This window comes from Haliotis rubra, unplaced genomic scaffold (assembly GCF_003918875.1).
Source record: "Haliotis rubra isolate DU_JTF1 unplaced genomic scaffold, ASM391887v1 Scf1555, whole genome shotgun sequence".
NCBI lineage: Eukaryota > Metazoa > Mollusca > Gastropoda > Lepetellida > Haliotidae > Haliotis > Haliotis rubra.
The window spans coordinates 76,564-148,652 of NW_025765509.1; the positions used below are offsets into that span (position 1 = coordinate 76,564).

Here is a 72,089-nt window from a genome sequence, read left to right on the forward strand (position 1 = left end):
CTACTGAATATGCATGTATACACCCAGTCTATCATCAGCGTCATGTATGCATGATTCTGCTGCCACCTTCCTCCGATCCACTAAAGGGAACAGGACATATTTAAGACGTTCCTACGCATCCTCTACGCATCCTTAACACATAAATCATTAACGAATGATTAATTAATATATACCCAATCATACGCTCCCAACGCCATCATATACATACATACATACATACAAATACTTGTATAGCGCAAATATCCGTAAAGCGCTCAAAGGCGCTTTGGCTCTAAGATGGTATTGATATATATGATGTTTACCCCATCACATGCTCCCAACGCCCTCATATGATCTGAACCCCACCACATGCTCCGAACATTCATATGATCTTAATTAAATTTGGAACAGCAGACCATCGTCTGATAATATACACTCATGTTATAATATCCGAGTATGTATGAAATTCTGCCCATATTGGTTACTGTAAACGTGGGACGGCAGAGTAGAATAATGGTTAAAGCGCTCGTCAAATTTGTAAACAAACCTTCATTGCATGCTAAACCCCCTTTCAGCTAAGCTGACTAAAACCCATTTCAGATGTTACACGTGTAATTAAGTGCTATGAATCTTCAATTCGCTCATCACGCTGAAGACGAAGGTTCGATTCCCCACATGGGTACAATGCGTGAAGCCTATTTCCGGTGTCCTCAGCCGTGATATTGCTGGAATATTGCTAAAAGCATCGTAAAACTAAACACTCTCGCTCAGTACTGCAAACCTAATAATGGACCTTTATAAACCGCCTGTATCCACACACTTATGGATGCTCAAGGCGCCAAGGCATTGTTACCGCGGATAACCCAATCTGACTGAGGCCTAGAAAGTTAATAGTCATGTGACTTATCCCACCGGGTACCCATTTACTTAATCAGCAAGAGCCGTACACACAACCACGTGGCGTATGGTATTGACTGCAGCTTATATTACTTTCGCAAACAGGGACCCAGTTACATGAACGTGCGTCCTCCTGTGACCGCAGCGATATCCTAGATATATCAGACATCCTTTTTCACAATATTGTCTATTATCGACAAAATAAGCATTTCAACAACATTCTGTAAAGAAGAATCTCTAAAATGTGTTTCTGATCACGATGAAAGTAATTTATTTACCCTGTATTTGTCCAGAGGATGAGGACATCCTCACGTGCGCTAGCATATACGACTGTAGTAGTGTGAGTGGGTTTAGCTTTACGCCGCTTTTTGTAATATTCCAGCATTCCTTGACTCTAAGAATCATGATGTGAAGGACTGAACGTTTCCTCAGAGATCTACATCTGTTTGTTTTTGTTTAACTCCGCACTCAGCAATATTCCAGCTGACAGGGATCTTCACGGGTAGCTAATATAAGCTGTAGCATTATAATTCGGGGTATACGGGGTTTTATGCGTCCCTCGTTAGGTTTTATCCACCTCGCCTCCGGCTACAAACTGTAGTATCACAAATTGAAATCATACATGTGAGGCGAACAGACTGTGTACAATATTGTATGCAATTCAATATAGCCTCAGATGACGATATCTACTTGTTATCAATTATCAGATTCTGTACTTGCTATCATCAGCTGTCACTACATGATATGACCCATGAAGATCCGGGTTACAGTGTGTCTTCAGTAACCCATGCTTGCTGTAAGAGGTGACTAACGGGATCGGGTGGTCAGGCTCGCTGACTTGGTTGACACGTCATCGTATCCCATATACGTAGATCAATGCTCATGCTGTTGACCACTGGATTGTCTGGTCCAGACTCAATTATTTATAGACTGCCCCCATATAGCAGGGATATTGCTGAGTGCGGCGTAAAGCTAAACTCAATCAATCACTACATGCTGTGCCTATATTCCTCTCATCACTTTTAGCTTAATAACAGCGTAAGAATCTATAAACCCGACTAAAAGTTCCTCTAAATATGATGACCGCAGGCAGAACTAAGTTCATATACAGCTTGTGTATGATGATTCGTATGATAATGTTCATTTAAGAAATTATTGCAAGTATACTTGGTGGAAAGTGTTTTCCCAAACACAGCATGTGGAGCATGTTTTGAAGCAAACCAAAACATTTTGACAAATGCAGTTTGTGCACGTGTTACATGTCGGTATTTCATCTGCATGGGTTACAAAGTTTAATCCTTATAATGCCACTTTATCAATAATGGGGCGGTGGAGTAGCGTAGTGGTTAGAACGTTCGCTCTTCTTACCACCAAACCGGGTTCGATTCCCAACATAAGTGGAACGTGTGACCTCTATTTCTGGTATCCTCCGCCATACACCTGGAATATTGTCAAACATCGGCGTAGAACCATACTAACTCACTCACTCATCAAAGGAGCTTCTTTGACGACTACACTTTCCGGAATGTGTCTTGTGGACAAGACGTTTATTCCATTCTCTACAGGATGAATCAGGACAGCGGGGAAATCATTCTCAACGATACTGCCCCTGCTTATTGATAGGGCAACGTATTCGCTGTTTCATCAACTTGAAATAATAGTCACTCGAAGTAGAACATGTTTTTGAAAAGTTCATGCATGGTTTGTAAAACGTCTTGAATGTCTTTCAGGTACCACACATGTCTCCTATCATGGGTCCAGGGACAATGTGCATGTACATCACACGCATGACTTCATTCATAATACTGAGCACTCAATTCAGTCTTGTAATAGGCCACAAATACATATAACAAGGCAGGATGCATGTGAGAGAGGACCATTTATGTATCATTGGGTAATAATTTGCGAGCTTAGGTGTAAGACTATACCTTCAGCTCTATTTGACATCATTGTGATATATCACAAACTTACAGACTCGCCAGGCCACTACCATGCAGGAAGCTGCACGTGGCACTATCATGATGCATTACTGGCATTGCATGTTCTGTATATACGCCAGAAGGAGAACAATACATATCTCCCACTGATTTCCAGTTGGCCAGATCTTAGCCTAATTTACATTTTACAATTAACATTTAATACATGCCCCTACGAAGAACGTGAACACGTGGAATGAAACAAGTACAACAGATATAAGGGACTGGACATATACACAAAGAACTTAGCTAAGCATCCCTTCACACATCTCACGATTGAAGGAGCCCCGACCTTAACCCTTTGGTGCATATCTGGGATATGATTGGTCGTCGTGTGCAACAAAGGGATAATCCTGTACATAACCTGGCCCAATTGGAAGCTGCTTTACATGAGGAATGGCGTATACCGGCCCTTCAGAGGATCAGGAGGCTGACAGGGGGTATGAGGAGGAGAGTGCCGGCTGTTGACATGGAGGTTACACTCAGTACTGACCTTGAATCGTGTAAGACATGCGAATTGACATTTTGAATGTTCACATTCACCAAAACATTCAACAATAAACATTCCAGGGCCATACTTGTACAGACATGGGTTCGTATGAAAACTGGTGTTTTTTATAAAAAGGAGCAATTATCATCATAAAACCAACATGGATTCCAGTCATTTTGTAGTTTTTTATCATACGGGTCAGGAACGCTTTTCCATCGTGGTCACCACGAGAAGTTTTATGTACATATTGAAAACCTACCATTGCAAAAATACAGAGAGTTCTTAATTAAGTTCTTTGTGTAAAGCATATTTGATAGAGGTTCATATTCACAGTGATACACATATTGCAGACACAAACAAAACATCAGTTGAACTGACCCAGTATTCTACCACTTACTGGTAAACACCACTATGATAATTTGGAGCATTGTATCCTGTTCACATTTTCAATGCCCAGGTGGAACACGGATCAGGGTTACCTGAATGATAGTATATCTCGGCCATTGTCAACAATACCCAAAATATATGTGTACCACAAGGGATCTTATTTTTATTATTTGCATAATTTCAGAAGTAGTGACTGTGCATATTCATAACTATACTTGTCAAACGAAGATGAAGATCAGATTCCTTCATAAAGACTGACATTAAACTGTATTGACGGATTACCAACAGTAATATGAAAGAATCTTGTGTTCTTTAAATCATTTTGATTAACTATAGATCTTTCATATCATTCGTATTTCCACCATAAGCAAATTACAGATTACAAGAACTTGCCGTGATGTCTACAAAACCCCAGTTTCAGGAAATGAAAAAAGTATCTGGGCGCCTTTTGGTTATAGTTTCTTAAAGTTAGAATTGTTTTCTCTGTAACATATGTTCGTTTCAGAGCCGTTAAGATAAACATGGATAATTTTACAGTGGTATAAACAAGCTCTATTTGTCATCATTGTGATATATCGCAAACTTACAGATTAGCCAGGCCACTACCATGCAGAAAGCTGCACGTGCCACAATACAATATACAATAACTATATACAAGTACTTAAAATTGAAACTTATAAACTATGAAACTAATAATGATTAAAACATGACTTGGCCACATACTTCCCCTCCCCATGAAATGACGTCCTCGTCATTTAGTAGTTCCATCCCAGAATGGAAATAAAAGCTTGAGAAAGACTACCACTTAGCCTTTCTAGAACACCACTAGCTGCAAGTTCTTGAATGGCTCTGGATCTCCTGTCCATATTAGCATCTGAACCTGGCACACTGTGGCTCATGACATACTCCCCTGACGTCATCCAAGGAGGCTTCTTAGTTTGTCTTCCTGAACGTCTTGGTGCAGGTTCAGGTGGAGATCTTGGTATAGATGCAGCATCAGCCATTTCATCATCTATCCCAGAAGCTGTCTGGGCTCCAGGTTCCTCCTGTTCTGTTTTGTTCTCATCAAGATTCTCAGTTTGATCTACTTCTTGGTTCTCTTCTGTATCCTGCTGTTCTTCCAACATCACTGACGTGTGGCCGTTGCCACCAGAAGAAGATCCCTCTACTTCAAGAAATTCTTGGTCGTCACCAGTCCTCTCTTGGGTAGATAACTCATCTTTAGCAGACACTGTGTTCATCGCAAGGGAGCCATGAACTTCTGCTGCTTCTTGAGACGTCTGAACAGGCAATGTCATTGCTCCAATTTCTATGGTATCAGTTTCATTGTCAGTTATCACCTCTGCTGTTGCCTCTTGCGCTGGAGATGGTACCACCAAGTGCCTTCGTCTAGGAGTGGGAGTGGGTCTCTTATTAGGCTTGTTGTCCTCTGCTTGTAAGATAGCTCCAATAGGTAGTAGATGATTACGGTGTAAAGTCCTCTTACGTCCTTCACCAGATTCCTTGTGGACAACAAACACAGGAATGTCCATGTTGGGCTGCTCCATAACTATGTGCACATCCTCTTCCCATCGGTCTGCCAGTTTGTGTCGTCCATCAAACGCCAAAGCCTTTACCAGTACTCTGTCTCCTACCTCTATGGTTCCTCCTCTAACCTTCAGGTCATATCCGGCCTTCTGTCTGTCTTGAGCACTGCGTGTGGTCTTGGATGCCTGCTCATAAGCATTCCTGAGTCGTTCCCTGAGGGCCTTGGTGTACTGATACACTGACTTCTTTTCTCTGTTGAGCTCTAGTCCAAAGACAAGGTCGATGGGTAATCTGGGTTCCGCGTCAAACATGAGGAAGAATGGGGTCTGTCCGGTGGTCTCATGGCGGATGCAATTATATGCATGAACTGAAGGTCCAATATAATTCTTCCAATCCCGCTTCTTGTCAGGTGATAGGGTACCCAGCATGTCACAGAGGGTCCTGTTAAATCTCTCACACATGCCGTTGCCCATGGGATGATATGGAGTGGTCCTCGACTTTTTGACGTTGAGTAATTCACACAATTCCCTGATGAGTTTGCCCTCAAAGTTGGCCCCTTGATCGGTGTGAAGACGCTGTGGCATTCCATAGTGTTGGACAAAGTTGGTGTAGAAGGCCTCTGCAGTTGTCTTCGCTGTCTGGTTTCGTGTGGTAATGGCCATGGCATAACGGGTAAAGTGGTCTGTAATTACCAGAACATTTTCGTATCCTCGTGAGGACTCCAGGGAAAGAAAGTCCATACATACTAACTCCAGAGGCTGGCTGGTACTGATACTCACTAAAGGTGCTCTGGCGTTGGTAGGAGACTTCCTTCTGAGACATCTTCCACAAGCACATACCCAGGCATCAGTATCCCTTGACATTCCTGGCCAAAAGAATCTGTCTCTTAGTAATGATAGAGTACGGTCCCTTCCAGGGTGTCCAACTTCGTCATGACATTCTGTCATGGCTCTCTCTACACAAGAGATTGGGAGTACCAATTGCAGTCTCTTCTCTTCTCCTGTGGTTATCCGCTGGTATAGAACTCCATTCTCCAAGATCAGGCTGTCAAAAGACTTGAACAGGCAAGCATCAGGCTTTGTAGGTGGAATCATTTCTTTCCTTGGCTTAAGACCAGATCTCACAGTTGCAATCCATGGCCGGAGAAGTGGATCCTGATACTGCATCTTCCTCCAGTCTCTGTTAGTCATGTTGTGGATATCTCGTCCTTGGTCCCGATCAATGTCTATGACCTCAGCTGATAGGCACAGAGATTCTACAAAGGGCTGGGAATGGATAACATTACACACCGCTTTGACAGATTCTATAGGAACCTGTGATTCATCTTTTTCCTCTCTTGACAATCCTGGTAGCCTGGATAATCCGTCTGCGTCAGCGTTACTCTGACCTGGGCGACAAATAATGTCAAAGTTGTAAGCTGCAAGTGCTGCTAGCCAGCGATGACCTGTAGCGTCCAGTTTGGCAGTGGTGAGCACGTAAGTAAGTGGATTGTTATTCGTAAATGCTGTGAAGGTGTTTCCATACAAGTAATCCCGGAACTTCTCTGTCACTGCCCATTTGAGAGCCAAGAACTCCAAGCGGTGTGCCGAATAATTCCTCTCCGATTTAGATAATCCATGACTTCCATAACAGATTACTTGTTTCTTCCCATCTTCTGTCTTCTGGTATAAGACATGCACCAAGTCCATGCATACTGGCATCTGTATGAAGCTCAAATTTTCTTGTGTAATTAGGGTATCCTAATATTGGTAGTGAAGAGAGGGCTTCCTTTAACTTCTGAAAAGCTGATTCTTGTTCGGTACCCCAAGACCAAGGCTTACAAACATAGTTCTTCTTCTTAGTTCTCTTGGATTCCTTTGGAGCTGGCATCAGGCTTGAGAATGGTTGAGCAATCCTTGCGAAATCCTTCACAAACTTACGATAGTAACCAGCAAAGCCCAGGAACTGATGAACTTGCTCCGGTGTTGTAGGACGTGGCCAATCCTTTATTCGCTGTACTTTGTCTGTATCTGCTTCAACTCCTTTTGATGACACAACATGTCCCAGAAACTTTATCTTCTCCTTGAAGAAAGAGCACTTGTCAGGTGTCAACTTCAGTCCACACTCTCTGATCCTCTTGAAAACCCTCGCAAGTCGATCCAAATGTTCTTCATAAGTATCCGAGAGCACAATGATGTCATCAATGTAGATTAAGCAGATCTTAAGATGAAGTCCGTCAAAGCAGTCGTTCATCAGTCGCTGGTATGTGGCGGGACTTTTGCACAAACCAAAGGGCATCCTGGTATACTCATAAAATCCGAGTGGTCCTACTGTGAAAGCTGTCCTTTCTTTGTGTTCTTCAGCCAACTCCACCTGATGATACCCGCTCTTCATATCCAACGTTGTGAAGTATTTGGATCCAACCAGAGCATCAAACATCTCTTCCACTCCGGCAAAGAATAGCTGTCCTTGATTGTCTTATTATTGAGCTGTCGGAAGTCAACACATAGTCTAAGTTTGCCATTTTTCTTTCTTACCAATACCACATTAGATGACCATGGTGAAGGTGACTTGCGAATGATCCCACAAAGAAGGAGTTGTTGAAGATGATCTCTTACTTCCTGGTACATCGGAGGTGGGATCCGTCTATGTCGCTGCTTGAAGGGACACTCATCAGTCAGCTTAATCCTATGAACCACCCTGTCAGTATAACCAACATCTGTATCCCCTGTTGAAAAGATGTCCAAGTGCTGTCTGATTACATCTTTGCCTCTGGCCAGTTCATCAGGAGTCACGGCAGCTTCCTCGAAGCCCATCTTCTCAATCAATGGTTCATCAACAGAGTCAGCTGTCTGAGGTACATCTTCAATGGTCACTGGCTGCAGTTCACATAATATAGCATTAGGAGATATAGCAACAGTCCTAGTGGTCACATTACAGATATAAACCTCAACTCCCCGTCTTCTGTTTGCTGATGTAGGAGACTAAGCTTGGAGCAATGTCAAGGTCATCTGGTATTTCTGAAGATCTCGTGGCTTTTAGTACAGCACAAGTGGAGTGATAATCAAGCGGTTTATCGAAGTACAAGGCATCTAAAAGCGAGGTACCATGGGGTGAAAAGGTTAGCACTCTGTAAAAATCTGTTTCCATGATGCTCTTTACACTTGACCATAAATGAATTCAAAATATTGGTGCCAATAATAACAGCTACTGTCTCGTTGTATTCACTGTCCGGAACAACTAAGAATAAACCTCGCTGGTCGGCTGGTGACATACCTGTTACCTGCAGTGGTGCTTCAACATATCTGAGATAAGGTAGCGGCTTACCATCAGCGCACTCTACATGTAGGATACCTTGTAGTGGCTGTATAGGGATGTGGGACAGATTATCTCGATGGAAGGACTCACTCATGGTTGATACTGTAGCTCTGGTATCCAAAAGCCCTTTAGTGTCCACCCCATGAATGGCAACTTCCACTTCTGATGCAGTACCCACAAGACCAATTACATCATTATCTTTGGGACTCTGTACCCTAAAATCCATAGCTTGCCCCGCACTATGGATTCTCCTCAGTTTAACGGACCCCAACTGTGATCCATCCTAACTGTGCACTTGTAGCTGACATGTCCAGGTTGTCCACATCGGTAGCAGATGGGAGTAGGTTGTCCATAGGCATCAGTTGTCCATCTTTGTCTTAGTCTGATTGTCCTAGGTTTAAAGGCTTGCTGTCCCTGGGCATTGGTGTTCCGAGCATGAAACAAAGTAGGGGGTGAATACTGAGCTGGAGGACCCTGGGTATGTTGCGGCATCCTGTGGAATTCCTGAAATGACGGGTACCAGCTGCCTGAAGGTTCAACTGTGGGTTGTGCCTGGGTTTGAGGGGGTGTATCACACTTCTTCTTGAGGTCGGCCACTTCACCTGTAAGCTTTCTGATCATCCCCTTGATCTCTGCCAGTTCCTTATTCTCCTTAGTGACAGCTGCCATACCAGGAGTAGGCTTCTTAGTATCAGTAGAGTGGGAGAGTAGAACAGGCGGCTCTTCACGTGTCTTGAGTTCCTGTTCTATTCTTCTAAGGCTGATGAGAAGATCACTGTAGGTGTGGCTCTGGTCATACTTATGGCCAGAAACGTCCTTCAACTTAGGTAGAAGTCTCGTCCATAGCATGGATCTAAGCATCCTGTCCCGTTTGTGAGATGCAACTTCTCCTGCATCGATGGCCTGTCCCAAGAGATCTTCTAGACGTACAGCCCAGGTAGCAACTGACTTCGTCTCTGTCTGTTTAGCTGAGTAGAACTTTGCAAGCAGTGTCTCCGTGGCATCTACTTCCCCAAAGACGCTGTCCATTTTAGCTAAAATAGAGCTTCCATCAACATGTGGGCCTAACCTAAGTAAAACTCTAGCGGCAGTTCCCTTGAGTGACCTCCTGATGGCTTGCTTGATGTTGTCCTCCGAGTGTAGCTTGTCCTGGAAGATACACTGCACCTCATATCGCCAAATATCATATGTCGCATCTTTGCTGCCATCTCCAGAAAAGAATGGTAGGCGTGGTACCTCTGCCACCTTGATTATGGTATCTGTATTTGCCTTGGCCTCATATGGTACTTCTGGATCCTCCGATTCGGTCTTTACCAGTGGGGTACCAAAGCATTCCCGCATCCAATTCATAAAGTCTTCTGGGGAACCTGACTTAGGGCGTAACTTTAGTGTATTGAGAGTAGACACAAGCTGGTCTATCTCCTCTTTAGACATACCATCGGACGCCATAATAAATGAGCTGATGACCTGATGACCACCCTGTTATAAAGTATACACTGCAGGTATAAATCCTGACTTGTATACAAGAACACTTCAAGTGTGATACCTACACTACATGTATATATATGTGCTTGAGATATGTATACTACAGGCAAGTAAACAGCTATGTTATACACCAGGTATGGGTACTGGTTAGTAAGTATGAATTACATAGTGTTTGGTACAATGGATAAAGTACTGGTATAGGCTATATAATACTGGGCAGTATAGAGGGATATATGCTATATGCTTAGGATAGTAATATTTACATGATAAACTTACACAGGTGTAACGCAGGAAATGAAAGCTGAAACTTGAGAATGCCACACAAAAGACTGACTAAATAAACCATCTAACTAGAAAGACAACTAACTTGACCCAAGTAAAACACCTTCAGATAACAACACACCAAATCTGAATACTGAGTACTAATAACTAAATACAAGCAACTGTATTGAGAATACTAAGGTATTAAACTAAGAACCTTAAAATTTTATTGATACTGGCTCTTAAATGAAAATTTAATTTAACTGAGATTTATCTAATACTAAGTATTATATGTATAGTTTGTTGATTAAATGCTTATTAATTAAGCCCAGTATTCACACATGCAAAATCAATAACACCCTATTATTCAGTCAAAGTCTAACAGGGAAAATAAACCAAATTCAAGACTGCAAAATGAATCAAAGTTAACTCAGGGTTACGTGATAATATATCGCAACAATATCAAGTCATGAGAGCACCGCGACAATATCAGGCCCCAAACTCGCGACAATATCTGAACACAATCGCGACAATATTAGAACAACATGACCGCGACAACATCAGCGCATGGTACCATCGCGACTATATATACACATGACAGCATCAAGACATGAATACTGATAAAACATATATGGCCATGCTATACGCATGAAAAAGTGTCAAATGATGAGCTCACCGCACAGTATGAACAACCAGAATGATATGAAATGAACAGGTATCAGTGTCTATAGTATAAAGTCTTTGGGCACAAATTCACTCGAGTAGTTGCGTGATCGTCTCCCTTGATGGTCTCACAAATTGGAGTCACTAAATGATACAGTCATAGTTATGCGGATTCATGTAGCACAAACACAAAATTACAGTCACATGTACAAAATATCAGAATCCACTCTCACGTATTGACGCCTGACAGGTGTGTCTCAAGGTGTCTGTCCTGAGGGTACATGTCTCACTCTCCTATGGCTGTCATTCTCACTGGGGGCTCCAAAATGTAGTAGCGGAATATGGGGTGAATGTTGGTGGGTGTATGGAACGCACACAACACAACGCTACTTGTGTTCTCAGATGACAGCCATTTTATTATTGACCTGAATGTTGGAACAACTCTGATAATATACATAAATATAACTAAGTATTTGAGCATAAAGGTGTACATATACATGTATTACACTTTCTATATATTCTTAAATTCAGCTAGCCCTGAGAATGCACTAGCATAAATAAATCTTTAAATATAAATAGCAACCTGAAAACTATTCATACATACATATATCATTTAGGACATTCAATAAATATATTACAAATATAGATGAAGAAAATATATAGAGTTTATTACAACATACACTTACCACTGTGTGGCAGTGAGTGTGCATCAGCTCTCATGCAGTCAAGGATCAATCATATACATCATCATGGATCATTCTAAGAAAAGTAAAATACAAACTTGATAATACTACTATTGGTATATAAAATAAGTAATGATAAAAAACATATTTAATCAACCTCACATCCACCCTCACTATTTCATACCACATTCATACGATTATAGATTTAGACAATATGTTTGAGTTATAATTTAGTTTAATTATGTTTAGACTGGTATTTACCTACCACATACACCATATTTAATTTAAATAGCTAATTGATATTTAATGATATAATGTAGATAAATTACATTTAAATTACACATCCAACCAACTGTAGTGATGGTTGGAAAACAATAAATACTTTTAACTACACCCCGATGCATTAATATAATACTTCTTAAAGAAATACACTATGTACAATGCCATATATACACATACAATATATGCACTGACCTGAATAATAAAATCTTCATTACAATCCAGAAATGTTCCAGAAAACACAAATATACCACAGTGATGTGATCCTCCACAAAGATCTATGTGACTGCCAACAAGTTATGTGTGACAGCCACCTTTTAAAACTAAACAGACAATAGGTGGCAAGCTGACCAGAGTAACTGAGGCAGAAGGACAAAAGAAGATAGTGCAGAGTGTAAGCGTATGGGTCAGAACCTGGCCTGACCCAGTAGGGTGGCTATTGTTAATTGAGTAATTGCATAAGTGCAGGGATACATTTAACTGAGAGGGTTTGTTATATTTTATCTGTAACCTTAAAATCTGACATGTATACAATATACAATAACTATATACAAGTACTTAAAATTGAAACTTATAAACTATGAAACTAATAATGATTAAAACATGACTTGGCCACATTACTGGCATTGCATGTTCTGTATATACGCCAGAAGGAGAACAATACATATCTCCCACTGATTTCCAGTTGGCCAGATCTTAGCCTAATTTACATTTTACAATTAACATTTTATACATGCCCCTACGAAGAACGTGAGCACGTGGAATGAAACAAGTACAACAGATATAAGGGACTGGACATATACCCAAAGAACTTAGCTAAGCATCCCTTCACACATCTCACGATTGAATGAGCCCCGACCTTAACCCTTTGGTGCATATCTGGGATATGATTGGTCGTCGTGTGCAACAAAGGGATCCTCCTGTACATAACCTGGCCCAATTGGAAGCTGCTTTACATGAGGAATGGCGTATACTGACCCTTCAGAGGATCAGGAGACTGACAGGGGGGTATGAGGAGGAAAGTGCTGGCTGTTATACAGTGACATGGAGGTTACACTCAGTACTGACCTTGAATCGTGTAAGACATGCGAAATGACATTTTGAATGTTCACATTCACCAAAACATTCAACAATAAACATTCCAGGGCCATACTTGTACAGACATGGTTTTGTAAGAAAACCGGTGTTTATTAAAAAAAGGAGCAATTATCATCATAAAACCAACATGGATTCCAGTCATTTTGTCGTTGTTTATCATACGGGTCAGGTACACTTTTCCATCGTGGTCACCACCAGAAGTTTTATGTACATATTGAAAACCTACCATTGCAAAAATACAGAGGGTGCTTAATTAAGTTCTTTGCGTAAAGCATATTTGATAAAGGCTCATATTCACAGTGATACACATATTGCAGACACAAACAAAACATTAGTTGAACTGACCCAGTATTCTACCACTTACTGGTAAACACCACTATGATAATTCTGAGCATTGTATCCTGTTCACATTTTCAATGCCCAGGTGGAACGTGGATCAGGGTTACCTGAATGATAGTATATATCTCGGCCATTGTCAACAATACCCAAAATATATGTGTACCACAAGGGATCTTATTTTTATTATTTGCATAATTTCAGAAGTAGTGACCATGCATATTCATAACTATACTTGTCAAACGAAGATGAAGATCAGATTCCTTCATAAAGACTGACATTAAACTGTATTGACGGATTACCAACAGTAATATGAAAGAATCTTGTGTTCTTTAAATCATTTTGATTAACTATAGATCTTTCATATCATTTCGTATTACCACCATAAGCAAATTACAGATTACAAGAACTTGCCGTGAACGTAATGATCTGTCTTAGAAATCCTGAAACAAATATACCTAATACAGCCCATGGCAGTCTAGAAGATGTGACATGTCTAGAAAACCCCAGTTTCACCAAATGAAATAAAGTCTCTGGGCGCCTTTTGGTTATAGTTTCTAAAAGTTAGAATTGTTTTCTCTGTAACATATGTTCGTTTCAGAGCCGTTAAGATAAAAATGGATAATTTTACAGTGGTATATACAATCTGATATGGTGCGTGGAGGTAAGAGTTATTATTTTATAGCAAATCCCCATCATCAAATATTGGGTATGGTGTTGTTTATCCCAGCCGGATGTAACTGTGACTGGTGTTCCGTGGCAGGTCCTTGATCAGCTCCTTCTTGAAATCCTCGGCCGCCATTTTGTTTTTGTCCTCTGAGTATGACGTAACGAGGTACTTCGACTCGGCGATTGTGACGACCATCTTGGCCAGTCTGCCAGTCTGTGTCTGGAGCGCTATTTCGGGGTATGGCTTCTCCCATAGATCAACTAAAGGAAAGAGTAAGGACATAGTGACATATGATGTTTGTCTTCTCCCATAGATCAACTAAGGGAAATATAATGACATAATGATATGATTGTGATGTTTGTCCTTTCCAATAGATGAACTAAAGGGGAAAGGAATCACATAATGACATGTGATGTTTGTCTTCACCCATAGATCAACTAAAGGAAAAGTAATGAGATAATGACACATGATGTTTGTCTTCACCCATAGATCAACTAAAGGAAAAGTAATGAGATAATGACATGTGATGTTTGTCTTCACCCATAGATCAACTAAAGGAAAAGTAATGAGATAATGACACATGATGTTTGTCTTCTCCCATAGATCAAGTAAATGAAACATAATGACACATGATGTTTGTCTTGTCCCATAGATCAACTAAAGGAAACATAATGACATATGATGTTTGTCTTCTCCCATAGATCAACTAAAGTAAACATAATGACATATGATGTCTGTCTTCTCCCATAGATCAAGTAAATGAAACATAATGACACATGATGTTTGTCTTCTCCCATAGATCAAGTAAATGAAACATAATGACATATGATGTTTGTCTTCTCCCATAGATCAAGTAAATGAAACATAATGACATATGATGTTTGTCTTCTCCCATAGATCAAGTAAATGAAACATAATGACACATGATGTTTGTCTTCTCCCATAGATCAACTAAAGTAAACATAATGACACATGATGCTTCTTTTCTCTCATAGATCAAGTAAAGGAAACATAATGACATATGATGTTTGTCTTATCCCATAGATCAAGTAAAGGAGTGAGTGAGTGAGTGAGTTTAGTTTTACGCCGCACTCAGCAATATTCCAGCTATATGCCTGCGGTCTGTAAATAATCAAGTCTGGACCAGAAAACCCAGTGATCAACAGCATGAGCATCGATCTGCGTAATTGGGAACCGATGACGTGTGTCAACCAAGTCAGCGAGCCTGACCTCCTGATCCCGTTAGTCGCCTCTTACGACAAGCATAGTCGCCTTTTACGACAAGCATGGGTTACTGAAGACCAATTCTAACCCGGGACCTTCACGGGTAGATCAAGTAAAGGAAACATAATGACACATGATGCTTCTTTTCTCTCATAGATCAAGTAAAGGAAACATAATGACATATGATGTTTGTCTTTTCCCATAGATCAACTAAAGGAAACATAATGACATATGATGTTTGTCTTTTCCCATAGATCAACTAAAAGAAACATAATGACATGATGTTTGTCTTCTCCCATAGATCAAGTAAAGGAAACATAATGACATATGATGTTTGTATTCTCCCATAGATCAAGTAAAGGAAACATAATGACATATGATGTTTGTCTTCTCCCATAGATCAAGTAAAGGAAACATAATGACATATGATGTTTGTCTTCTCCCATAGATCAAGTAAAGGAAACATAATGACATATGTTTGTCTTCTCCCATAGATCAACTAAATGAAACATAATGACATATGATGTTTGTCTTCTCCCATAGATCAACTAAAGGAAACATTATGACATATGATGTTTGTCTTCTCCCATAGATCAACTAAATGAAACATAATGACATATGATGTTTGTCTTCTCCCATAGATCAAGTAAAGGAAACACAATGACATATGATGTTTGTCTTCTCCCATAGATCAAGTAAAGGAAACATTATGACATATGATGTTTGTCTTCTCCCATAGATCAAGTAAATGAAACATAATGACATATGATGTTTGTCTTCTCCCATAGATCAACTAAAGTAAACATAATGACATATGATGTTTGTCTTCTCCCATAGATCAACTAAATGAAACATAATGACAAATGATGGTTAACTTTTCAAAGAAAACGTTACGATATTTCGATTGCTAAATATCTTGAAACCACTGAAGCATTTCATGACTGAATGTTATAAGGCTGGCTACGAAGCTATACCTGTGGAGGAAATTCAAATATTTATCAACTGACTAATCATGTCCACATGCACATTATTTTCCTAAAATGTTCGATAGGTGTAGGTGATAGTCATGCAACATTGATATTGATACTGATATTCACGTATGAACTGACAGCAAGACAATTGTCGAAATGGCCATTGCCTGGTTGTAAAATTAGAAATATACTTGACCCACCAGTGTTATAGATAACAATTTCGATCGGTTTTTAACCATACGAGGCATATCAGCTATTGCTCTTTCATCTTACACACAATGAAGATGTACCGAAACATTTCATGTCTTAATTGAAAAGGGCTCTGAAATATGACGCCCCTAATACTTCGCTATTTACCTCGATTTTCCATGAGAGATTACATATTTATCGACATTCACACAAAATGATATCGTGTTCAGTATTACATAAATGCTACATACAAATTTCAAAATGTTCGAACAAAAGCCTTATTTTTCCTTAAACACATATTTCGTTCATATATGACACGTTGAAATCTGCGCATACAAAATGTGCTATCTACCTGCAACAGGCGACTTGTCAATGTTCGCCGGAACCTGCATCTCTTTCTGAGCCAGTTGTGCGATTCTGTTGCTGAATGGTTGGAACACATGCTCGTCAGGTATGATGACGGTCACCACGAAAACAGAGTCAACTGCATTCTTCACGCCATTAAACACCATTTGGGCAGCGTTATTTGGCCGTTTAGCAATTTCACCTGAAAGGATAGACACACTTTTCTTCACATTGGAGTGTGTGAGTTAGTGAATGAGTTTAGTTTTACGCCGCTTTTAGCAATATTCCAGCAATATCAAGGCGGGGAACACCAGAAATGGGATCCACACATTGTTGACAATCGAACCCGGGTCTTCGGCGTGACGAGCGAACACTTTAACAACTAAGCAAGCCCAGTGTCCCTCTTCACTTTGGAACCGTTTGGAGTGAGTGAGTATGTTTTACGTCACTTTTATGGGCTTCACACATTGTTCCCATGTTGGGAATTGAACCCGGGTCTTCGGCGTGACGAGTGAACGCTTTAACCATTAGGCTTCCCCACCGCCCCTGAACCGTTAGGAACATACGTTTGGCAAAGAATTAGTACCCGTATAACTATAAGTTCTTTTTCGAATGCATGTTTATGCTTTAGAATTATCGGTTGGCACAGATAAAGAAATGCTATCTCAACAATGGCTTAATGAAAATATCTAACCTGCCTTCTGCAATCAGTATCCTGTCAAATACATTCGTGAGCAAAACTGTCAGTTGTTTTAAAGGAACATCGATTTTTCGAATATAATTTCTAGAATCCTGCACGTACAAAATACGCAGTATCGTTAAGATTTATGAATATACAAAGTATACAGTTCTCACTCGAAGGAGCTATTGGGATGGTAATGGTATTGGAGTGTATTTGGGCAGCATTTCTTATAGCTTCCGCGATGGCGTCGGTGACGGTGCTGGTTTGGTTGTTTGGGCAGTAGGAATGTAACAGCGTCGCAAACGGCAAGCTGGTGCTGTCATGGGAACATCGTGTCTCGCTAAGTTCAGATACTGAAAAAAAACAGCCATTGGTATAGTGTTTTGTATGAGCTGCAAAATATGCGTGTGAATCGTAGCATCAGTCGGACCCACCACTCATGTACGAAAGCCTAATGCTGGCCCTATTGTAGCATACAATACTTGTTCAGCTATAATTTTCGTTACTTAAATTATGGTTCCGTTTGCTCGATTAATTTTTCGTTGCTTCGGGTATTTTCTCATTGCTTCCATCATTTTCTTGTTACTTCAATTTTCCTTAATAAAACTTGAAATTTCGAGCATCTACTCGTTGCTACGACTCTTTTCTCGTTATTTCACTTATTTTTTAGTTGCTTCGAGTACTTTCTCGTTCCTTCATTTTTCTTTAAAAAACTTGAAGCTACGAAAAAATACTCGAAGCAACGAGTAAATACTCGAAATTTCAAGTTTTTGACAGAAACTTGATGTAACGACAAAATACTCAAAGCTGCGAAAAAAATTAAACATAGTTGAAGCAACGAGAAAATAATCGAAGCAACGAGAACTTTTGCTTAAAAAAATATTACATGCTACAAGTTGGCAGCATTAGGCTTTCGTACTCATGAAGTTTTCAGAAAGGTAATTATAACTATTTTTTGGATGCCTGATGCCTCACAGTGATGCCGCTTTGCGACGCGGACTGTCATCGAGCCAAGCAATAGAACCATGGACAAGAAACCCAGTGACACGAGAATTGTTGGGAGCGTTTGCACATCACCCCCGATCTTAAAGATGTACTAGTATTAATTCCAACGATTGCAATGCGGGCATCAATATGTTCAATACCTGTAAAATATTAAATGTCTCTTGTTATATTGCTCAGCGCTTATGGTTTCAAGGAGTGAGTGAGTGACTTTAGTTTTACGCTGCACCTAGCAATATTCCATTAATAATATGGTTTCAAGGAAATCAGTAAATGGGTTTTGTGTAGTGGTATGGATTAACCAGCGTTAAATGTGTATGACAACGAGATTATAATACAGACAAAGATAGCAGGAAGATACTTTCACGAACCGTAGGCTGAACACTGCCAGTCAGTCTTCTCAGCGTTTGTGCAGGTAAGTGCTGGATTGGTAGATACATCTGGAAACAGAAATACAAAGTGGAGTGCATGAGTGAGTATTATTTTATGCCACTTCTACAAATATTCCAGCAATATCCTGTGGGGAACACGATAAAGGGAATCGAGCCCGGGCCTCGAACAGTCATGCCAGTTCGAGATGACACAAGTTTATGGATGATCAACTTCTTTATTTTAACAATAGCGACATTTCGGTATAGATTCTTATACCGTTTTCAAGCATATGGGGGAATGATGGGGTACACCAGTTTATATACAAGATAAGATCATGCGATAACAATAACAAGGGTGGGGAAACAAAGCATCAAAGAAAGTTACACGATGAGCTACAATGACATGATGATGAGCTGAAGATAACAAAATGAGATGAGTGGGATTACCATGACAATTTGTGAATGTAAGTTAATTAGGCAGAAGCCAAGGTGGTGGGGGGGAGTAATAAGTGAGAAGCCAGTGGTGAGGAATGTGAGTATGAAGGCTGATGAGAAGCCAGAGTGGGTTGAGTGGTTAATTATTTGTGGATTAGATGGTTGTAAGCTGAGGGGATGTAATAGCCTTGATATCTGTTAATAGAGGGATTACAACGGCATATTTGTAATGCTTCCGCCAATTTCCGCTGAGTGTAATCGTGTTTGTTGTTTGTAAGTGTTTTGACAGTGTCCCAGTTGATGTTGTGTTGAGGAAATTTGGTGACGTGTTCCGAAATGGCTGATTTGGTGTTTGCATTGTTTCTTTGATGCTTTGTTTCCCCACCCTTGTTATTGATATCGCATGATCTTATCTTGTATATAAACTGGTGTACCCCACCATTCCCTCATATGCTTGAAAATGGTATAAGAATCTATACCGAAATGTCGCTATTGTTAAAATAAAGAAGTTGATCATCCATAAAGTTGTGTCATCTCTATGCCAGCAACTTCTAAAATGCCACTCAAACAAATCCTGTCTGTTCGACACAACCGTGAAGAACATTCAGCTGTAACAGCATCGTGAGTGACTGAGTTACATAGTTACGCAGCGTTAGCAAAACCCCAGCAATACCATGAAGGGTGACCATCGAGAAGAGACACACATTGTACCCATTTAGAGAATCGAACACGGGCCTTCTGCGTGACGAGCAAACGCTTGGCTACCTCTTTGCTCCTTGTATCATAAAATGATTAAGGCATAATACTTCAGTGAAATCGACATTGGAAATTCACTTGTTATTATATGTGAATATGTTAAAATCACATGCTTACTTTCTATTTCCCTGTCATTCCACAGAACGAGGACAGCCTCTGTGACTTCACTTGCTTCACTGACACTTCCCTGTACAACCTGTAGGAGAGTGTTTCCTACGCGGACACGAATCTCGCACTTGCGTTGATGATTCAACTTCTTCTCTAAAACATCATATGTATATAAATGCATCAGATGTAGCATCGCATGTATATGGATTACACTGAGAAAGCGTAATCCCAAATGTAACATATGTATAGAAACCGCTTAAAACAGAAACGTGTTTTCTCTCTCTCTCTCTCTCTCACATCACATACTCATTACATTACATTACAAATCCATCATATTACATTACACAATCATTATATTAGAGTACATACATGTATGCCTTTTCTGTTCATAATGATAATGTGAGTATTGTATCTAAAAATCATCATAACATTGCTTCTTGATACATTGACCTGATTACACAGTCACTTTTCTGCCTGAATGTAATGTTTCTTTAAAAGTATCAAACCATCTGTTTGTGCACAGTACTGTTACTGTACCCAAAACAATTAAACCATTAGATTTCCTACCTTCGTGAAACTGTTCCACTGTTGCAAGATGTTTTGTCTTCAGCTTGTAGGTATGACGGTGTGCCAGGAACAACTAGGACAAAACATTGTTGCCAAAATAAATACTTCCAATGTCCTTTGAAAAACTAGTATTTTCATCAGTGGTGGTTTATCGGAACATATCAAATCACCACAATGATGAGATATACACATCGTCAAAAATATCGCGACACCAAACGTGAAGTACAATTGAGTGTACAATTGCAATGCAGAGATTTTCAACTGTAGCCAGACACTACAGTTTTGAATCTTTGAAAAAACTGGCCCCACCGTTGCTGGTGAGTGGCAACACATCCCTCAGTTTAAGAACAGATCATTTACCTGTTACATGGGTACAACATTACTCAGACACATACGTGTTGATATATTCCAGATATAATTCCTGACAGTAGAAATCAGACAATGCTGATTTCTCATTTTCCAATTGTTCATTATTTTACATTACATATATATATGGCAGTAAGTAACACTTTATTGTTTTTTGTTTCACTTTCTAGCTTCGTCTTTACTGCTTATCAAATATCTTGGAAGAGTGATACTTTTGCCGAGGTATAAACATTTTGTGAAGAACAGCCTTTGTGCATCACCATGGTGGTTTGAGATGTCTATTTTTTATGTGGCAGTTATTATCTGTTGGATATTTGGTGTGCAAAACGTGAAGTACCTGTTTGACTGAGAGTTTCGTTTCTGGGTAGATCACTATGAAGATCTCTCTGATGGCTCCAGATCTCTTGTCATTGAAGAGCTTTATTGCCTTATGCATCAACTGGACAACGTGCTGGACCGGATACTCATGTGCCCCAGTACCAAGAGCAGGGAAGGCAATTGTCTTATAACCTTTCTCGGATGCCTTGATAAGACAGTTGAACACCAAGGACACCATCCACTGAATTCACAAAATGAAACACTGACAATGGTATAGAATTAAAGTTTTGGTATAATAGATATATCCACACAGGTGAAATACAGAATTATTTGATTCATATACACAATACACCCTCCAGCAGTTGTATATGCCCTTATGTTAGGAGTATCACATTCTATGAGCAACTGCCTATCATATATTCTGTCATTACAAACTAATGTCAAAAGCATGGTCTGAAGTAAAATTAATGTTTAATCATAAACATGATCTGTTGACAATTCAGCAGCGCGCTGAAAGGTGAGGACAGTCACAAATACTTACAAAGTCAAGTCAAGCTTTCATCTGATATTATTCCATCGCCACATTTTCACTGAAGCCTTTATAAAAGTCCAGTTAAGAGCCTTAACCCACACGCCATGTCAATTGCGGCTCAGAACGAAACACCCGATTTACGGCATATTCAAATAAAAGTGACCCGTGAATATCGGGTTAGAATTGGCAGTCCATGCTTGCCGTAAGAGGCGCCTATGCACCAATTGCGTAAATCGATGCACATGCTATTGATCACGGGATTGTCTGGTCCAGACTTTATTATTTACAAATGAGAGTCATATAGCTGGAATATTGCTATGGTAGCAATACATTTCAACAGGTGTGACATGTGCCTTAAACCCAGTGAATATGTGATGTGAGCAGTAGACGATGTGTTCCACCCTGTGACCAACATCCTCCATCAGGCTGCTTTGACATAGTACCATCGAAGGATATAGATCCTATCTCACTCCTATTACCTTGAGGGTTTACAATGGAATGACCAATACTTGTGTATGACAAATAAGACAAAGCATTATAAGCACTGGGCTAAGATTTAACTGTGTCTGTAAAACCATGGAACGAATGGTACATAATAGATTAACATGGTATCTTGAAACCAGTAACCTTATAACAAATATTCAATGTGGTTTCAGGAAAGATCGTAGTACGATTAGAATCCTTTGGTACGATCGATTTGGTACGATTAGAATCCTTTGTTGAGGAGTGCGGCGTTAAACAACAACCAAACCAAGCCAGTCAAATGAAAGTACCTACTTTGAAACACTCGTCCTCCTCCTGTTGATAGTTCGGACTTGGTGACTGAGGAAAATTTGGCAGAGCTCCGTGGTAGATTGCCTTACAGGTCTTGATGTTCCCCGGTCCCGTCTCTGCAACTTCACCATTGCCGATGCCTTTGGGATGGTCTTTCGTCAGCTGTTTCTGGATGCTTTCACCAGCAGCCTGGAGGAGGCACCAAGAAACGCCTCGTCCGTTACCCAGGATTAACTTATCGTTGGTTGTATTGACAATAACATCAGCCTAGAAATAAAATATACGTTTAATATACAAGTACATGACATGATCAGGAAATATGTAATTAATTTATGTAATTTATTTCCTTTACACGCCAATATATTATACTCAATATTTACCGAGTTATCCAGTGGATTATACAAACTGATAAACAGTAACCATAAACTCCTGTGTAGGCACTATATGTAGCTGCAAGATTGTTTCAAGGAACTATCGGTCATTTAAGAATATATTCAAATTATCGAAGAATTTTAATCATTTAAAATCCTTTACCTTTTGTTTTTCGAGTGCATTCATGACTACTTTGACCTTTGTTTTCCTTGGGGCTGCAAAACAATGTCAAAAACATTCCGAAAATGCATTTCCATGATTGAAACTGACTGTATATTTTAATATAACATTATGATAAGTACAGTTTGTGTGAAAATAAATAATTATATGATATATACTCAAACAAAAAAGTTAAGGACCATCCGAATATTCCTTATTTAAGCATTAAATGGTTCATAATATGAAATATTAAATACTTTAATATTGAAAATTGGGGTGGTCCCTTACTTTGTTTGTTGAGTATATCGAAAACATTGAGTTTTCTTAAATAGTAATCATATTTTGACAGAATTACAACATTTCTGAGTCTACATACCTGATGGCAAACTCATCCAAAGGGACTCCTCTAGGGTTAGGGATTGCATTTGTTCCATGAAGCCAATTTGTTGTTGAGGAGTTATGATACATAGGTGCTTCTCGCCAACTCGTTGTGATACATCTGCCACAGCCAGGATGCTTATTCCAGGGCCGACAGTTATGGTGAAGCTGGTGACACGTCTAACTTCATCGTTGACCACCTTCACTGCCTCCGAGAGATAATTCCGTGGCCCTTTAACCTCCAATGTATTGCCAGCTCTTGTCAATCCAACACCAGGGAACCTGTTTATCAACGCTTTAATCTCTGTCCATTTGTACTGGGTGAGATAGTTGGCACAATGTTCAGACATCAGAATAGTTTCGCTTTCATTGTCTTCTGCTAGTGGAGTGGATTGTAACATTTCCCAAGAACGTTGCAGACTGTGACCCAACGATATGGCAGCATCAGCCAAAGCAACCACCTTCACAACAGAATCCTTTCTGACAATGAGAACTTCTGTATCCCCTGGCCCGTCTGTTGGTAAGGCTTCAACTCCACCCTCCTTCATCAGTGGGATCTCTTTGGTGGAGAAGTCCATCTCCACGATGCTGTCCTTGATCATTTGTAGAGCCTGATCTTCCCCCCTTTGATGCACTTGTCTCTATGGTAACAGTAGATGCGTCGAAGTCAAACCTGCATCTGAAGCCTTCATCATTCAATTTTTTGGACACAATTTGTTCCACTGCTGGCTTGCTCTTCATGTACTGCAACTGGATGCGTGACAGTGGTATGGGATGAGTATGTGGATCGTTGATGCTGGGAGGGTCACTCGTTTCTGTTCAGATATAAATAACTTCATGAATAAAAATGACAACTGAGTGAGTGAGTGAGTGAGTGAGTATGGTTTAGCACCAGTTGTAGCAATATTCCAGCATTATCAAGGCGAGGGACACCAGAAACGGCTTCACACATGGTACCCATGTGTTGAATCGAACCCGGGTCTTCGGTGTGACAAGCAAACGCTTCAACTACTAGGCTACCCCACCGCCCTTAATAACGACAAAACCCGTCCACATCCAAAAGACGTTTGTGATGCATCCTGGATATTAATAATAATTACATTACATTATTTAAAACAATTTTTAAATTTCACGAGAACAAGTCAGTGGGGTATTCGGCAGTATCCCCAATGGACCTTACCTCCTTCAGTGATAACGACAAAGCTGCTGCTGTCATCTTCGAGAAATTCTTGCATCTGTTTCACGGGATTTCTGCCCAAGCTGAGGAAGCGTCCAGAAGACATCGTGCCGCCTGCAACAGAAGCACCAGGCAAAAACTTCTACAAAAAGTCAAGGCATAATCATGCACGTACAAAGGAGTTCTTTACTGTTAAACGCTGAACACAGCAATGTGATAGCGGTCCGTAAATAATCGAATCTGGACCAGACAATCCAGTGATTGACATCGTAAGATTTTTTAGCACTGTTAAAACCATCTGAGATATGACCCCGTACAACCCCTTCCCTTTAGTCGCCTGTTACATCAGACATATGTCGTTGAGTGAGTGAGTGAGTTTAGTTTTATGCCGCACTCTGCAATATTCCAGCTATATGCATGGGCTACTGTAGATCAAGTTTAACCCGGATCTTCACGGGACACATTTGTTGTTGAAAATCAAACGACAAAATATGTAGGAATGATTCTTATTTTTCCTTATCCTGACTCATGCTCTTTTTGCTTGTCTTCTTCTTCTTGCGAACTTAGTGGAACACTTGTATCTCCCTAATTGAAGCTCCCTTCAATTTAAAATCACTAATTAGTATTCACCACGAGTTACCTCCTTTCCACAAGAGCGGGAACGAGGGCGCCACCTCTACCCATGTGCCTCACTCTCTCCTTCTTCGCCCAGTGAGCTGGACGTGAGAGCGCCTGTGTCTCCCGACACACTATATCCTTTGATTTATATTTAGTTAGTTACCTCGTATAGACATCTATAGAGGTTTAGCTAGTATCCTTCAGCGATTATATATTGATATTTAGTCGTTTTCTACAGTTTATTCACGGGATTGCCGTGTTTGTTTCAGTGGATTACGTTGATGAAAATTCTGTACTATTGCAGATTACGTTTTTATGCTGCTGCTGATCCGCCTTTAATATGATGTACGGCCATGTTGATTATATTCACACTGCAGTTGCGGTACTAATTTATCCAATTCTACCTTTTATTAATATTTACTTTGCGTTTGGCACGCACAGCAGATAGGTCGGCGTATGCAGAGTCTAGTATGACTGATACACGGAACCCTCGCCAGTCTACTGCTGTTGGCCGACTCCCCTCCGTGTGGTGTTCGCTAGAGTGGTGGAGAGGTGTGGGGCGTGAGTCCGCCATCTCCAAGAAGCATCCTGCTTCCCCAGACATCCCATCGTCGCGGCAGAAGACTAGAGGGTTTTCTACTACATCTCAACAACCAGACCGTTCCCATCGAAGTTTTGGGCCTGTATGATGATCAGCCGGTCATCATACGGTTGTACATCAAAGATTGACCGATGTCGGCACAGATCAGCATGCAGCCTGATGTACCAGCGCGAGATATGCGATGATCGTCCTGAGGGTCCCATCATTACCAACACTCAACGCAGGACGTCGCGACACCCAGGGCAGCGTCGACCTCTGAGGGAAAATCAGCGAAGTCTACTAGGACTTTCTCAACCGAGATTGTTCCAACCGATGACCTGGACCTCTACGATGATCAGCTGATCATCATCCCCGGCGTCGCCACAAGAAGCGACCGGTGACAGCTACAGCGACATCAGCAGAGATCACCATGCAGCCTGATGCCTCTACACTGATGTCGGACGATTTTCGGTGGACCCCTCCATTAACACCGCAGATAAAGCACCGGCGACCTCGTCGCAGACCATCCCAGAAGACATGATGCGACAAATTATGAACATCATGGAGGACCAATATATCTGCGGTAGCAGGGTCCGAAGCCAGCGAAGGCTCCAACGTGAACAACACCCAGAGGCACCCCGTCAGCGTAGCAGCCAGGACGATGTCACCTCAGCTGGAAGGAAGTCGCGGACCACCTTGACGAAGGACCTAGATGTACAGCCTTCGCGAAGGCCTTCAGCGGCGGAAAGGACCTAGATGTACAGCCTTCGCGAAGGCGGAAAGAACCTAGATGTACAGCCTTCGCGAAGGACTGCGCGAAGGCAGGATAGATCATCACCTTATGCGGTTTCATCCCTAGATGTGGACTCGGACCATCAGACATCACGGAAGCCTTCGCGAAGGTCATATCGTCGTTCCCCGGACGGACGCAGAGAGGAAGCTTCAGCGAAGGCATGCGCCAAGAGACACCTGAATCCAGATCATCATCATCTAGAAGGACATCGAGGGACTATACAAGAGCTTCAGCGAAACTATCAACGTTCCCCTCACAAGTCTCCGAAGATCAACCCATAGACAAGTTGATCATCGATATCAAGTATAAGAACTACAATCGTATATTGGTTCTGTTGAATCCATGACGAGGACGTATGTTCGCTGGCCTAAATAGATCTAGAACGATCAATTAGACACTTATCACCAGACTTAAGTAATACCGACTTCTGAATATGATAAGATGATCCATGCGGCCCTATTTTAGGCAAGCGCTTCACGATCCCACATCCTGTTAAACACAGAGGCTGTTCCACGAAGCAAGCTCATATATATATTTTTATATATATATATATATATATATACTAATCGGGCTTTGACTTCGACACCTTCGCGATGGTCGTGAAGGCTAAGTAACTCCAAGTCTACTTCACCCAGAAGATCTAGAAGGGATACCGAGAACTTCGCGAAGTCTCGGCGTTCACCGAGGAAGTCTCCTCCAAGGTTTCCATATACTAGCCACTTGTCATATATAGCTACTCGTCAGTCCGTTCAAGACGGCGCATAAGTTGATTATCAACTGTATGCCAGATGCCGATCTATAAGCCTACGCCAAGATAATTGCTTAGGCTATTTACAACACAGAACGTCGCTGTATTATTAGTCAACGACATTTCATAGATCTTCACAGAAATCAACTATTCGTGTATAAATTGCTAATATACAATCCCGGACGACGATACGATTATCTACATGCGTGACCATTACGCATATCTGCAGACAATTCAATATCGAAATTGAACAGCAGCCTTGTTACAGCGCAGTATAACTCTTAATCGTCAAAGTTTCTGAGAAGAAATATGTACAACAAGTTCAACGTTAATTCTACAATTATGACGATACATTCATGTATACAGTCTACAAGCTCACAACTTGCAAGTTGTTTATACCCTTATATATAAGGAAGTCGAATTATATTCAAAACTGAAATTATTTTCCGCGACAACCAGGAAAATAACCTACCCAGCATAAAATTACAGAGCGAGATATTTCGGCGGAGGTTTCGTAGCGGTTACCATTAACCCTCGAAACACGTGGTCACTCGGATAACTTCGAGGAAGCTACGGTGAAGACCGACGTTTATGCTAATATCAACGACGACAAGAATTTATTCAAGGTGGGTTTTTCCCGCTACACCGGTGACATCACAGAAGCGGTATTTATACAGAATCAAAATGCCTTGTTCTGATTGGACGCGAGGGACAACGACCTACACAGAGGTCGATCTCTGTTCACAGTTCAAGACTTACGTCACAAGTGACAACTACATATCAGTGAACGAGCAAGCCTCATTACAGTCCAGTTAACCTGAACATTCATGATTAGACTGCCTTTTTCAAGTTAGAGACCTCCCCTGTCAAGTTAAGGCGAGGGATCGGCAGTCAGAAAGCGATTTTACATAAAGTTCAGCGAGGACAGACACACCTGGTTGTGCACCTACATCGTCAAGGACTTCTCAGAAAGCGAATTACCTAGGCGAAGATACAAGTGGATCTAAATCCACAGCGTTTCAGACTACAGCTGAATTTCATCAAGCGACTAACACAACTAGATGGTTAGTAAACCTACTAAACTTCTGTTTGGAGAATAAAACGGAAATTTCACGCCCAACCTGGGGATATGAATATAGTGCTCCAACACCTCACAAGTGAGGTTTATGAACACGCCTGGATGACATACTTGGACCCCATGATACGATGATTCTATCAAGATGGCCAGCAAGAGCACTGTAAATTTATCTCCACCAAACCAAACAGGAGGGAAAAATGCAACAGATTATTTCCTCTATCATCAACTACGCCAGAGTGAAGTCTCATGTACTATATCTCCATTTGGATCAGAACTGTCATACTACGTGCATATGCGGATGGACCTATTCCGACCCTCCATGAGCTTAATACTCATGATATTATAGCGCTAACTTCTAGAATTGTTCTACACAAATGTGATTGAAATAATGGAGGGTTTATTTCTGAAAATCCGATATGGTGGTTGCAAACCATTATCTGAGAGATATCACCACCGAGGACGTCTCAGGTATACACCAATTCGATCCCATGGTCCTCGCACAACAGCTGACAGTTCCTCGGAGAAGATAAGTCAATCTAACAGATTTTTACTTATCTTATAACAATACTAAATAGCTTCATGCTATATATAATTTACTTAAGTTCCTTTTATCATCACAGTACTATGATTATTACATCATACAATATATAAGTTAACAACTCTACAGAGTTTGTTATTATATATATTTACCTTAAGTTATTCATATCTTAAGAGTAATACTATGGTTACATGATAAATGCATTAGCTAACAAACTCTACAGAGTTTTTGGCTATTTTATACATAGCTTAAGTTAATTAAGCTAACAAACTCTACGGAGTTTTACTATTATATAGGTAACTTAAGCTAATTATACCTTAAGCATAGTACTATACTCATATTATTAAAATATATTGGCTAACAAACTCTAAGGAGTTTTGCTATTATATAGGTAGCTTAAGCTTATTCATATCTTAAGCTTAGTACTATGTTTATATCATATAAGTAGATTAGCTAACAAACTCTAAAGAGTTTTTTGCTATTTGGCTTAAGTATCATCATATTTCTAAGCAATATGGTTATATTATAACATGTATTAGCTAACAAACTCTACAGAGTTTTAGCTATTATATATGTAACTTAAGCTTATTCATATCTTAAGCAGTACTATGTTTATATCATATAGGTATATTAGCTATCAAAACTCTAAAAGAGGGTTTTGCTATTATATATTTAATTAAGTTTCATCATATTTTTAAGCTTTATGGTTACATTATAACATGTATTAGCTAACAAACTCTACGGAGTTCTTGCTATTATATATGTAGCTTAAGTTTTACTTCATAAGCTCAATACTAGGTTTATATCATAGCTAACAAACTCTAAAGGGTTGTTTTCGCTATTATACAATTAGCTTAAGTTTTCATCATATCTTAAGCAGTATGTTTACATTATAAAGGTATTAGCTAACAAAACTCGACGGAGTTTTGTTATTATATATATATATATAGCTTAAGTTTCATCATAACTTAAGCTCAGTACTATGTTTTTAACATAAAAAGTATATTAGTTAATAAACTCTAAGGAGTTTATTTTGCTATATACATTTAGCTTAAGTCTAATCTTATCTTAAGCTTAGTACTATGGATTTACACTATAAACATATTAGCTAATAAACTCTACAGAGTTTTTGGCTATTATATATGTAGCTTAAGTTAATAATATCTTAAGCACAATACTATACTGTATTGTAAAATATGTTAGCTAACAAACTCTACGGAGTTCTGCTATTATATATGTAGCTTAAGTTCATTATATCTTAAGCACACTACTATACTCATATTGTAAAATATATTAGCTAACAAACTCTCACGGAGTTTTGCTATTATATATGTAGCTTAAGTTAATTATATCTTAAGCACACTACTATACTCATATTGTAAAAATATATTAGCTAACAAAACCCTACAGAGTTTTGCTATATATATGTAGCTTAAGTTAATTATATCTTAAGCTCAGTACTATACTAATATTATAATATATATTAGCTAACAAACTCTACAGAGTTTGGCTATTATATATGTAGCTTAAGTTAATTATAGCTTAAGCACAGTACTATACTCATATTATAAAAATATATTAGCTAACAAACTCTACAGAGTTTGGCTATTATATATGTAGCTTAAGTTAATTATAGCTTAAGCACAGTACTATACTCATATTATAAATATATTAGCTAACAAACTCTACAGAGTTTTTGCTATTATATATATAGCTAAAGCTTATTCATATCTTAAGCTCAGCATTATATCTATATCATATAAGTATATTAACTAACAAACTCTAAAGAGTTTGCTATTATATAATTAGCTTAAGTTTAATCATATCTTAAGCTTAGTACTATGTTATATCTTAAAGTATTTTAGCTAACAAACTCTAAGGAGTTTATACTAGCATATTAACAAGCTTAAGTCTATTAGTCTTAAGCATTGTATTAATGTTATATATACTTTATCATAATAAGTACATGGTAATAACCTTTTATATGGCAGCTGATAAGTTAGCAGCAGGAATTCATCAGTTCAGTGCCTTTATGAAGTTCCCATAGGGTTATTACAATCATCACAGTTCAAATCACTAATTATTAAAAATCCAAAGTATTAGTATTCCCACCTCCGTTCCGTGAGGATGCTACAAGCAAAAGAGCATGAGTCAGGATAAGGAAAAAATATGTAATTTTTTGAGTAAAATTGATATTTTATACTTATCCTGACTCATGAGGTCAGCCCTCCCATCCATCCTCCCAAATAACACTTTGGATTTCCCTGTAAATTCAAATGTTGGGCTCAGTATATGAGGAGAGAGTGAGGCACATGGGTAGAGGTGGCGCCCTCGTTCCCGAGCTTGTGGAAAGGAGGTAACTCGTGGTGAATACTAATTAGTGATTTTAAATTGAAGGGAGCTTCAATTAGGGAGATACAAGTGTTCCACTATGTTCGCAAGAAGAAGAAGACAAGCAAAAAGAGCATGAGTCAGGATAAGTATAAAATATCAATTTTACTCAAAAAATTACATATTTGAGATTTAGGGCTTTTCGGCAGCATATTACAAAGGACACATGCTCTATGATCCGATAGTTAGATATTATGCCTATAAATCTTTACACAAATATGAATCAATGCCGTTTAGTATTCAGTTTGCAGCCTAACAAGCAGAAATATTCTAACCATATGGTTGGTTGTTTCTTTCTTTGTGGGGTGTTTAAAGCCGCACTCATCAATATCCCAACTATACTCATGCCAATAATGGTTGTCACCCCCTTCAATTTTTTTAATTGGAGAGGTGGTGGGGGTGTGAAGTGTGCGTGTGTGTGTGGGGGGTTTGGGGTGGAGAGGGGGGTGACAACCATTATTGGCATGAGTATATATGGTGGCGGTCACTAAATAAACGAGTCTGGACCAGACAATCCAGTGAAATGACACCAGCTGGTAAATACACAAAGATCCGCACTGTCAACCACGTCAACGAGTGTGACGAAATGATCGATGATATTGCCTCTCACTACCAGCTGGCGACCTTCTCAGCCACACAGATTTGTTCAATCAGTGATCACTGACTTATGGGTTGAGCTATACTTTCAACATACGAGTTGCAAGAGTTGTTTAATGTATGTAGTTTACTTGTCTAAAAGCTGAGTCACATGTATCATGAAATACTTTCTCCCATTAACCTTCGTAAAGTTCAGGAGAGCGGAAGGTCGCGGGTTCGATCCCCGACCGCGTCATACCAAACGACGTTAAAATATGGTACTATTTGGTCCCTGCCTGGCGCTCGGCATTAATGGGTGCAACAAGGACTGGTCGGCTCGGAGTCAGTATTATGTGTCTGAGTGGGGTATTCATACTTCACTGCGGCATGGTATCTCAGTGGGCTAGCACTATAAAACCAGCTTAAGTCTGGGCTAGTACAAGCAGCCGCACATACACATACACACACATGCACGTCGTCATATGAGCGAAATATTCTCAAGCACGACGTAAAACCCAATTTCACCTCATCTCACCTCATAAAGTTCATAATTGAACTAGTCACAAAAACATTACAAATATTTATTTATTTTTTTAACATTACGCAAGCACTAAAATCGAGAGGAAAACGAGCATTCTTCTTGAAAACAAATATGTTTTCATTCACTCATAGTAATTTTTCCTTAATTATTCTCATGGAAACAAAACTTGAAAATGTACATGTGTCTTTCGAGTGTCAATTATCAAGTAATTTGTAACATGATAATAAATGAGTATGGTATGAATATGCTACTGAGTGAGTATGGTTTTTATGCCACTTTTAGCAAGATTCCAGCAATATCGCGGCGGGGGGACCCCAGAAATGGGCTTCACACATTGGACCCAATCGAATCCGGCGTGATTAGCGAACATTTTAACCACTAGGCTACTCCATTGCCTGGACAATAAATAAGTATGGTGTGAATATTTTACTTGATAATATGTGAGTATGGTTTTAAAACCGCTATTCCAGCACGACGAGTAACACCAGAAATGAAGTTTAAACGTTGTACCATACAGGGATTCAAAAGCGGCCCTGTGGCATAAGAAATAAGCTTTCTAAACAGTTTGTCTCCTAGCATCGGTTCAGTTTTACCGTATAAAAGTTTACACGGAAACAGTAGTTAAACTGCTCCTTACAGGGCAAATACCCATATCGAAATAATGAACGCTGCGACTTTTCGAGACTTCCCCACCTTACTTAAGCACCATAATCCTGTAAAACGAGTTAATGGTACAAATCCATTATCAGGTACCTCGAACTGAATACCTGTGTAACGTTATCAGTGCCATAAAAGCAACAGATATCATGAGCATGTGTTTATGAATCGCTATCAAATGTTCGCGAATAGGTGAGCATATCCTGCCCCACCAGTGGTACCCGTCATAAACACGTGCAAAGGCCAGTGAATTGTTCACTTGAATTATGATCGGGAAGTCTGGTGGAAGTCAAAATAAGGAACATTTAGATGCATCAAATTTTGAAATTTCCTCCACATGTCTACCATAAGACTTTCAAAAAGCTTTACTGAGGCCTTCAGTGTTGTGGCCTCATTCGAAAGACTTCAACAACGCTCTTTGAATATTTGCACAATGAGCATGCTCAAGTGGACCTCAGATTTGTGACATGTAAACACCAAAGGCTGGAACTGTTGAGCTGTTCCTGGACTTGAAAGAAAAGTTGAGTATTGGAAAGTTGAAATCATCCCTTTTGTCATTCAGCCTTGTGGAGATGTTTCGCCACACTTAATTAATCTTTATGCATAGATCTGGGGCGGTGGGGTAGCTTAGTGACATATTTTATCTACCACAAACATCAAATGCAACAGGTCAACTGATCAGCCTATTATCCCGAGAGGTGAGGGGGTAGCCTAGTAGTTAAAACGTTCGCTCGTCACGCCAAAGGCCTGGGTTCGATTCCCCGCATGGGTACAATGTGTGAAGCCCCCGCTGGTGTCCCCGGTATGATAATGCTGGAATATTGCTAAAATCGGCGCGTAAAACTAAACTCACTCACTCTGTATGCATATATCTAAGTATGAAATATGAGGCCGTCTGACTTGTCTCCTTAATTTCAGGTTCAGGTTCAAATAATGAAGCCTATTTTTAACATCTTGGCCAGATTGCTTTGTTTCAATTTTGAATGTCCCGAACAGAAATTCTGATTCATATGCATAAAGAAACTGATCCACCAGGAGGGGAGTATAGTTCGTGCCCATGGCGATGCCAACATCTAGTCCAACTGTTTTACCCAAATTGTTCGTAGATGTTATTGATGAGGAAGTCCGGTATTTCACACATTGTTTTCTCAGTAAACTTCAGATAACATTTTGAAGATATATTTGTAAGTATGTCTATGCTCACTGTATTCCCAAATGCACCATGGATTAAGTAATGAAGTCTTCCCTTGCGTTTGTAATGTGGGATAGCGGTGTACAAGGTTGACAGATCAAATGTTTTGACAGAAGGTATTCTTACTTGGCCCGTGAAGATTCGGGTTAGAATCGGTCTTCAGCAACCCATGCTTGTCGTAAGAGACGACTAACAGGAATGGGTGGCAAGGTTCGCTGACTTGGTTTACACATGTGATCATATCCCAATTGCGTAGAACGATGCTCATGCTGTTCATCATTTGAGTGTCTGGTCCAGACTCGATTATTAACAGACAGCCGTCATATAGGTGGAATATTGCTGAGTGCGGCGTAAAACAAGAAACCAACCAACCAACGTATTCTTATTGACACATTGAACGTCAGTGAACGATTGACGCACAAACAGCGTTATAACGAGTATGTGGCCCACGACAAAAGCCTCACTATTACATAACAACCCTTACATAAATATAATTAGTATCCGTTGCCAAAACTACATAAAATTATTGATAAACTCTGTATAAAATAGTGATCAGGTAGGTGGATAGTACTGGTGTAAAGATAATATGCATATCGACATTTAGACTATTTGTCTCTCACAGTGGGACCCCGTACATCCGGACTACACATATCTCGTAGATTCACCTAATGAAGGATATTTACGTGAAACGAATTGTATACAGCACAAAATGTTCCGTTTATCCTGTCAACAAGTTTCCAGATCCGGTGATACAGTGAATTTCAACTGCAAACAGTACCAGTTACACCTTACTGTGTCCAACATAGCAGTCAACGATCAAACTTGATGTTCCAATGTTTGTTTTGCATTCAATTACCTGGCATGAAACATTAAAGGGGTGAATATATTGTCATGGCAGTTTTTACCTCTTCGTTCACCTACATTCGTTCGTGGGATACGGTATTTTTAAAGCGCATTATACGAATATTCCTATGCTATTACAATCGATTTGTTTCCAATTCCTCAGGAATCGGCCAAGGGAGGTAACTGAGGAGGGATTGATATATTCTAATGTCTGTATTGTTATTTTGTGAACGTGCCAAAACGAACAAAAGTAAATATTATCGCTTCAAGAGAGAAGTAAGCAAGGTAGAAATACCCTAACTACTCACAGTGTAGACTGGTGTCACTGATTATAGCTGAATACTATTATGTTTCACAACAGCAATGGCGGAGCCGACATACGCCTATGTAGTTACCACAGACTACAAGTGGGGAAATGTACTGGGCTTATTATAGCAGGCGCCTAAACCGAAAGTACATTCTTTTAATTGATAAATGGGAAAACCAAATCTATTTTTAGGAACAACTTCCAATCTGGTTTAATAAGAATATAGAAATATAACCTTTCCAGGCTTCATATCCTGCTCAAAGCGCACAATCTGATTTTTATTACCCCAGATAACCCAAGCTGCCTGTCACATGACATTTCTCACCGGGTACTCATTTTCTGCTTGGTGAACAGGCAATTTTGAACAAACTCACTTGCCTAAGATGAGACCACATGTATCACATGTGCTTCGTTGTGGAACAGGACTGAAGTCCTAGAAACACTCAAGCTGCCAAACACGGTCACCCATCCAAGAACTCTCCGCGCCCAACGTTGCTTAATTTCAACTGATTTGTGACCTGAGCTCTATGCACATGACCACACTGCCCGAACAGCAATACACTTGCACGTTTCAGAGTAAATTTCGAATATGCACCAATAATCCGATAAGGATCACATTTCACAGAACTATTATATGATTGGAATTAACCAATGTGACTCTAACACTTAAGCAAGAAACATCGTTTATTCATCAAGTAAATGCGCAATAACTGTAATGAACCATACAAGTATTGTTGTGATGGGAAGTAATTTGATTCTATTGATGCGTCAAGTGTGTGAGTGAGTTAAGATTTTAAGTCAGTATTTCAGCCATATCGTGACTATATCAAGTTATATGTTAATAATAATTACAGGTAAAGTATAAAAACCTGTCAAAGATGATGCGTCAAGCATGATGAATGATTTGTCAAGAAACCTTAAACAATATGAAAAACGCGCCCCAAATATATCGTGTTAGGTTACCAGAGCTTTAGCATCTTCTCATTCAGCTTGTAGTGAAAATACTGATATTCAATATATTTTATTTTAATAACGGCAAAATAAGACTTTTTGATGAACAGCATTTTAGAATATTCAGAAACCCATGCTTGTCGTCAGAGGTGACTAATGGGATCGGGATTTCTGTCTTGCTGACTTGGTTGACACATATCATCGTATCCCAGTTGTGTAGATCCATGCTCATACTGCTGATCACTGCATTGTCTGGTCCAGACTCGATTGTTTACAGACAGCCGCCATATAGCTGGAATATTGCTGAGTGCGACTTAAAACTAAAACTCACTCATTCACTCATCCGTATAGTCCATTTTTCAAATACATCTGACTTTGTGACACATAGCTGTAGGTGTGACACATAGCAAAGAAAGCCCCTGTCTGTCCTTTCAAAGGAAATATATCATCAATAAAAAACCTATTCGTCAAAAACTCACTACCCTTGAAGATTCAGGTTAGAACTGACACATGCTGAGGAGATGAAGGGATCGCGTGGTCAGGCTTGTCATCGTATCCCAGACCTGTAGATCAATGATCATAATGTCAATCACTGGATTGTCCGAACTCGATCATTTATCGAACGTTCTCATCAAACTACACAACATACAGCTCAAGGTAAATTGAAGACAGACAGGTCTCCCTTCCTTTTGCAGTGGGTAAACTGAAGATAGGCAAGTTCCCCGTTGACTGCAAGGGTCAACTGAAGACAGACAGGTCTCCATTCTGTCTGCAAGGGTCAACTGAAGACAGACAGGTTTCCCTTCTATTTGCAAGGGTCAACTGAAGACAGGCAGGTTTCCCTATTGACTGCAAGGGTTAACTGAACACAGAGAGGTCTCCCTTCTGTATGCAAGGGTAAACTGAAGACAGGGCTGTTTCCATTCTGTCTGCAAGGGTAAACTGAAGACAGGCCGGTTTCCCTTCTGTCGCAAAGGGTAAACTGAAGACAGACAGGTCTCCCTTCTGTCTGCAAGGGTAAACTGAAGACAGGCAGGTTTCCCTATTGACTGCAAGGGTTAACTGAAGACAGACAGGTCTCCCTTCTGTCTGCAAGGGTAAACTGAAGACAGGCAGGTTTCCCTATTGACTGCAAGGGTTAACTGAAGACAGACAGGTCTCCCTTCTGTCTGCAAGGGTCAACTGAAGACAGGCAGGTTTCCCTATTGACTGCAAGGGTTAACTGAAGACAGAGAGGTTTCCCTTCTGTCTGCAAGGGTCAACTGAAGACAGGAAGGTTTCCCTTCTGTCTGCAAGGGTAAACTGAAGACAGGCAGGTTTCCCTTCTGTCCGCAAGGGTAAACTGAAGACAGACAGGTCTCCCTTCTGTCTGCAAGGGTCAACTGAAGACAGGCAGGTTTCCCTATTGACTGCAAGGGTTAACTGAAGACAGAGAGGTCTCCCTTCTGTATGCAAGGGTAAACTGAAGACAGGGCAGGTTTCCATTCTGTCTGCAAGGGTAAACTGAAGACAGACAGGGCTCCCTTCTGTCTGCAAGGGTAAACTGAAGACAGACAGGTCTCCCTTCTGTCCGCAAGGGTAAACTGAAGACAGACAGGTCTCCCTTCTGTCTGCAAGGGTCAACTGAAGACAGGCAGGTTTCCCTTCTGTCTGCAAGGGTCAACTGAAGTCAGACAGGTTTCCCTATTGACTGCAAGGGTAAACTGAAGACAGGCAGGTTTCCCTTCTGTTTGCAAGGGTCAACTGAAGACAGACAGGTCTCCTTTCTATCTGCAAGGGTAAACTGAAGACAGGCAGGTTTCCTTTCTGTCTGCAAGGGTAAACTGAAGACAAAGGGTTTCCATTCTGTCTGCAAGCGTAAACTGAAAACAGGCAGGGCTCCCTCCTGTCTGCAAGGGTCAACTGAAGACAGGCATGTTTCCCTTCTATCCGCATGGGTAAACTGAAGACAGGCAGGGCTCCCTCCTGTCTGCAAGGGTCAACTGAAAACAAGCATGTTTCCCTTCTATCCGCAAGGGTAAACTGAAGACAGACAGGTCTCCCTTCTGTCTGCAAGGGTCAACTGAAGACAGGCATGTTTCCTTATTGACTGCAAGGGAAAACTGAAAACAGAGAGGTCTCCCTTCTGTATGCAAGGGTCAACTGAAGACAGACAGGTCTCCATTCTGTCTGCAAGCGTCAACTGAAGTCAGACAGGTTTCCCTATTGACTGCAAGGGTTAACTGACGACAGAGAGGCCTCCCTTCTGTCTGCAAGGGTCAACTGAAGTCAGACAGGTTTCCCTATTGACTGCAAGGGTTAACTGAAGGCAGAGAGGTCTCCCTTCTGTCTGCAAGGGTAAACTGAAGACAAAGGGTCTCCATTCTGTCTGCAAGGGTAAACTGAAGAGAAAGGGTCTCCATTCTGTATGCAAGGGTAAACTGAAGACAGGGCTGTTTCCATTCTGTATGGAAGGGTCAACTGAAGACAGGCCGGTTTCCTTTCTGTATGCAAGGGTAAACTGAAGACAGGCAGGTTTCCCTTCTGTCTGCAGGGGTCAAATGAGTGAGTGAGTGAGTTTAGTTTTACGCCGCACTCAGCAATATTCCAGCTATATGGCGGCGGTCTGTAAATAATCGAGTCTGGACCAGACAATCCAGTGATCAACAGCATGAGCATCAATCTGCGCAATTGGGAACCGATGACATGTGACAACCAAGTCAGCGAAACTGACCACCCGATCCCGTTAGTCGCCTCTTACGACAAGATAGTCGCCTTTTTATGGCAAGCACATGGGTTGCTGAAGACCTATTCTACCCCGGATCTTCACGGGAAGCAGGGGTCAAATGAAGACAGACAGGTTTCCCCATTGATCGCAAGGGTCAACTGAAGACAGGCAGGTTTCCCCACTCACTGCACGGTTAAACTGGAGACAGGCAGGTTAATTTATGTACTGTCTACAAGGGTAAACTGAAGACAGGGAGGTTTTATTTCTGTCAGATGTTTCTACTATATGCAAGGAAGTATGCATGATTTCAAATTAAGTGTCTTTAGCTTTCAAATGGGGAATAGATCTCGTGACATTGTACCAAATTGAGTTTTGTAATGTTCTCTTCTTTAGTAGATTTGAAGTGAAATCTGAGCATCCATTACACTTTCGAATATCACTTGCAATGAACTGTAACATGACATTCTCACACTTCTGCCTTGTTTCCATGGAACCTTGACACACAAATAAAGAAGTTATTAGGGTTTCTAGGAGACACTATGTCTACAATGTCAGCATGTTAGAAACATGTAATTTCTGAATAAAATTGATATTTTATACTTATCCTGACTCATGCTCTTTTGCTTGTCTTCTTCTTCTTCCGAACATAGTGGAACACTTGTATCTCCCTAATTGAAGCTCCCTTCAATGTAAAATTACTAATTAGTACTCACCAAGAGTTGCCTCCCTCTTCCAAAATGCGTGGGAAAGGAGGCGCCACCTCATCCCACATGCTTCACTGTCTCCTGTTTAACGAGCCCAACACTTGAATTTACAGGGAAATCCAAAGTGTTATGTGGGGAGGATGGGAGGGCTTACCTCATGAGTCAGGATAAGTATAAAATATCAATTTTATTAAGAAAATTACATATTTTTCCTTATCCTGACTCATGCTCTTTTGCTTGTAGAATCCTACGGAAACGGAGGTGGGAACAGAATACTTTGGATTTAAATAATTAGTGATTTATATATATGTAAGAACCCCCTACGGGAACCTTATAATGGCACTCTAATTAAGATAATTCCTGCTGCGAAAAAACATAAGTTCTACCAGCTGCCATAGATGGGGGTACTACAATAATTAGATACTATGATAATAGTAATAATGGTATAAAAGCGACTCCAAAGTGGAGAAGCGACCCAATGTACATTTAACATCAGTACTGGGCTTAAGACTAATGTAGACTTAAGATATGTATATAATTAGCACAAAACTCCGTAGAGTTATAAGCTAGATGATACTGGTATGATATATACATAATAATCTCATGAGACTATGTCTCATCGTCTACGAGGGACTGTCAACTGCTGTGTGAGGACCATGGGACCGAAATGGTGAATACCTGAGACGTCCTCGGTGGTGATATCTCTCAGATAGTGGTTAGCAAACACCATGTCGGATTTCCAAAAGAAGCCCTCCATAATGGTATTCAACGAGCAATTTCCGTGTGAAGCGAGTGTGGAAGCCAGTGCTCTGATTTCATGGGGATTAGATGCTCTTGGAGGGTCGAGTCCTGCAGCCTTGTAGGCGTGAAGTATGACAGTTCTGATCCATATCGATATGGTGATACGGGAGACTTCGGTCTGAGTCGCTGTCGATAGAGGGATGAATAACCGCTTGAGTTGTCGTCGCCTCGTTTTGGATCGCTGTAGATAGATTTTGAGTGCTCTCACTGGGCATAAAGATAGGTCAAGCGTATCTTGAGGTCCGAGAATTGAGGAAAGTGCAGGGACATGGAATAATCTGTCTGGTTGACCTGGCAATTGATTCTTGGCGATAAAGTCCCATCGCAGTCCCATAAGCACTATGTTTTCATTGTCGTCGAAACGTATTCTCTCATAATCTAGTGCGTGAATTTCTGACATCCTGGCTGCCGTTGCTAGGGATAACAGGAACAAAGTTTTCTGTGACAGAAATTCAAAAGATGTTGATTCTAGTGGTTCATAGGCCTCACTTGTGAGGTGTTGGAGCACTCTATTTAGATCCCATGCTGGAGCCCGAAATCTCTGTTTCTGATCCTCCAATCGGAATGAACGTAACAAGGCCAGTAACTCTGGCGTTTTTGTTAACTTGACACCCGTTCTCACAGTTATCACTGAACTTAGAGCTGCAAGATATGTTGGCAATGTCGAGCCTTTTAGACGTTTAGTTTGTCGTAGGTAACACAGGTAGTCAGCCACTTGTGGATGTGTAGCATTTCTAGCTGTAAATCCTTTTAGCAGCTTGTATGTTTCAAAACTGTGCCACTTGTTGTCATACAAGTTGCGCTGTAGAATTGCGTGAAGCAAGCGTGACTGCTTTCGCCGCTCTGGCTGAAAAACCTCTCTTGTTTAGACACACTTTAATACAGTCCATACGTGAAGTTGGAATGCTTCTGGGTTTCCGTGCACTTGTTTGGTGTGAGGATGTACTAGTAGATTCGAGCGCTTTGGAAGTTGTAGTGTTGGGTGTCCGATTTCTTGAATTAGAATGGGAAACCACGTTCTCGCTGGCCAGTAGGGCGCGACCAAAATCAGTTGGAGGCTCTGAGTTTGTCTGATTTTCTGTAACACCTTTGGAATTAGCGCTGGCGGCGGAAACGCGTACGTGTTGAGGCCTTCCCAGGATATGCTTAGTGCGTCCGTTGCCCACGCTTGTGGATCCGGGACTGGTGATACGAATGTTGTTAGCTGATTGTTGAAGCTAGTGGCGAATAGGTCTACTAGCGTAGCTCCTATTTCCTTGATAAGCTGTGCAAAGATTTCTGTATTGAGCATCCATTATGCTCTGACATGTATGTTGTTGAGCCCTGTTTGTTTATATAAAACGCCACTGTTGAGTTGTCGGTGTGAATCATCAGATGCGCATTCTGTAGAATGGTGCTCCAATGTAGTAGGGCGTTGATTACTGCTTTCATTTCTAGCATGTTTATGTGCAGCTTGCTCTCTTGCTGGTTCCATTACCCTGATGCCGTCCGGTTGGCGAGATGAGCTCCCCAACCTTAAAGCGACGCGTCTACATAGAGATGGGTTTTGAATTCCGGCTCTGTTAAATAGATGCCTTCGCAGACATTCGACCTCCTGGTCCACCATAGTAGATGAGGTCTGATGTGTTTCGGTAGACTGGATGGTTGTAGGTCGTCGAGATGAGAGTTGTAACGGACGTAACTGTAGTCTGCCTCTGACTGTCATGTCTTGGGCTGACGTGAGGAGACCCAACAGACTCTGCCATTGTCGTAGTGGTAGCGGAGAGAGTAAGGCTTGTGGGATGGTCTGTTGGATCTTGAGCCATCGGTCCTTTGGTAAGACGATACGGTTCTGTGTCGTGATAGATCGAATGCCTAGAAATTGCAGATCTTGCGTAGGTTCTAGGTCCGACTTGAGTAGATTTACTAACCATCCTAGCTCTGTTAGTAGCTTGATGATGAAGTTTAACTGTAGTTTGAGATTCTGTGGATCTTGATCTACTTGAATCCCGTCGTCGAGGTAGAACGCACTGTGTAGCCCTAGACGATGTAGGTAAGTGACGATAGGTTTCGTTACTCTTGTGAATAACCAGGGGGCCGATGATATTCCAAATGGGAGTACTCTCCATTGATAATGCAGCCCATCTAGTGTAAACCGTAGGTATTTCCTGGATTCGGGATGTATCGGGATATGTAGATAAGCATCCTGCAGATCTATACTGGCCATGCAGTCCATGGGACGAACTAGGTGTCGTAGTTGAGGTAGATGTATCATGCGAAAGATAATTGAACGTGCTCATGTTGTAAAGGAGTCTGAACTTTTCCTTGGAGTTTTTCTTAGGCACTAGGAAAACTGGGGAGTAGAAGCCTGGTTCGATGTTTACTTGATCCAGTACTTCTATGGCCTGCTTGGTTAGGAGAGATGAAACAGCTTCTCGTAACTTTGGTAGTTGTTGCGCCTGGAAGTCGAACTTGTGAGGGTTGACTGTAAGTGGCGGCGTGGCCTGTAGTTGGATTCGATATCCGTGTTGAAGGATGTTGGAGACATATGGGTCTTGTAGAATTCCCCAGTTCTCCCAGTGCAGTTGAAGGCGTCCACCCACTTGTGATGGTTGTACTGGAACGGCTGGGGGTGGAAGACTCCAGTCGTTCCGAACCCATCTTTCATCGTTTATAGTTGCGGAACCTCTGGGTGCCCTGCCTCTTCCAGATCCTCCTCTGTAGTTGCCGTATGGGCAACGAAAAGAATCTTTTCCTCTTGAACTGACCATCTTCCTATCCCGTGCTTTCTGTAAGCCAGTAAACTTTGATCTTCCTGAATATCTCTGTGATGTCTGCCTGATGACGCTAGCTAGCGTGTCCATCGACTTTATCATAAGGACTTCCCTTGAATCCTTCGTGACTTCTTTAGAGACTTTATCTATTCCTCCATCGAAGATAGATGGCATAGACCACGGGGCTGTGTAGAGTGGAGATGTAAACTGTTCACCCCAAGTACAGGAAGCGAGGAGACCTTGACGACGAGCCAGAGTTAGCGCTGCGGAGACTGATGTAAGATGATCCGTTAAAAAATGCTGGTCCTTCTTCTGCATAAGGAGGGCCGAGTATATCATTCTGTCATCTTCTGATGTAGAATCTCGAAATCTGGTGATGAGAGTTTCATAAATCGTTCTTGATCTGTTAAGGCCGAAGAACATTCTCCTTGTCATGGTTTCGATCTGAACCAGCTTGCGGTCGTCTATCTTGTAGGTCTTATTCTTGGCATCGTTTATTACTTTGAAGTTATCATCGATTTCTTGTGCCTTGAAAAATGGGTCCATATTATGGGTTGAGAACGTTTTGGCGTTGAACTGTGGTAAGTGCGGCGCCTGGGCTTTAGTGGCTTTATGGAAGGCTGTGTCCAGATTCTGGGGGACCGCTGCTATCGGGTCCATCGGAGGTAGGGTGATGGTGTCTGCATCGTCCTCCCTCATGAGATAAGTGTGGGCCGGGTTACCGTTCTTGAAAGGTGAAGATAGGTCTGGGTTGTTAACCATCCAGTAGCGTATTTCTGCGTCGGAGAATATGATGCCTCCATCATCTTCTGTAACGGGATCGCTAATAAGAGGTTGATGGTCTTCCGATTGTGACTGAGGTGGAAACCTGTATACTTCTACCGCTGTGCAGGGTGACGTCAACGGAGACCTGTCTGGGGACTTCCATGAAGACTTGTGAGGCGAACGGCGAGGTGACCTGCGAGGAGATCGACGTGGTGACCTGTGAGGAGATCGGCGAGGTGAAAGACGAGGTGATCGGCGTGGAGAATGGCGAGGAGATCGTCGCAGAGAACGGCCTGACGAGCTGCGTCTATATGGTGACCTTCGCGGAGATCTATGTGGTGAACGTTGATAGCTTCGCGAAGCTCTTGGGGAATCCCTCGATGACTTGGAGCCTGTAACTGGTGCCCTTCGTGAAGCTTCATCTGAGTCCGGTCCTGGGGAGTGACGACTTGACCTTCGCGAAGGCTGGGGGTCCGAGTCAGAGTCCGGGGATGAGAGGATCTTCCTTTACGAACCTCTTCGTGAGTATTGATCATCGGAGCCCGAGGTAGGTGACGATCTAGATGTCCTTCGCGAAGGCCTTCGCGAACGCTGAACATCTGGGTCCTTCGCAGAGGTGTGCTGTGACGTCCTTCGCGCAGGTGGGTTCCCCAGCGATGACTTGGTAGCAGCCGCTATGTTGACCGGGGGTCCTTCTGGGGTGACGTCTACATTGGAGCCTTCGCAAAGGCTCAGGCTCTGGGCTGGTTGTCTCTCCAGTCCATAGCGGTCTTCCATCATCTTCATAATCTGAAGAACCAGGTCGTCTGGGACGCTCTGCAAAGATGTAGTTGGTGCCCTATCTGCGTTGGTAGCGACGGGACCCTCAGGAAGATCGTCAGACATCAGTGTTGGTACATCAGGCTGCGTGTAGATCTGCGCTGACGTCACTGTTGCCGACACCAGTCGTTTCTTGTGACGTACATCAGGTATGATGATCGGCTGATCATCATGCAGGCCCAGTTCTGCGGCGGGAACAATCTCGGCTGAGAAAGTTCTAGTAGACTTCGTCGATTTCCCCTTGGAGGTAGACGCTGCCCTGGGAGTACGGAGTCTGCGTTGAGTTGAAGTAGAAGCCCTCTTAGTCTTTGGCTGCAACGACGAGATGTCTGGGGATGCAGGACGCTTCTTGGAGACGGCGGACTGCGTCCCACGCCTCTCCTCCGAGGGTAACTCTAGCGGAACACCAGACGGGAGGGGGTCGCATCCGACAGCAGTTGACTGGCGAGGGCTTCCGATGTATCGTCCATGGCTAAACTCTGTTTACGTGACCTATCTGCTGCCTTCTCAAGACGCAAAGATAATATTTGTTAAAAGCAGAATTAAACAAATTATTACTATAACTGCAACGTGAAGAAAATGCACATGGTGCAGTACAGCTAGGGCATATTAAATGCGGATCGGCAGCAGAAAAACGTAACCTGCAAACAGTACAGATTTTCATCAACGTAAACTGCTGAACAATCACGCGTCCCGTGAATAAACAGCAGAAATACGAATAAATATCAATACATAATTGTTGAAGGATACTAGCTAAACCTCTATAGATGACTACAAGAGGTAACTTACTAAGAATCAAAGGACATAGTGTGTAGGGAGACACAGGCGCTCTCACATCCTGCTCACTGGGCGAAGAAGGAGAGAGTGAAGCATGAGGGAAGAGGTGGCGCCTCCTTTCCCGCGCATTTTGGAAGAGGGAGGCAACTCTTGGTGAGTACTAATTAGTGATTTTACATTGAAGGGAGCTTCAATTAGGGAGATACAAGTGTTCCACTTAATGTTCGCAAGAAGAAGAAGAAAGCAAAAGAGCATGAGTCAGGATAAGGAAAAATATTAATACTTGACTTAGTTACTTTTCTGAATCTACCCGAGGCTACTTATCCAACAGGACCCATTTCTACCAAACTGAGTCTATACTCTTGTCCAAATTTACCAGATTTCAGCTGTTACCTGTACCAATTTTGTTTCTTTTACAAACAAGAATTATGTTTATACATTAAAGTGAGAAATGTATGGTATTTCGAGTGAGCCAACAGGCACTGACAAAGAAATTTTGGTATATTCTTTAGAATTTGAAAGAGCAAATGTGCATTGTAATATTTTTCACACATTTATGAGTACCAAAGTATAAAGTATACATACACAAATCAAAAGCAAAATGAAGATGATTTATCAGACTGCTTCAACATTCATGAATGTTTTTAATTTATCAATGACTCAGTGTGCGGGTTGTGTAACATTATGTCGCTTTTAGACTCATTTACAACCTGTTCAGACTGTCTGATGCTAAAGAAATTAATTTGCATAAGGCTTGCCATTAATCTCTGCAACATGGATTTGTATTAGCAGTCTAGTATGAAGCATCAATTATTTTGTAGAATACCGTATTTTGCCCAAAGACAACAAAAAATAATCATGTAGAAGGGTGTCCGCTTATCTGTGGGCAAAACCTTCGTCAAACTTTTTTTCTGGTGACCAGTAAGAAGACAACATCATGTCGTTTTGTGTGAACGAACAAGAGAAAATGACTTTGTCAGTGAAGTCATCACACTAAAAGTCACTAGACAAGACTATTTACCTTTTCAGTTCTAATTTGTTTAAATATTATATGCAGTGATTAAGATTACTGTGTGTATTTGTCTCGTATATAGAGCCAGAAATAGCAATCAGCTGTGCACACATTTCCCCGGCGATATACCAGTTATTTAGATAAAAAATCCCCAATAATATATTAGGGTGAATTCTGATGCAGTGATCAGTAAATTATAATACCTAAAACTACTGTTTTACCAAGAAAATATATCCAAGCATTGTGTAATTTTCATTATAGCTTTAGTTCTATAAATATGAAATATGTATAATCAACACTAAGGTTATACAGGCCCTCACAAATGGGGATGAGGTGAAATAGGCATGCCATTTCACACATGATCTTAATTACTGTGAACTAGCAGTCCATGGATGACAAGGCAGTGATCAGTTTATGATTGTTGAAAATAATGTATGTTTTGCAATATGGGATTGTGAAATATATCTAACAAGTTATTCACAATAATGTGAATTACACCATTCAATTAGAATGGTGTTTGCAAATCATTCAAGCAGCCACCATTCACAGCATTAAAACTAACTTTGTGTATAATTTCATTTACAAATTCACATTTTAGTTCATTATTTTAGATTTATGTTAGTTACCCTTTATGTGTGCCTCCTTCAAACTGAATAAAATTCATTTGATAATAAGTGGTTGTTCTAATAGCGTTTTATTCCTTCCTCTACATTGAGATTCGTGATATCCTATTTCATTTCTGAATACCTCAGTTATTTTCAGATCAAACTGTGAATAATGTATGTGTATTTTATAGGGTTGGGTATCGCCAAAAGTTTCATATTGCGATACATTGTGTTATGTGTTGGTGTATTGCAATACAGATTGCAATATATTGTGAAAGTGTGAAACATGTTTTAGCTCTTTCAGCACCAGTCAACCAGAGGCTTTTACTGCCATGACACCGACTTCCCAGAGACTCTGAGGTCATAGATGAGGCCTATGTTTATCAAGGAAAATATCAGCTTCTAAAACATGCTTCATACACTCCGAAACATCGTGTTGTCCACAATAAAGAAGTTGACATCCATGTATCTTGCTTTTCGTATTCCTAGACTAGTCGTCGAGAGAGGTATGAATCGTCATCCGGCTTGCCGGAATGACACGAGTAGTTACGAATGTCTGCTATAAGGCTCGTGATTGGTCAAAATCATGCATGTGAGCTAAGGCAACCAATATTATTACAGCAATGGATACCGTCCTCGTAAACGTAAACTTTAGATTTAGACGAAAGTTTTGGGTAAAATCATTCTATTCTGAACAGTTAACGCACCACCTTAAGGAACTTAACTGTCGCATTGTGCTTGGTTATGACCTGTGACAACAAGAGTCATCAGAAGATGACATATCCCTCCGGACCCCACATCTTTGATAAAACAAATCATCTGACAGTTACTTAAAGTCCAGCTTGATTTTCGACTAAGTGCAAATCATTTCCATGGAAATCATGAAAAACATAAATGACAAAAATCTGCAAATAGCAAAAGGTACCACTTTAGGATCTGTTTGATATATCTACCAAGTTTTGTTGAAAAATATTAGACGGTTCTTGAGTTATGTTCTGGAAACGAAGCCCACCCCTCACTTTTGTGACTAAGTCCAAATCGTTTCCATGGAAACCGGGAATGCCTAAAATCTGCAAATAGTAAAAGGCACCAATTCAAGTTCTGTTTGATATATCTACCAAGTTTTGTTGAAAAATATTGAACGGTTTTTGAGTTATGCTCCGGAAACGAAGCCCACCCCTCTTTAAGACTAAGTCCAAAACGTTTCCATGGAAACCGAGAAAAATAAAAATGACAATAATCTGTAAATAGCAAAAGGCACCACCTTAGGTTATGTTTGACATATCTACCAAGTTTTGTTGAAATATATTGAACGGTCTTTGAGTTATGCTCCGGAAACAAAATGATTACGGACGGACGGACAGACAGACGGAAGAGGCGACGACTATATCTCCCCTCATTACATGCAGGAGTGATAAAAATGCTTCAAGCATATATTTTAACATTAAATATTGTGTAGGTGTGAAGTTCGAGGCGACGAAAGCCGAAATGTCATATGGCTTACATTTCATGATCGCACTCAAAAAGATGGAAAATAGTAACTTATGACGTACGTTTGACAACTTTTATGAGTACTGTTCTTGATTTTAATCTTTATTTTATTCAATTTGTTTAATTATTTCCTCGAAACATCGTGACTTTGTCCTGGACAACTTTGATGTGGACCCGTTGCCGAATCGCTTTTTGTTTTCAACAACATTGCGAAAAATAATTTATAATTCTGTTGATAATATATGTTCATTTGAAATGTAACAAGAAGACAAAGTCATCAATATCCCCCGCAATGGCAAAATACTCTTCATGATTATGTCTACGAGTTGGGATTATGTCAAATATTTAGGTGTGTATATAGAAAAGTGGAAGGAGAGTATTGAAAGGTTTTTAAAGTTCTGCTCCAGAATGGAACACTATCACCAATTTCAATCTGTCAAATTGTTGCCATGGAAATGCCAAAAATATTTTATTCAGAAATCCAAAACTACCAAAAGGCACCAGTACACCACCAGACCAATCTACCGTATACCCGGGAAATTTTCGAGGTATCTAATTTTCGAGGTTTTCGAGGTTAGAAACGCAACCTCGAAAATATTATATCCATGAATTTTTCCAAACTTCAAACCTTTGGGTTAGATTTCCTATCGATAAGCATTTCAACTGCTGGCAACCAATGACTTCCTGACATGCGCATTAACTCTTTAATGCCTGTCTACAACTAATCTTAACGTTCGGTTCTGTTTTAGTCAAACTTGTTGCCACAGAAACGCCAAAAATATTTTAATCAGAATTCCAAAACTACCAAAAGGCACCTGTACTCCACCAGATCTATCTATGTGCTAAGTTTGGTGAAGAAAAAGCGAACGGTTTTAGAGTTCTGCTCCGCGGAAAAGAGCACTACCACTAATTTCATTCTAAGTCGAACTTGTTGCCATGGAAACGCCAAAAATATTTTATTCAGAATTCCAAAACTACCAAAAGGGACCAGTACTCCACCAGATCTATCTATGTGCCAACTTTGGTGAAGAAATATTGAACGGTTTTAGAGTTCTGCTCTGGAAAAGAACACTACCACTAATTTCATTCTAAGTCGAACTTGTTGCCATGGAAACACCAAAAAGTTTTATTCAGAATTCAAAACTACCAAAAGGCACCAGTACTCCACCAGATCTATCTATGTGCCAAGTTTGTTGAAGAAATATTGAACGGTTTTAGAGTTCTGCTCCGGAAAAGACAAATGTGCACGCGACGGGCCTTTTACGACGCGACGCACTTGACGGACGGAGTCCATTTTAATACCCCCTGCAAAACGCGTTGCGGGGGATAATAAGTATTTTCAGACATTGTGACATACACATACACACGCATGCACGTCGTCATATGACAATATTTGTCAATATTCTCAAGCACGACATTAAATCCCATATCACCTCACCTCACCTAAAATTATATACCACTTTGATGCACCTACTGCCAGGCCGGTTTACCGGCCTTTCAGTGTCTGGGGACTTGGGACATCTGGGCCAGTTTTCCAGCCTGTGGTGTTGATTGGGTTAACTAAAATAATGAAATTACTGTCTTCCTCTCATTTGAAACAAGAAGACAAAGTCATCAATATCCCCCGCAATGGCAAAATACTCTTCATGATTATGTCTACCAGTTACGATTATGTCAAATATTTAGGTGTGTACATAGAAAAGTGGAAGGAGAGTTTTGAAAACCACCAGATCCATGTATGTGCCAAGTTTGGTGAAGAAATATTGAACGGTTTTAGAGTTCTGCTCCGGAAAAGACAAATGTGCACGGACGGACGGACTGACGGACAGAGTCCATTTTAATACCCCCCGCAAAACGCGTTGCGGGGATAACAATGCCACTGGACACTGTCAGGACACAGATGTGATTGACCAATATACATTCTCAAAACAAGTGTAGAAGTGAGCACAGCTCACATACCCCCGGTTCCCACTTTGGGACATGGAAATGACTGATATTGATATATATAATGTGACAAGGATCAGCAGCTCACAAGACTTTCTCTTTGACTCCACTAAACTTTATATACATGTTAGATAATAGTTTTGGCATGTACTGATTAAGGTAATAATTTATGGAAACTAGATTTTTTTGTGTTTTCTGTGGAAACCTGACATACAATTGAACTTGACTGTCTCATGTTGCACACAATGAAGTGGACGTAGATGAAGATTGCTATATTTTAGCACATGGCATATCTGTGGGTCATGATTAACATGTGTATTAAGTTTGGTGAACCTAGCATGTATAGTTTCGATGATATGCCGTGGTCAGGTAACCATCAAATACATTTTGCATGTACCTAGCATGAACCTAGCATGTAAACTTTAAGAGATATGCTCTGGACAAAATAATCGAACACATTTGGCACTAAGTCATGTCTCCTGCGAAACAGCAAAAAATAAAATTCATATCTGGATCTAAACCCCAAAAGGCACATCTAGAGTACCAAGTTTGATGAAGCTAGCATGTATAGTTTGGAAGATCTGCTCCGGACAAGATGACATCCTCATAGTCACAGCCTAAGTCATGTTTCCATGGAAACAGCAAAAAATACAATTCATATCTGGATCTAAACCCCAAAAGGCACATCTACGGATCATGCTTGATATGTGTACCAAGTTTGATGAAGCTAGCATGTATAGTTTGGAAGATCTGCTCCGGACAAGATGACATCCTCACAGTCACAGCCTAAGTCGTGTTTCCATGGAAGCAGCAACAAAACAAAATTCTGAAAAAACTTTAAAATAGCAAAAGGCACATCAATGGGTAATGATTAACATGTGTGTGAAGTTTGGTGAACCTAGCATATAAACTTTAAGAGATATGCTCTGGACAAAATAATCGAACACATTTGGCACTAAGTCGTGTTTCCATGGAAACAGCAAAAAAAATGAATTCTGAAAAAACTTTAAAATAGCAAAAGACACACCAATGGGTAATGATTAACATGTGTGTGAAGTTTGGTGAACCTAGCATGTAAATCTTAAGAGATATGCTCCGGACAAACTTTCCGGACGGACGGACGGACAGACAGACAGACAGACAGACGGACGGACGGACAGAATGAAAGCTATATACCCCCGTTACTTGGTAGCGGGGGTATAATTATTAATATATAATGATATAAAGGAAATACAAATCTTATTAGTATTTATAACTACATCACGGAAATTGCCGATCGTATCGGGCAAACCGGTTTGCGAAAAGTGTACTGCAATATATCGAATTGTGAAGTTCAAATTGAGATATACCGGTTAACAGGTATTATCGCCCAACCCAAGTACTTTATCAAGTTTTTGTCCAGCTTATATTTGCTAAAGAACACTTATTACTGTTGTTGTTCAATATCATCATTACCAAACATTTTGAAAGAAAATAAATTCATAGGCAAGCACTTCAGGCACCATGAACTTAACATGCCAATAACATAAGGAAATTTGTTTCTGAAATTGTTTTCAAAACCTTGTGAAATCAAAAGTGAAGTCTTTACAACAAATTCCTCGGGGCACTGAGGCCCAATGGTTAAAGCATTTGTGTGTCACACTACTTCATGTTCAATGGAAGAAACTTTGAATTTAAGAGAAATAAAAAAGATTGTATGAAAATAATTTAACCTTGTTTAGCGCTGCTCTCATAGCTTCTTGCCATCCATTCTGCATCGAAAACCTACAATGTGAAAATATTTGTCCCATTAACTCACGCTGGAAGAAACCAAGTCCCTATCCATTAATTCTGAGGGAAACTATGAAAAGAAAATCAGGACAGGTGTCATGCTTTAATAATTTACACTGCAATTAGATTTGATACCGATCAGAATAGCCCTTATTAACAGACACTGAAATAATAAACTTGCATTAAACTCCAAACAGGATAAATATATTTGCATGTCAGCATGGGTGTTCTGTAATCAAATCAGAGAAGATAATTAAAAATGTTGACCAACACAAAACAAAAGTTTTATGCATTCCATAGAAACATGATAACAAGTATCTCATACCAGTCATGTTCATTAATAAATATATTTGCATGTCAGCATGGGTGTTCTGTAATCAAATCAGAGAAGATAATTAAAAATGTTGACCAACACAAAACAAAAAATTACGCATTCCATAAAAACATGATAACAAGTATCTCATACCAGTCATGTTCATTAATAAATATATTTGCATGTCAGCATGGGTGTTCTGTAATCAAATCAGAGAAGATAATTAAAAATGTTGACCAACACAAAACAAAAAATTACGCATTCCATAAAAACATGATAACAAGTATCTCATACCAGTCATGTTCATTAATTCCAGGATGTAATTCCTGTCTGAGTCCAAAAGGTATTATTTGATCTCAATCACTTCAAGATATCTATCTGGCCTTTTCAACAGATCCAGGCAATGAAGACTTTGGATATAAGAGTAAACAGTTGTCATATGTATACTACATAAATATGCAAACCACATTTTTCCAAATGATATATCTATACTATCATTTTGTTACATTTATTATTTAATGATAAACAGTCAGCAAAAAGAAGATGACACTGTGAGGTAAAACATCGTTCACATCAGTTGAATAATTCTGTCATAGCACTTAACCATTCACAAGTACTTTTAAAGATGTGTTGTGATGCCAGGATGTGTATGAATATAACTGGCACAAGGTGGTTGAAAATGTTCAGGTGAGCTTAAAAATGATTAATTAAACACATGTTATAGATATATAATCTTGATATAATCTAGGTTTTGAAGAAGTCTATAGATTGAGTGCCAAAGGATAGATGGATGGAGAGAGAAAACCAAGCCTTAGATTGGTAAAGAAAACATTTAGTCCTCTAGTGGTGGGAAGATATAACCTGAATACAAACATTCTTCAATTAACTGATCAATTAATAAATTAGTGCTACAGAGTATTGACCTTATGCAGCGTTTAAAATTCCTGTCTGCCCGACCATCCGGAACGGTCTATTTTCATCCCGCACGGTCAAATTTCAAAAGTAGCCTGTCCGGTGGTGTGGTAGATGTTTTTACCCCTAACAGTATATATTTCATAATATCAGACAGGTTCTCTTGTTGTCAGTTTGAGGTGTTTAAGGTATTATGATAATTATGTTAAACTATTTACGATTGGACAGTTCATTCTACAATAACCAATCACAACACATGTACTTCCAGTTTACCTAAACTCTGTGCATTGCCTGTTAGTGCAATGCACTTCATTGCGATGCCTACAAACAGTAAAGTATTCAGAAACCTGATTTTTTTTTGGGGTGGGGGTTCATTATTGAAAACCGGACAGGCAAGTTTGTATCCGGACTGGTAATTTTTCAAAGTTACCAGTTCGGCTGTCTGGCTTGGAATTTTAGGAATTTTAAACACTGCCTTATGATATGTATTAATTAAATCCCCCTAACCAATCTGTTACTAATCTGTACTATCACTCGCTAGCACCAAGAATTAACATGATAGTTTACACGTCTATGTTAAAAATTTATACTACAAAAAAGAAGAAGAAGGGAACACCATAACATTTGATAGTCATATATAAACTGAAATGTGGTGAGGTCATTTATACTCTAAGGTAAATGCAACTTTTTGTGTGCTTAATGGGCACTTTAAACGACATGTTGGAACATGCAGTGAAGCAACTGATTCAATATTCATTGAGTTTGAGTGAAATGAAAACATTGTCAAAAACAGCAAAAAACAAGGGTGCTGAAACACACCAGCACCATGTTTTATTCAAAAGCCCGAACACAACAGCCTAGTGCATGTTGAAGACAGACTTCCCATGCATTTTGTGGCAATGTTTACTTTAAAAGAAACTACAGACAGTATTGAAGCCTCACATCTTCTTCACCATGCCACAGCGCAAACCATTAAGCGCCCGCAACAGAAGCAGTACCATTGCATGGTTACAGGATGGTGAATCCATAAGAAGTGCTGCTCTCTGTCTTCAGGTGTCTCCCTCTGTCATTCACAGACTGAGGGACAGGTTCCAGGCCACTGGTAGAGTAAAGGACAGACCTTGCTCTGGAATACCCAGAAAAGCATCAAGGGCAGATGACCGATATGTTATGGTCCAAGCCCTTTGGAACCCATTCACAACTGCCTGTGTCCAGTTGCCACAAGCTGCATGGAAAGTCTGTCTTCCACATGCACTCTGCTGTTGTGTTTGGGCGAGTTGAATCAAACATGGTGCTGGTGTGTTTCAGCATCCTTGTTTTTTGCTACCTGTTTCATTTCACTCAAACTCAACGAATATTGAATCAGTTGCTTCACTGCATGTTCCAACATGTCGTTTAAAGCGCCTTTTAAGCACACAAAAAGTTGCATTTTTACCTTAGAGTATAGATGACCTCACTACGTTTCAGTTTATATACGACTATTAAATTTTAGGGTGTTTTCTTATTTTTTGTTTGTAGTATATTTACAGAAAACAGTAGTGTTGATGGTGAACATAGTGTGATGTAACTCATCAGTGTCACTGGATACCTTCAGTTCAGCGAAGATAAAATAATGTAGTTCAAATATCACAATTAAAGAAAAGGCACCAGTTCACCACTAGATTTATTTGTACAGCAAGTTTCTCTTATAAATATTCAACGGTTTATCATGCTTGAACACCAAGAGTTATAGAACTAGGGGAAATGGTTAACCATTACAGAAAATCAGAGGTTTCTTTGTACATTACCTGAATGATGTCCTTGTCTCCTTCATAAACCACAAACTTCACAGTCTTTAGTGATGAAGTTGTGGTTTCATTGAAGAACCATTCTACAACTGTGAACATTACGTTAGCAACTTTTTCAACCGGATACTTCAATGTTCCAGTTCCAAGAACAGGAAAAGCAATGGACTCCACTCCAAGCTTACTTGCCTCATGTAAACACAGGTAAATGAATTTGTACATCACCTGAAAAATACAAACACCATCCATTTATCTCAAAAGTCACAAAACATGAATACACAAAGCTCTTCGTAACAAAGGCTAACATTCAATGCTGGGCACAAGCATGTGATGGTTTAGCTTTGCTTCACGGCAGACAAAGCATAATGAACAATGCAAGCTCAAAGTTTCTTTTGACTTTTTAGACATAAAAGACCTGGAGATGCCCATAAAACAATATGACCAAACTTGGCATACATCATTCCAAGGTTTAGGTGTCAGTTTGTAGTACCACTGCATTATCTGTGGCGGAACCTCTGTGACAGAGGTCCTGCAAGGTCATTAAAAGTTGTACAAAGTATTTTCCAGTCTGTCATGGTCATGTATAAACTTATGGCTTAAAATACAAAGAACAAATGTCAAACAATAGTGGTCACTGTTTATTATTTAAAAGGATACAGTATCTCTATTACAACGTGCCATATATCCTGTGACCCTCATTAACCTGTTGACATACTTATTTCAACAGAAATCATTTTCACTTTCAACTATCCATAACCAATTGAGATTCGTATTTGAACAGAAATCTTTTCCACTGTCAACTATCCATATCTAGTTGAGACACTTATATATGCATGCACAGACAGCTGATGTTCAATCCCTCTTCCAGATACATAACCCCTATTACATCAGTGCCAGCATATACCTTGGGTTAACTGTGGCTTCTGACACTGTGCAATACAAAATACAGTTAAACCGTGTTGTGTCGAACCGTCAGGACCAAGGCAACAGTTCGACTTATCAGACTGTTCAACACATCCGTCAGCATAGAAATAATGATAAATATAAGGAATTGGCAGGGACCGAGAGATGAGGTTGACAGAAATGATCATTTCATCTCAAACGAGCTCGGGACATCGGGGTTCGACTGTATAAGAAAATTTAACTCCAAGATGCCCATCAGACAAAGGGTCTGTTTTTGGAGTAATGCCAAAGACATATGCAAAATATGTGTATAAATTCCCTAGGAATTACTGTCATATCTGTACCCTTTTCCCCCCTATAACATAATCAACTGATTCAAAGCAGCTCTGGCCAGAGGTATGGTTGCAGACGGTGATACCTATGATGTACTTTCTGGTTCTGATGATTTCACTTTCAGTCTATTTAACATCATTCCAATGACTAATGAGCCTTAACACTTTCTGTCGTCCTATAACTAGTAGATTCAGAAAGTCTAGATTGCCAAACCCTTGATAAGGACAGGATTCCTGCATTGTGTATGTACTGTCTGTCCGAAAGCAGTAGACTGTTTCTTAGCTACAAAGTCTGGTAAGGTCCTGATGGGAATGGAACTGGACTTGATCAAGTTTGGAAAAGTGGAGAGCATGAAGTTCAGAGAAAATGGCCTGGGCGGCCATAGCCAATAGGAAAGACGTTTTATCTGCATCATCTTTGAGATAATAACTAGCAAGAAGATGGGGGAAATGTAGGCTGTCCTATATGATGCATGATCTAATCATGACTGGTGTCTGTATAATCACCCAATGTAGGCTGTCGACATAATTGAAGACATTGGGTTTTATGGGATACTGCGTTAACAAGATTTTGAAATGTGGTCAAAGTGGTGTGGTGACCTTGAAAATAAGGTCAAGGTCACCAAAATCAACTAGCTTCTGCTCTGGAAAAGAGCACAACCATCAATTTCAGTCCAAGTCAAACTTGTTGCCATGGAAACGCCAAATATATTTTATTCAGAATTCCAAAACTACCAAAAGGGACCAGTACACCACCAGATCTATGTATGTGCCAAGTTTGGTGAAGAAATATGGAACGGTTTTAGAGTCCTGCACAGGAAAAGAGCACTACCACCAATTTCAGTCTAAGTCAAACCTGTTGCCATGGAAACGCCAAAAATATTTTATTCAGAATTCCAAAACTACCAAAAGGCACAGTACACCACCAGATCTAGCCATGTGCCAAGTTTGGTGAAGAAATATTGAACGGTTTTAGAGTTCTGCTCTGGAAAAAGCACTACAACCAATTTCAGTCTAAGTCAAACTTGTTGCCATGGAAACGCCAAAAATATTTTATTCAGAATTCCAAAACTACCAAAAGGCACCAGTACACCACCAGATCTATGTATGTGCCAAGTTTTGTGAAGAAATATAGAACGGTTTTAAAGTTCTGCTCCGGAAAAGACAAATGTGCACGGATGCACGGACACACGAACGCACGGATGGAGTCCATTATAAAACGCGTTTTGCGGGGGATAAAAAATATGCACGATATGGTACGAAAAGATTTAGAAGATGTAGCTTATACGCACCACAGCAATGGTGTAGAGTCATTGAATCATTTACGGACGTATTTATCTAAAACATAACAATCTGATTTCAAGCAATGTCCCATCGTTATATTTACGTGATAGCGACACATTGGGGTTTCCCTGGTCGTGTTTTGGGAATCCCGGTTGCTAAGGAAACTTTGATTGGTCAAAATTGTGCATGTGCATGTAAACATGGTGACACAAAAACAAATTACAAGTTTCTTTCAGAAACAAGACTGTGCCTCGACAACTTGTAAACAGTCAAGTAATCAAATTGCTGCACAAATAATAAACGAACTGCTTACTAGTAACACTCGTTGCTCTTGTCATAGTCACACAGGTGGTTCAAACTTACAAACTACAACCAAAGATGTGTATACGTCTTTGCTACAACTGAAAAGAATTGGCGAACATCCTACCCATGGCTCGAAATCGTCGAAACTTAAAAGGGGATCGCAAACTGTTTTGTTCACTGTGTAAAATGCAAAGAAACATAATGTTATGGCTACTACTGGATCGGGTGATGTACACTACAAACATAAATCTGCAATTCTGTCAAGCTTGAAACGTTCATGGACACGTCTTCTAGTGAATTAAATGAAACTGAAAGTCATGACGACAATGATTACGAAGTTATACAAGAGTAGCAATGTTGTGGTGCATATATGAAAAGAAACACAAGATTACTGATACTCCATTAAATTCCATTCGAACTCTAAATGTTCTCTTAGGTGTTTCTTACACCTATATTGAAAAAAATAAGGACTATGTACTCTTGATGTTGAAAAATTATCTGGAGTCCTGAATGTAACATGAGAGGATGGACAGTCGGCTAACCACATAGCCATATACTGACTGACTCTCTGAGTGGTGATGAAAAATTACATATAACTTAAACTCACATTGACAATTATATGGTGATCTGAAATCCATTTGGCTGCTGGCTTGGTCATATTGAAAACTAGTTTTGAACTTCATAAGCAAATCAGTTTTTGTTTTTGTTTGGGACATGCAAGCATGCCAAGATAAAAAAAATCATTTGTCCGATGTTAACAAACATACACAGATATCATTTCAAAAGGATAATCAAAATAGACTCATATTCAGAGGCACTGAAATTCAGAAACCTGAACTGTTAACATAATGATGTTACTGTTCAGAGACCATTTAAAATGAAACTTGTGTTTTGGGGAAAAAATATGGACTGAAGGGGATAAAACTCTACCGTAGTCCTGTTTTATACACATGTATACATATATTTATATAGTCCTGGGTCTAATATTTTTTGGTAATTAAAGTTTCATGCTGAAGTACAATAAAATGTGCTGTCTGAAGTAAACTTACCTTCCAACAGTCATCTTCAGTTGGCTCATTTTGTAATCCTGAAGGAAACTTGAATAGAAAACCATGAATTACGATACATGATTTCCCTTTCTGCCTTTGAAATGATGTGACAGCCACTTCACCAGGTTGTAAGCCATTAGGGTACTTCTCTTTACACTCTCTTTGCAGTTGACCCTTTGAGGCAGCATTTAATGCTCTTGATACTACTCCATATGCTAGATCCAGCATGTGATGAGCAGAGTTGACCAACACATCCGCCTCATGAAAATAAATGAATATATATATATAGTTTGTATAGTCAGTACATGGAAGGCGTGATAATTTCTTCAATAATTGCCATCAAGGTGCTGAAATTACTGCTGTAAAACTGCTGACATTATTTTTTACAAGTTCATATATTGAGAACAATGGACCAATGCATAATGTCTTTTCAAAAAAATAAGATCAAATAACTTGAGAAAACTATGGTGTAGTTTACTATCAATAGGCACAAACATGCCTGATTTCATCTTCCTATATTTTCAGACTCTGCACTGAACATTGAAAGAAAAGAAGGTAAAATACAAATTCCAAATGAATATACTAGGGAGTAACCAAGTTTCTTTGAGAAGAAATATCTACCTTCAAAATCTAAACACTGAGTACTGTATATCTTCAGATGTATGGAGAAACTGTTGTGTATACATGTTGATAAGCTCAGAATATCTATTGGAACATTTAGGGATGATGGGGAGAAAACCAGTCCTACTTCAAGCAAAGTTTAGCAAGTAGGGCTAGATAACATTCATACCTCTACATTTTCCAGTTTCCCAACAACAATTTCAATTGATGTCTTGGATTGTTCAACATTTTTTCCTGAAATATGAAAACATATTCTGTTTACAATATATGTAGCTCTTACAAATCCAGCAGTTTAAAATGCTAGCCATTTCAGAGCTAAAGAGTAAGAAATAATGACACACTTGTGCTCACTAATGTTCACTGACATAAATATTTTAATGAAATAAAGTGGAATGGATTTGGAAAAGTTTAAGTAAACAATAATTGGAACATGATCAACAATAAAAATAATTCTGAGAATACTACCTCTAACACTTGATTGCCTTTTTTCCTGAAACTTGTTTCTGAATCCACAGATTCAGCTTGAGCAAGTCCATGATTTTGTGTTGATTTTTTTCCTAGCGGTCCTTCAAGTGCTATCTGCAGGGGTTAACCCCCCTAATGGAAACTCTGGGAAACCTCATACTTTCTTCTTGGGGAAGGTACTCTGAGATTTCTGGCATAGGATGGGTTGGCCTTTACCTCAAGTGTTAGAGGTAGTATTCCAAGAATTATTATCATAGTTGATAATGTTCCAAAATCCTTATGAATACATTTCTCAATAATTTGATTGCTGAATCCCAGATAGGCAATGCCTAGAGTACCCTCCCTCTAGGTGCAATAGGAAGACATCCATAAAACTCACAAATCTAAATGTCTACTACTAACACAAACTGACGTCACTGACTATGACGTCACTTCCGGTTTATAATGATTCAAATCTGAGGACCTGCATCCAATTTTAATATAAGTCCATTTGAGGCATTAGACTCACTAAATGCAGTAAGAAATGTTTTCAACCATAGTTAAATAATTAACTCACCCTCAGTCAACTTCTTTAAATGGCAGTATTTAGAAGTTGGAAAGTAACTTACGGACAAACTTTATGGATGAACAACTTCTCTATTCAGGTGAGGGGACGTTTTGATACAGATTCTTGTATCGTTGTCAAGCAAGTATGAGTTGCTCAAGTAGTTGTTAAATTAATGTGTAACGTCATAGTCTGTGAATCTCTATTGGGCAAATAATCTCTATCCCCTCCCTCCTTCTTTGTCCCAGATGACACATGAAGGTCCGGATTAGAATATTGATCTTCAGTAACCCAATGCTTGTCGTAAGATGCGACTAACGGGATTGGGTGGCCAGGCTCGCTGACTTGGTTGACACATGTCATCGGTTCCCAATTGCGCAGGTCGATGCTCATGCTGTTGATCACTGGATTGTCTGGTCCACACTCGATTATTTATAGACCGCTGCCATATAGCTGGAATATTGCTGAGTGCGGCATAAAACTATACTCACTCACTCACTTTAACCCAGATCTCCTGCCAAAGTGCAAGTTCGCTTTATAGTTTTGTTAATCCAGGCTGCCAGTGTGAAATGTCTTTCTCTTACTGATCTTGAACCATGCCCGGTAGGTCATGATCAAAACTAATGGCATGAGGTCCGATCGATGACTTTAGATTCTCTGAGAAGAACTCCTGCAGTGCTCTCATTGCCACTCTAGACGGATCATTAAAAAATGAGTGTACGTCCAAGGCATGCAGTTCTGAAATCCTTGAAGACATTAGCCAATACCATTAGGAAATCAGGCTTCCATGGAAGAAGTGACATGGATGGGGCTTTTCTTCCCAGAGGTTCAAAAGGAGGACACAATAATCCTGATAATACCACTGATAAATAATATTTTGTAGTTATTTATTGTCTTAGGATATCCTCTAGTTCAAAAGATAGTGACATACATTAAGAACCAGATCCTTTCCAATATGAATTGTTTGCATAGAGATGCTGAAAATGCCAAAGCTAAGTCTTCTGCGGTGCCATGCAAAAGATCTAGATCTTTCCTAAGATATAGTAGAAAGTCTGCAATAATCAGAACTATTTTGGAGTTATTGGCCGTTCCAGATCTGACTCTTCACTGCAGCTCCACTTTAAGTCATTTAAGGCAGCAATGGTTAATACAGAAGCAGGAAGAGGAGATCTGGAACCTATGAGCATGTCGTCCATGCTGCTGCCACTAGTTACAGTGTCATTTGATGATTCCTCATCTTGGACTAGGATTGGTGGGATTAGCATTGTGGGTGGAAATGTGTATCCAATCATGACTTCCTAAGAAGTCATAAGGGTATCCACTGCATAAGCTTAAGGATCTGGAACTGGGCTGATATAACTTGTTGACTGGTTGTTGAGCAACATTGCAAACAGAACTATGTGAAGTTGCTTCTACTTGATCGCTAAAGGCATCCATTTCGTAGATCCAGGTGAGATAGAATGTCTGTGCAGAACTTCCAGTGGATGTGTCTGGCCATGATGTTGTAATCCTTTATATTGTAGAGTTCCTTTGGAAACGCCATGGAGAGTGTATTTCCCAGAACCTATGGATGTAAGCTACTACCAAGTGCTGAATAGTTATGAGAACTGCCCTCATCTTCCGAATGTTGATGTGGACTGGAGAATCTAATACCCACAGACCCAGCAGACTATTTCATCAAAATCAAAATTCCTTAATGGATAGATGTTAGGTTATTTTCACTTCGAAATCCCTTGTCAGGGGAAGTCTATTTGGCTGGTCCTTTACCTGAAGGGAAGAATGGCCAAAAGGTCTGGATGCTATAGTGAAATAATCCCTCATTCAAATCCTTGATGATATTAGACTGAAAAGATGACTGAGATTACTTGTGCTTTGCTCTGCTGTTGAAGAGAGGAGCCTCTGGCAGCTGAATTCCACATAAGGTCCTCAAGATCAGGTTGAGCAGCATTGAATCCAGAAGTAGGACAAGTTAACATATCTTCAAATGTGTGTCTGGCAGATGTGGTCTGAGGATTCCATTCCTGTTCCTCTGCATCATCTATAAAATGCTCTGTATAACTGTGAGCAGATTGTGTATACATAGTCATATCTTGAGATGTAGGGCTTGTGGTATCTCTGTCCCTACAACCATGCTCATATGCTGTGTACAGCAGGATAAGCCAACATGGTCCATGATTTCTACTTGATGTCCACACCTTGCCCCTCAGGGTATACATTAGCAGCAGCGGGTGTAGTCCATGTCTTCGTCCGTAGCCTGGCTCTTTTATGAGGTGGGGGAAGATAACTGACGTAGCTCCGACCTCTAGGTAGCGCTGACGTTTTACCTCCAATGAAGTGTCATACTTCAAGCTATCTTAAAAAGAGTTAGAAGCATCAGGCTTCTTCAGTAACAAACTTTGGTTTAACTGACAGTTGGCTCATTGGATGGGACATGCGAGGATCAGATATCACCAAGTCTGAGTGATTATCTGTGATCATCTTGGCACCTGTAGGCAACTTGACTGGGTTCCTGGAGTGCATTTATTATGCATCTTTCTTGCTTCATTTTTTTAACGACAAGAGCATACTTCTTGAAAGCTGATGCAGATTAGGGCTGATAATATTCACAAAGGGAGACAAAAGAGCAAGAAGTGTCAACACACTCCCAGCAATCTCTATAAGGATAGTGAGGTGACTTTACTTTCCCCAATGGCTGATAAACTTTTAGTACCCGACAGGGAGGATGAAATGTATTTTTGAGCCTTTAGATTTTCCCATCCAAACAAATATCAGAAAACAAGCATGTGTGCCACAAGAAAAATCATTAGCAGTGTATGAAATAAGGCCCGTCCGACTGCTCGAGACGGTCTAGATTTCTGACAGACGGTCTAAATTTACAGCTAGAAAGCCCGATGGTCTGGTAAATTTTTCAGGTGTGCCATACATCTCAGTCAATTCACCATATATGGTCTGGCTAAATCCATTTGGGGCTTGAAACATTTTGAAGTTACTGGCCCTGATGTTTGGCTGGACTTTTGGCTTACTTATACACTGTTATTAGGCTTGACGACACCTGCTCTTCTGTTTGGAGAGATAACTCCTGTGGATAGCACTTGAAGGAACTCTATGAATATGTGATTCTATGAATAGTGACAACACAAAACCATGGACTTTAAATTTTTTAGAAATACAGAACCTGTAGATTCATGAATAAATTTAGTGGAAATTGTCAATCAAGGGTTAGAGCAATGTATCCGTAAAATTTCCCATCTTGTCTATTTAAACAGGTATCATGAGCCATTTTAACTTTATCAAATCAGATGAAAAACTGACCTCACCTATATCAACCAATGTTGATTTGTTATCCATCATGTTGTCCAATGAAGTGTTATACTTCAAGCTGTCTTAAAAAAGACGCCCCAAAGATCAGAACATAAAGTTGTAGGCAATAATGACAAAAGCCCAACAATCTCTCTGAGAATTTAGTGTAACACATTATGGGACAAGTAAAATGTACTACCCATCAAAAGTTTAGACTCACTTAAAGAGCTCACTATATGTTATGTATTTATATATGGTTACATCGACGATGAATTTCTCCACTAACTTAGGGGAACCAAGTGCAAAAACCTTATGCAGATGAATTGCACGAGGATTATGCGTCAAATTGCTGAAAAGCATGTGCAAATATCGTGCATGTGAACAGCTGTGTTCTGGTTTGAAGTTTTGTTAAGAATTTGCCAATTTTCACTGATTTTCATCATTTACAAAGTCATGAGAATAATCTTTTCAACATTACGAAAGAATTTTACAATACATCAGTTCACGTGTAAAAGTACCTTTAAACAGTATGGACTGTTTTGCAAAATCTTGTATAGAACAGTTGACTGAAGTAAGTGCCTACATTTAGACTAGTGAGTCTAAACATTTGATGGGTAGTATACATGGCCAGCGCGCCTAAGAACTGTTGTGTGTCAACCATGTATCAGAGTTTTGTTGATAAAACACTTGCAAAAGAAAGATGTTGACAAGTTGGTTTCAGTACATCGGTCATAAATGATGTGAAATAGTTGATTATTGGGTAGTCAGAACTAGTACTTCCGCAACAGAGATATCCTTCAGGTAAACAATCCCAGCAGATGCTGCCAGTTTTGGACTTATGTCCTTACTGAGAGCCATCTGAATAATTGATTGCATGTTCAGTTATATGACTACTGGATTCATTAGGAGGACATTACTGATATTGAACAGGCCTTTCAACTCAAGGCTTCTTACTGGTTCATTGTGTGAGATCATTCCATGTGATCTCTCGACACCTGAAGGTATAGGTCAGTGGAAGATGCTGATATATGCAGGGCTCGATTTAAAAGATGTTAACCTACTTGCACCAGGTGTAACCCAGATAAAAACCTAGTTGCACCAGCCAAATTCCAGGTGCACTGCTTCTATTGCAATATGTAATGAAAGAAATACGCTATTGAATTATTTAGATTATTTAGTCAGAAGTTTACCCACTCACAAATTGAGTTGCACCTGGTGCAAGTTAGACTAACAACTACGTTGCACTTTGTAATATTGGGTTGCACCAGTGCAAGTAACAAAGCACTAAATCGAGCCCTGATATGTCAAGAGGATACATAGTCTTTGATCCAGGAAAATGGTAATAACCATATATCATAGCTCACATCAGATGAAGGTGTTGTCTCTGATACATGTTTGAGTCTGACTCAGAAATGTTGGGACACCTGGGAACTGCATGGTGAACATGTGAGCTGGTCCCCAGGTGGAAACCAGTCCTAAAGTAGGTTAGTACAGCACAGATCCTTAGCTAGGTACCAATCCCTCGAAGAACATTGATTTGCAACAAATCCTTGGGTCCATGATTTAGCACAGTCCTGGGACACTAACATCAAATCTGTCTTTCTGGGCAAAAAGAACCGCACCTGTCCTGGACAGGGAACGTCACTCACATCATGATTGTCACAAAATGGCAAGATGTTGAGGTAAACACTTGTCCTCGATAACAGAAGATGAGCTATGCTAGATATACCAGTAAATGAAAAAATCTTAGTACCCATGTATTGAGAAATGGTAAGAGGGATCAATTACAGATAACTCAGATGTAAGAGCAAACAAGCATGCCAGATGCAGAAGAGGCATGTTTCCATATTATATTATTGGAGAGAAAAGGGAAATAGGAATATGTTGTGTTCGGAGGAAGAAATATATTTACCTTTTCCTGGAAATTTCTTCTTTGATTTCTTGACCTGACCTGACAGACTGATTTGTTTGGATTCAGGGCATGCTCTTTTAAGGGTTTTCACAACTTCTGAAGACATTGTTTCATCAGCTAGTAGTTGTACATCGATGCAATTTACACATTCTTCAAAGGCATCCTGAGACCCATGAATGATAGCCTTCACACCTACTGCAAACAATCCTTTCTGGTTTAACGTTTCAACGACAAATACACAAGCACTGTTCCTTGGAGTCTGGCTTCTCCTTGCTTCTTGTGTGATGATGTGCTGGACTGTCTTCCTCACTGATTCTTTTTCTTTATCTTTACCCTCTTTCAGGGTTACTGGCACGAAAAAGAATACAACTCTCTTGGTTTTTAACCAGCTCAAGCCATAATTGTCACATTGAATCATTAGTGACTGATCTTTTGTCTGATTTAAGCTCTGAATTCTCTTCTTCAAGGATTCATCTGCAAACAAATATGTTATTGAGGCCTTTGATACATTATTTGAAACAGTCAAATTATACAAGTTTTCAAAGGCAAAAATTATTACTTCACAAATTCAAGTTTCTGCTTGACTGTGATATTCTAAAAACAATTTAGCTAAATGGTTTTGTAGCTTTCTTAAGTGTTTTATGAATGCTTTCATCATTAGATAATAACAATTTTTAAAGAGTAAACAATTATTCCTTTAATAAAACAGCAAATATATATATACAGCACTCTGTCTAATTCGGACTAGCTTGGGACCGACTAAAAAGTCTGAACTAGACAGCAGTCCGAGGTACACAGATTTTAATGGAGTTATCTCCCTTTGACGAGCATACGACTGGGCATGAAACACATATTGCATGAATGAGATTTTAATGGAGTTATCTCCCTTTGACGAGCATACGACTGGGCATGAAACACATATTGCATGAATGTGTATAAAGACGAAACACTTACTGACAAAGTACAAATTTGTGTTAATCGCATCAAAGGTAAATAAGCGTTCACCGCTAGACCATGCGATCTTGGCCCAGCGGACTTCCTGCTTAGTAAATAAGACAACATACACAAACCAATCAACAGATTGTTTATTCAAGGTTTATTGGCCAAGCAGACTTCCTGCTCAGTCCGGATTATATAACAATGGTTTTACGTGTAACTTCCTTTTCGGAATGACACTTTAGTCCGAAATGCAAAATAATGAGAGTCCCAGATACAAAACTTTTTCATTATGACAACAAAGAAGGATTACGTCGGGACCGTGAGTTCAGTCCTGTTTATACAGCAATCCGAGAAAGACAGAGTCCAAGTTTGACAGAGTGCACTGTATAGACAATGCATTTTTAAAAATGGTCAAATGCAACATATTGTTTTATTTGGGATTACAAGTTCTCCGTGAAGTATAGATTTAAGTACCTTTTGGGGGGTTGGATACATTCCAAGACTTCATTCAATATTGTTTACAATTATTTGGGGAAAATTAGGTGTGGAGTGATTGCCATTTCACACTACCTCCAGTTAATGACAGCAAGCACGATCTATCAGTTTACTGCTCTACTGATGTAGCAAATGAACTTTACGAAATGGATACATATATCATTCATGCAATAGTCTGTTTCTTTAATAATTATATTTGTTACAGTGTAACTATTATATGTTAACATATTGGGTTTTTTTCCGAAATGAAAAAGCCGAGCTGCATGAAGCTTCAGTGATATACTAAATTGTTACTCTTCTGACTGCTATCATTTTAAATATCATATGTGAAATGAATAACTAACATATGTTTTAATATGATACTTTAAAACATTATTCCCACTAAAATTACATCAGATAACAGATTCAGACATCACAAAGGGAAGTGATGTAACCATGGTCACATGTACATGCATGATAGAAAAAGTGCATGACATTTATAAACTTTGAAGATTTAAAGTTTAAGAATTTGCAAGGAACGATTATATGAACATTCAGTCAAAATTTGAAAACAAAATGTCCAGTGATTTCTGAGTAAATGAAATTGGCATGAAGGCTCTTTTTCTTTTACAAAATGCATTACTGTGGAAACTAAGTTTCTGAAGTGAAAACGTTTACATCATTGTGTCTAGGGTGTGTAAATTTGAAACATAATTCATATTGCCTAAAATAAGCACTCATGATATTCTGCTGAAACTGATTCCAATGGACATAAAAGGCCAAATAGTAATAAAATGTGAAGTGAATGGATCACTGAAAAACAAGGTGTTCACCTTTGTGAAAATATAAAAATGGCCTCATGGGTGAAGAACCATCATGTAAATATTAACCAAACTAACTTTATCCCTAAATATCAGAAGGTTCACTGTCTTATTCTCTTTTGCAAAGATAAACTCTTTTTGGAAAACAGGTTGACAGATACAGCCTTATGAGTTCAAGTGAACTGAAAACAGATTGAAGATCTGTTTGAAATCTTACCTTTTTTCAGAGATGAAAATGCTGATGGGACCTCCCCTCCAACAACAGGCACAGCTAGAATATCAGCATACAGATTATCCATACTGCCCTGGATGACAGTGATCATACATTTACCCTTTGAGAGCCACTGAGACAGTCTGATACAGTCACTTGTTTGTTCCAGGTGCAACTCAGCAAGATAGTCTTTAATTGCCACCTCAGAGGCTTCATTTTCACATGTTTCATGCTCTTCAATTGTTACTACACATTCAGAATTTTTCTGTATGTCTTTTATCAGTTCTTGTCCTTCATCAGTCTGGAATTTTTCAATATCATCAGACAAGGGGAATTCTTCAATATGTAGCTTTCCTATGAACTCTTCAATTATTGCCCTAGCTTCAATGGCCTGTTCCTTTTGGCCCATAATTTGAAGACCTTGCTCAGAACAGTACTCTGTTCTAACATCTTTAGGTATTTCTGGGAATACCTCTGGAAATGTCTTGATATGACCCCATTTTTTGCTTGATAGAGGTAGAAGGAGTGTTGTATTAGAATAGGTCTTAATGAGTTCATGAAGTTCAGCAAAAACAACATCCTGGACATCATCCGTACAAATTATGTTCAAGCACTGCTTCTGATCATCAACTCTGATCAGAAGTTTACCATGATGTAGTGACTCTTGAACATCTAACATGTGTTTTATCTCAGAAAGGGGCACATTTTCAACAACAGGTTCACCTGACAGGTCAACTTTCTTCTCTTTTAAGCAGCCAGATACATATTTTATGCATGTATCAAGTAAGGTATATTTTACACCATAGACCTTTAGAGATTTTCTTTTTCTGTTGATATCAAACTGAAATGATTCCACTTTCTCATCAATATAATTGATCACCTCAGGCTTCTGTATGAATTCAAACTGTATCTCTGTCAGTTCCAGTTCTTTGTTTGGCAGCTTCTTCGCAACATTCCCCTCACGCTTTTTCCAATGGAGCACCTGTTCTACCTTTTTCTTTACCAACGTCAAGTAGTCACCAGCTGCCACAACGTGTAGTTTTCCATTCTCTTCATATAATCTAAACTTGCCCTTTAAGACAGGTTCATTATAAGACAATTCGTCTTCCAGCTGTTGAACACTTATCATTTTGCCATCCCCTTTCATCAATTCTTGTACTGGTTCCCACTTTAAATGGCAGCTTGTATACTGTTCCGGTTGCAGTGAACAGTTTCTCTTTCTCTCTGTTGCAGGTAGATTACCCAAATCATCCTGTAATTGCATTGTTTGTGTGTATTGCTCCTCAAGCTTTTTGACTTCACAATTGACATCATTTCTGCAAGACTTTTCAGCTACAATGATTAAACAACCACTGTGAGCTCTGTGAGCTGTTGCCTTTCTTGACAGATATAAATCAGTTTTGGTCCAGTTCCTGACAATGAACTTCTGTTTCTCATCTTCCGGGATGGTTACCAGAAAGTATTTGTCAGTAGCTTCCTCCAGGATTTGATGAATGGTTTTGCACTGAGACAGGAAACAGATATTACTCACTCTGCACACTCCCATATATGTTAATACAATATTGTCTTGACAGATTTCTTTCATGTTATAGTTAAATGATTTCAGTTTTGACTCTATATTTCCACATCGTTTCAAATGAAACCAAACAGAAAGCCCAATGTCTTCAATTCTATCTTCATAGAGGGAGCCATCACTTCCCTTTGCATGGATAGTGATTTTACAAGCATCATCTTGTACTGTTTCCTCACTACCTGAAAAGACAAAACATACCTATGAAACATTTCCAGCAAAACTTCTAAAATGAAAAGTTTAGAATTATCAACATATGTATAAACCTAAAGGGGTATTAAGACTGACCGTGTTTACTATTGTACACCACTGCCAAAATCACCCCTCTTAGGTGCATGGAGGATGCAAACTACAGTAGAACATGGATATAGCAAAAACGGATATAGCGTACACACGGATATAGCGAACAAACTTAAAAGTCCCATCAATAGTCCTTTATAATATTAAAATTATACGCAAATAACGAACTCATCAGTAGCAAATTAACGGCTATAGCGAACTGATTTACTACCCCCAAGACCCAATTAATGACGTGATTAGCGAACTCATTCAGTGTCAGCTCAGCCACTTAGCAGTATACATCAACCTTGTTGGCGGCGAATCAACATTGTTTGATGGTCATTAATTAATTAACAAACAAACATGTCGCGTTTAAAAGCTTGACTGGTATACAGGTCTTCGTTCACTCTCTATCACTTTTGACACCAATCTTCAGATAATTGAGGCTGTAGATTCAGGTGTAAAATCTAAGACAAACTTCGCTTACGACTTTGGAATTCCAAAATCCACTCTCAGTTCCATTATTGAGAATCGCCAATCTATTCTTTCAAAATCTGTGTCTACTGATTTTGGCCCCGCCTGCCTGCAAAAAGTTAAGAGCTGCCAATCACCAAGATGTAGAAGATGCTGTCTACAAATGGTTTCAAGGGGCTAGAAGTGAGAACATTCCCTTAAATGGTCCCATGTTGCAGATTGTTAAACATGTTCTAGCTAATGTCTGTGAATGATAAATTCAGAATTTTAATGTTATGTCAATGTACATGTACAAGAATAAAGATTTGTAGCCTCAGCATATGCATGTCTCTACATCTCTACAATCCAAGATGGCAGTCAAATGTGAATAACGAACAACGGACATAGCGAACTAAATTTCTTGGTCCCTTGGAGTTCGTTATATCCGTGTTCTACTGTTCATTTATGTTCATTAGTTCAACACCTGTACCCATTTCTGGTGTCCCCTCGCCATGATGTTGCTGGAATATTGCTAAAAGCGGCATAAAGCCAAACTCAGTCAGTCAGTCAACACCTGTGTACAACTACTGACCAATATGTGTGCAGTGTAGGGATGGGTTTCTGTTGTATTTGGCAAACAGATGACATGAATAGTCGATAAAACATGCAATGTCAAGTGAATCTGCAGCAGACCTGTGTACACAAGACCATAAACACAAGGTTCACCCTTTCTTCATTACTGTTAGGCTGCCAGAATAAATGTGTACATTTTCCCACTATATTCCACTCTAGCCATTTTTAACTGCTGACAGTAGAGCAAAAGTGAATTTATGTAAGAGTGCATTGCTACGAGTCAACAAGATTGTTACAGATTGGTCAATGTTTGCAATAAATCAAGAGTTTGT

The 72,089-nt window shown here is 39.8% G+C and overlaps 3 protein-coding genes across 4 annotated transcripts; all 3 read right to left on the reverse strand.

Moving 5' to 3' along the window:
* Positions 1-8,804: 8,804 nt before the first annotated feature.
* LOC124270887 lies at positions 8,805-11,211 on the reverse strand. The gene has a single exon (XM_046705949.1). The coding sequence runs from the start codon at positions 10,000-10,002 to the stop codon at positions 8,806-8,808; it is 1,197 nt and encodes a 398-aa protein (XP_046561905.1). The 5' UTR covers positions 10,003-11,211; the 3' UTR covers position 8,805.
* Positions 11,212-11,352: 141 nt separating this feature from the next.
* LOC124270885 lies at positions 11,353-24,311 on the reverse strand. Of its 2 annotated transcripts, none has more exons than XM_046705947.1 (10): positions 23,576-24,311; positions 23,203-23,255; positions 22,672-22,935; positions 21,382-21,603; positions 20,679-20,751; positions 20,121-20,264; positions 18,813-18,881; positions 17,613-17,792; positions 16,765-16,959; positions 11,353-14,288 (listed from the first exon to the last, which is right to left on the reverse strand). In XM_046705947.1, exons 1-10 carry the CDS (start codon positions 24,177-24,179, stop codon positions 14,080-14,082), a joined length of 2,013 nt encoding a protein of 670 aa, XP_046561903.1. In that variant the 5' UTR covers positions 24,180-24,311; the 3' UTR covers positions 11,353-14,079. The 2 variants fall into 2 exon arrangements, with proteins under 2 accessions (XP_046561903.1, XP_046561904.1); XM_046705948.1 differs by lacking the exon at positions 11,353-14,288 and adding an exon at positions 15,539-16,094.
* A 15,260-nt stretch (positions 24,312-39,571) lies between these two features.
* LOC124270884 lies at positions 39,572-70,632 on the reverse strand. The gene is made up of 7 exons (XM_046705946.1): positions 68,889-70,632; positions 66,438-66,911; positions 60,386-60,450; positions 59,596-59,853; positions 55,728-55,949; positions 52,658-52,709; positions 39,572-39,768 (listed from the first exon to the last, which is right to left on the reverse strand). The coding sequence occupies exons 1-7, from the start codon at positions 70,465-70,467 to the stop codon at positions 39,587-39,589; spliced, it is 2,832 nt and encodes a 943-aa protein (XP_046561902.1). The 5' UTR covers positions 70,468-70,632; the 3' UTR covers positions 39,572-39,586.
* Positions 70,633-72,089: the final 1,457 nt, after the last annotated feature.

Coding starts and splice junctions, on each gene's coding strand:
- LOC124270887 (XM_046705949.1), bottom strand. CDS start 10,002: ATGGCGTCCGATGGTATGTCTAAAGAGGAGATAGACCAGCTTGTGTCT.
- LOC124270885 (XM_046705947.1), bottom strand. CDS start 24,179: ATGATCAAGGACAGCATCGTGGAGATGGACTTCTCCACCAAAGAGATC. Junction 22,936..23,202: donor ATGCACTCGAAAAACAAAAG/GTAAAGGATTTT, acceptor TTTTATTTCTAG/GCTGATGTTATTGTCAATAC. Junction 21,604..22,671: donor AGGAGGACGAGTGTTTCAAA/GTAGGTACTTTC, acceptor TTGTGAATTCAG/TGGATGGTGTCCTTGGTGTT.
- LOC124270884 (XM_046705946.1), bottom strand. CDS start 70,467: ATGAAAGAAATCTGTCAAGACAATATTGTATTAACATATATGGGAGTG. Junction 66,912..68,888: donor ATTTTCATCTCTGAAAAAAG/GTAAGATTTCAA, acceptor ATTTGTTTGCAG/ATGAATCCTTGAAGAAGAGA. Junction 55,950..59,595: donor CTGAAGATGACTGTTGGAAG/GTAAGTTTACTT, acceptor TGTATTTTTCAG/GTGATGTACAAATTCATTTA.